The sequence below is a fragment of the Rhipicephalus microplus genome, chromosome 9, assembly GCF_043290135.1.
Source record: "Rhipicephalus microplus isolate Deutch F79 chromosome 9, USDA_Rmic, whole genome shotgun sequence".
Taxonomy (NCBI): Eukaryota; Metazoa; Arthropoda; class Arachnida; order Ixodida; family Ixodidae; genus Rhipicephalus; species Rhipicephalus microplus.
Window position 1 is genome coordinate 74,479,082 of NC_134708.1, and position 72,089 is coordinate 74,551,170.

A 72,089-nucleotide genomic window follows, 5' to 3' on the forward strand; every position below is an offset into this window, starting at 1 on the left:
GTTCAGCAATCAAGCGCCTTAACCAGCGCAGCATCGTGGCTAGTAACAATTTGGTCGAGCCCCATGTGGTACACTGCTGAACCCCCAAATTAACGGGACAACCGTGCGCTATCAGCTCTAAATTGTGCAGCATAACTTTGACGCGTGCGACTGATTTTATCACGAAGAGTACAACAGGATAGACAGGTCACTCAGGTACTGTGCGAACAAATTACCATCTGTGGTAGCTAAGCCGTTGATGCGTACCACTGTTAAGCTGCTGAATGCATGTTCAATAGGTAGACAATGGTCGCCATTGTTCCCTCCTCTCCATCTTATACCTTCATGACTGACGTCTAATCTGAAACATTACAAATACCTCAGTTTATGCTCCATTCAAAACAAGCTTTTCGCTACAAGTAACTACGTACACCATTTTTGTCATCACATGGGTCTGTTACTGAAGAAGAAGAGAAGAAATGACAGAGAAGGAAAGGCAGAGGGGTAACCAGTCTGGAAAAGGCGATTTGCTACCCTGCACGTGGCACATGGGATTAAAACATTTGCGGGTATAAATTGGCAGCAGCAAGCACAGGGCGAGTTGACTGGTGGAACATGGGAGAGGCCTTTGTCCTGCAGTGGACGTAGTCAGGCTGATGATGATGATGGTGGTGGTGGCGTGATGATGATGATGATGATGAAGACGACGACGACAACGTTTGAACGTGCACATTGAAAATTGTACCGCGAATGGTGGAAAGAGAGAGAAAACTAACACATAACGCAGCACACACACAAACGTGCAGCCAGTAACTTTTCCGTCACACTCGCGTGGTACGAGACATCGCTGTCACAGGCACTTGCCCCAGTTAGTTTTTTCTCGGAAACTTCAGAAGTTTTTTGGGGAGTATTGACAACAGACATTCGTCTATTGTCACCAGTGCTCAAGAACAGACGCCAGTGACTGTCTCTAAACATCTTACACTGGACAGTCACACAGGATGTGGCAAGTGTCATATGAGGTGTACCACACAGCATCCTTAGCCTAAAAAGCACCTGAGCCTCTCAGAAATCACGATGAGACAGTGTTTTTCTTTATCGTGTTCATCATCTTCCTGCAGGAGGTCTTTCTTTCTTGCCACTTATTTTGACATAACACGGGTAAACAATATCCAAACAAAGCACAGATCCTAACGCGATTTGGCGCTTCTCATTTTTCGGGACTAACAGGATTTTGCTGTTATATCTCCGCTCGCACAGTAGACAAGAAAGTAAAATTAGTTTACCTCACACCTCGTCTTGCGGTACAGGGCAGACTGGGTGTGTGACTGCATGGCAAAACATAGTAAGGGATCATTCACGACCAATATACTTCATATATCAGTCAATCGGGAGATCGTCGTATCATGACGCCACGTGAAAATGCCGCTAGCATCACTAATTGTGCGGGAAAAACGGGGAACGCTATGAGAGGATCCCACGCTCATTCATTGTAATAGCAGAGGTTGTTTGTGAGTACTTCGTCCTGCCCTGGTGGTCTAGAGGCTAAGGTACTCGGTTGCTGACCTGCACGTCTCGAGATCGAATTCCGGCTGCGGCGGCCGCATTTTCGATGGAGGCGAAAATGCTGTAAGCCCGTGTGCCCTGATTTGGGTGCACGTTGAAGAACCCTATGTGGTCGAAATTTTGGGAGCTCTCCACTACGGCGTCTCCTTATAATCATATGGTATTTTCGGAACGTTAAACCCCACATATCCATATCTATGTTTGGGAGTACTTCAATTAGGCAACAGGCCACCTACAGAAAAAAAAAAAACGCCAACAACCGACGTTTTGCCAATTGATGTTTCTCAAATGTTTGCGCCAGACGTTCTAATACTGTCTTCTTAAACTGACCTATTCCAACCGCCCAATGACGCCAATGACGTACCCACAGGAACATAATATCGCTTGTGTTTCTTCTTATGAAAAATCCTGACATTCGCCGCCTGTTGGAAACTTGGGGTGACAGTTACGCTTTTAATGCTTGCCATTCAGGTCAGAAATCATTTGTCACTCAACTTGTCTACGCATCTGACGGCAGCGTTCACAGCACGTTTCTTGAGCGGAACGACAATATTCAGAATGCAAAGTGTGCCAACTCATCACTCAAAGTGTCCTCGCCGTTAGCGTCCCCGGTGATTGACAGGATAAATCTGGCTACTAAGAAGCACCTTTGCGTCCACTAGTTTTGTCGCCACAAATCCTAAGCAAATGACTCATGCTATTCAAGCTAAATTAAATGAACAAAGACTACTAAAAGTCATTATGACCAAAACGTGAACTTTAAAATTCCGTTCAATGTAACTCGTTTAAAACTGTAACTTCTACAGTGCGAATAACGTAATGCACTGCACAGCGGTCACAAAAATATTTTAGAACCAATGTTTTAGGGGACAAAACATACAATGTATCGCTCCAGATATAAGGCTCAAATCAGAGTTTGGTTGAGGAGAGTTTATTTTCTACGCCTCAGATAATGATAGCTGCCTCGGCTATACAGTGATTATGGCACTCGGCTACTGGAAATTTTCCCGAGCAACGTCCGAAACTGATTTTGGGCAGTGTTCTCGTGTATGTATTCAGCGTACAAAGTTCCTAAATATCGCCTTTTATATGTCCGCCCATTGATATATTACGAATATTTCATCTTGAAGATAATTCCACAAAAGGCTTATAGTTTCGTTTTCATGATGTAAAACTTTGCTATACCCATTCAGCTCTTGTTATTCTGTGATTACTAAATCTCGCATATTTCACTAAACCTACAATAACATTTAAGTTAAGCTTACCATGGTGCTTTAGAATAAGATACCCTGTGGAGGCATTCTCTTAAGGATAGAAATTACGCAAATACAAATGCCTTTATCCTTGAAATTTCTGCACTCTGCGTGAGCAAAAGTTATCCACAGTATCATTATCACTGCCGTCGACGGCTGCAGTTTGTGTACATTACGAAGCAGTGTTGAAGAGAAAAGTAAGCTCATTGAGTAATTAGGGGTCACGGCTTTGTGTTGGCCACGTAGTGCTTGGTCCGGCAGTGTTGGCTGATACTGCAGGATCGTCCGTTGAATATTAAGAAGAATTGCACCAATCTTGAACGTATCAAAGCACGCCGCATTGAAATTGTTTTTTCTTTGATGTGTGGCCTATAATCCTTTATTAGTTAGTTGGTCTATTCTCTTGGTATGAAGCCGTCAAACGCTGTCGTTCTAGGAAAGCAAGTTCCGACGTAGCAGCAAAATAGCATGCCCTTAACTACGACAAAACTCGTGCCTTCCAACTTCTCTGTAAATTGCCAGAGTTTCTGACACTTAACAATGTCGCACAAACTAGTTTTAGCTTTAACTTCTGCCAACACGCTGAGCTGCGAACGATACGTGGGTCCACGCTATACAACGTTGTTTGGCTGTCACATCATGTTTTACTATCAGCTGCTTTTCTCGGCTGAAGCCCCCGACCTTTCGATAGCGGTTTTAGTGATGAAGTTCTAAGCCGCGCTGATGCATTCAGACCCGATTCATCGTGCTCGGCTTTAACTTCGCCATGAACCACATGATAGCTTGGCTAGTCTTTCTGGTTTTCTTCGTTTCTGTCCGAACGGTTAAAACTGATGATCAACCCAAGCTTCAACAGGGCCACTGCGCGGATAACAGGTAGGTGAAAATGTAATGTATTCTCAATATTGAGCGCCTAGCAAATAAAACTATTCGTCCAATTTACTGAGTTTGTGTGTGTGTGTGTGTGTGTGTGTGTGTGTGTGTGTGTGTGTGTGTGTGTGTGTGTGTGTGTGTGTGTGTGTGTGTGTGTGTGTGTGTGTGTGTGTGTGTGTGTAAACGTGTACATTAGTACGCCGATGGGCAGGCTGAATTAAGACAGAACTTCACAAGCCAGCAAATACGCAAAGGCTTATGGAAAAACGAAAACCTAAGACAAGAAAGATTTGTGGGCACGACTTATCGCGGAAGCGAACGTTTCGACAAGCGAACTTGTCTTATTGCAGTTGCTGCTTCGAAGAACACAGTGTTCATCCATGTTCGGTACAGCTGCAAAGTAAGCTTCGTTTTGGCGAAATCTCGTCTAAACGAAAACGTTTTGATTCTATGTTCCAACTCAGATAGGCTTATTGGCATATACTATAGCAAAATAATCATAAAATATTATGAAACAAAAATAATAAAAAATATACAGGAATACTCTCTGTAGATGGATGCATACGTTAGCCACACCTGCTGTCATATATTGACCTGTTCATTGGGACGTAGTTTCAGGGTGTGCGCGTACATGTAATCATTTCACGTGAATAAGTAGTTGGCTGGAAACTATGATGTTCATTCGCACTCCCGCTTTCTCTCCATTTCATTGCCTTGTTGTTTTCCCCCACAGACAGATTGGCAAGCCAGACACGTATTCCTTCTGAACTGTCAGCTTTTCTCGCCGTAAAATGTTCTTCTCGTTATCTCCCTCTGGCGCAGCCGCTTCAAGATACTTTGTCGTGAGCAATGCAACCGTATCCGATGACGAAAAAAACCAGAGCTGTTGCCGCCACGTTGAAGTTATCTAATTTGCGCATCAGCAACAGAAGTATCTGTACCTAGCATTAGGATGGATGTGAACCATCCTGCAATTTAGCTGTGCATAGATTCGCTCTACGTCGCTGAAGTTCGCTAAGAAATGCTTCGTATTTACCACACGTGAACAAGGCCAGTGCTAAGCGCTACAGCCTATCAGGATTTCACGATTTTCAGCCACACGGTACATGTGGTTGTCAAGATAGACGATGCACCCAAGTGAACATATGATAATTTTACTTCACGTCGCTTTGATACAACGTGTAAGCTATTTGGCTGTTGACCCATGGAGAATTCAGTCTCGCTGGCGGTGGTCGAATTGCGGTGGAGAAAATGTGCTAAAGCCTGTACACTCAGTGAAGACAGCGTAAGTTATGTGACCTCGGATGATCAAAGTTACATGTTAACGCGATAGCATTAAAGAACTCGTGTCCCAGAAATTCCGTCGTCGGCGTCGGCACTGTTGGTTGTGAGCGAAAAATAGTCCGTGAGCGAAAAATCGAGAAAGAAGCAAATAAAATAAATAATAAAATTTCCGCTCCTATTAAGGATTGAACTCGGACCGTTCTCGTGGCAAGCAGATGCCCTACCACAAAGCTACAATGTTACTTGCAACTGCATTGGGAAAATACACTACATAAATGCCATATAGCGGAAGAAGTCTCCTTAAGGCATTTTGTTCTACAGGTGTCACGACGAAAATGAGCCAATCATATATTTTCATTCATTACTATGTCTTCCATAGTTATATCCTGGCTTGCGCACATAAAGTTACACTAATTGTATTTTTACTAAGTCAACTCTTTATTGGTGAACACACTAGCACTTAGCCAAGAAAGTAACGCCCAGTACAATTATTGAATGACGCATAACCAGTGAAAATCGGGTCTGTGGACCAACGCATTTGCTATCAATACGTTAGCCATCGTAGATTTCGTCGACGCTCATGTACTTTCAAATTTTTATGGCAGCATTCGCATCGTACGCAAGATGGTCGGCATCCTAGATAACTTGAGTGGATTCCGGCACTTCTATTACGACCAGGCATGTCTTGCGCTAAGCTATTTGAAACACCTTAAATATCAAAATTTGTCATAGTGAAAAGTCATGATGTGTATGCATACGCAACTTCGTCAAAGTAACTTCAATATTTGAGATGAAATTCATCGGAGGTTACTCCTCTTTAGTGTATTCCTTTCAGTCACATTGTGTCCATATTCAGACCAGATTGGTCTTTGAATCGTGGGGCTAACATTATAAAAAGCACTTAACATCGCTCAGAATCTAAAGGCAACCTTGTGAGAACAAATAATATGAACATAAGCCACTTCGATGCTGACAGCAATGGGAAACAAAAACAATCATGGAATGATGCGCTCCCCCATGTATGCGAGAATATCGGGACGTCGTTTTGTGCCACTGCACTTATTTCTGTATTTTTTTTTGCAAATGAAGGCTGCCAACTAAGCACTAACAGATACATATTGCCACGGACATGAAACGAGATTGGACAGTCATTACGTGTATGTGCCATTGTGAAAAAAAAAAAGAGATGACGAAAAGAAAGACTATACGATGAGGCACAGCAACGTGAAAGTGTGCGAGGCCGTGCAAGGTTTCATTGTACAGTCGTAGAGATTGACTGAATAACCTCAATTTCATAATGTTCTCAGTTAACCAATATATAGTACTGAAACATTTGCTTTGATATCAATCATTTATTGCTCACTTAGCAGGAACTAATTCATCCAAATTTTTGTCAGAAATAATTTACAAAAAAATCAATATCTCTGTTAGTATTGTTTTCGCTAATATATATATATATATATATATATATATATATATATATCGATATATATATATATATATATATATATATATATATATATATATATATATATATATATATATATATATATATATATATATCGGTGGGCCTGCCTTCGTCGGATTCACTCCGACGAAGGCAGGCCCACCTGCCGAAACGTTAGTAAAACTAGTGTTTTTTCGCACGTTTGTCGACCTCTTTTTATACTGCATATATATATATATATATATATATACATATATATACATACATATATATATATATATATATATATATATACATATATATATATATATATATATATATATATATATACATATATATACATACATATACATATATATATATATATATATATATATATATATATATATATATATATATATATATATATATATACATATATATACATATATATATATATATATATATATATATATATATATATATATATATATATATATATATATATATATATATATATATATATATATATATATATATATATATATACATATATATACATATATATATATATATATATATATATATATATATATATATATATATATATATAGTTATAAAACACGTCTTTCAGTGAGAACTCTGGCGATCTGATTTTTGCGGTTCCGGATATAAAAAACAAAACACGTTTGCCAAAAAATAAAAATAAAAGCCTAGTGAGCCTGCCTGTCCCTTGTGGCGACGTCGAAGCGTACTCCTGAGAGATATATATATATATATATATATATATATATATATATATATATATATATATATATATATATATATATATATATATATATATATATATATATATATATATAGCATTGGACACCCCCCTCCCAAAGAGACAAATGTCTGGACCTTTATATCAGAGCTGTACAACGCGATGTCATGCAGGCATATAAAGAACGTACACCATTGCACCGCAACCTTACTGACAGAGAGCAACAAGCAATTGAATCCCTCGCTGGTCGTAATGACATAATTATAAAACCTGCAGATAAAGGAGGCGCCATTGTTGTAATGGACAGAAGCAAATATATCAGCGAAGGCCATAGGCAGCTCAGTGATGCATCATATTACAAGCGGAAAGATCATGACCCAACAAACGAGTTCAAAGATATTGTTCGTGATACCTTGACTGCGCTCTTTAATGATAAAGAAATAAGCTATGGCACTCTGAAATCCCTCATACCGTTGAGCCCAGTAGCTGGCAGGTTTTACCTTCTTCCCAAAATTCATAAGAGAGATAATCCCGGTAGACCGATAATTTCTGGAATTGGAACAGTGACTGAGAACCTTTCCCGTTATGTAGATGGCCTCATCAACACCATTCCGTCCAGCTTTTCTTCTTACCTTAAAGATACCAATCACTTTCTATCAGATATTGTTGACCTACAGGTTCCTCAAAATTCGTTTCTCGTTACGTTAGATGTCACGTCACTGTATACTAATATCCCTCACTCAGATGGCATCGAGGCAGTTATCTGCGCGTACAACGATTGCCACGCCAACAAACTAGTTTCCGCATCTACGTTAGCTACGTTGCTTAAGCTCATTCTTGAACTTAACAATTTCGAATTTGATGGGACACATTATGTTCAAGTTAGCGGTACATCTATGGGCACAAGAATCGGACCAAACTACGCAAACATATTTATGGGGCTCCTTGAAAACAAATTTCTTGCAAATTGTGAATATAAGCCATTTTACTATAAGCGGTTCATCGACGACATTTTCCTAATCTGGCACCATAGTGAATCGCAACTTCTTTCTTTCATAGCAGACCTTAACAACGCTCATCCGGCGATTTCTTTTTCGCACTCATATTCACCTTTGAACATAAGCTTCCTTGATGTCATGGTCACTCTACGTAACGGGAAGCTGATAACTAATCTTTACAGGAAACCCACGGATAGGCAGCAATATCTTCACTTTAGTAGTAGTCACGTGAAACACAACAAAACTAGTATTCCCTACAGCCAAGCAGTCCGTTTTAAAAGAATATGCTCTGATAGCAGCGAATTTTCCCGCCACTGCGAACAACTTCGGAGCGCGCTCGAAAAACAGAGCTATCCGGCCAGCATAATCACAGACGCCATCAAACGTGCAGAAGAGCTTGACCGTTCAGACCTGCTGAGTACTAACAAAAGACCCAAGGATTGTTCGCGGACTAATCTAATTTTGACACATGCGGCCTCAGCTCCAAATGTGAACCATATCTTAAAGAAACATTTTAACATTTTAATACAGAGCGAGCGGCTCAAAGGAATCTTTGCAGAACAACCACGCGTGGTCTACCGACGATCGCGGAACCTTCGTGATTTACTAACCTCATCTAAAACCACGTGTTCACATCATGAAGGCTGTCATCCCTGCAACAAACCACGTTGCAAAGTGTGCGCGCACATGACGACATCTAAAACAGTTTCAAGTACATCGTCCAGTTTTTCTTTAAAGATAAATGGGAACTACACGTGTGATAGTATCAACGTCATCTATCTTCTCGAGTGTTCAACTTGCGGTGCTCAGTACATAGGTCAAACAGAGACAAGTTTCAGAATTCGTTTTAATAATCACCGTGCACATGCCGTAAGCCTCCCTAACCTACCGCTGTCGAAGCACGTCAGTATGCCTGGCCATGGTTTCGACAAAATTAGGGCCACGATTATTCAGTCCGGTTTTAAGACAAATCACGATAGGGAAGTGAGGGAATCCTTCTTGATTCACAAATTTAACACCATTCATTCAGGTATCAATGAAAACGTAGGAAAGCTCACCTGCCTCGCACTATAACAACACGACTTCTTAGATTAGTAAAATATTTTAGTGTATATTAAATTGTATATTAGTCAACCGTGGTTTCTTTACTTCTGAGCTCTTTTACATGTCCTGCCAACCATACTGTGCCCCACATGTCGATGCGCAATGAAATTTGAAACTTTTATATTCATGCACCCGTCACATGTCAGTCATGTCAACACAAGGTCCTGACAGATTACCATTTTTTACTTTGATTGTCCTAGCTGCAATACCGAGAGTTCATCACGTGAGCCTATAAAAGCGGCTTCATTGTATCATACCTACTTACTCTGACGAAGGCCGTGCCACGGCCGAAACGTTAGTAAATACGATCCTTTTCTTATGTGCTATCTTCAAGTTATTTCAATATAGAAAATACCCGGACCTGTCGTGCCTTCCCTTCAAGTTCTATATATATATATATATATATATATATATATATATATATATATATATATATATATATATATATATATATATATATATATATATATATATATATATTTTCCTTTTTGTTAAGCTACCCGATTCTTGGCCAGTTCCCTATGGTGGGTGTGAGCCACAAGTTTAAGATCTACATCTACATCTACAATGAGCTCGTGTTTCTGGTGATTGGTTCGGCTCGACGTGCTATTTTTCTGCGTACAGAGGTTCTGTTTTATCCATAGCCACGTGACAACAATGATGCGTGTACTTATTTTTTTCAATATATATAGCACCAGCAATTCCCATTATAGAACATATATTAATTGTTTTAGTAGCGAGGGCAGTTTGTATTACGTTAGTGGCATCAGCGATATTTTTCTTACAAGCTGAAGTAATATTAAAAAAAAACAAATTGGTTCAGAGGTTCTAAAATCACAAGAAAATCTGATTTCTGTCTTAATAGCTTTTACTTAAAAAAATTCATTTTCTGTTAGTCTATAATCCAAACTCACACAACCGTAGACACACGAAGCTTTCAAGTGTCATGCAATGTATATTTATATATGGCGTTCGTCACGATTTGCCAACAGTTTAAGATTAAACGCTATTACGACCTGCAAAATTTAAACGTTTTTGCCTAGTAAACTTATTATGAAAGAACGGACCCATTCAGCGATAAAAACAATACTTTTCTTGAAACATTTAAAAAGTGTGAAAGGGGACTCATTATTGTAGGTTAAAATATTAGTGTAAATGAACAATATTTATGTAAGTGTGCTGCATTACTCAACAGATATCCTCAGCCTATTTTATGACGTTAGACATAGAGATCACCTTCGTTGCGTTATTGCTATCAAAGAAGATTATGTCACCACAAATGCAAACGTGTTGATAAAAAGACAAGCGAACCAGGGCTTTTACTGAAAGCTTTATCGTTCATGCTTAACAGTGCACGGACCCATGCCGTGCATTCTGACAAGCGAATGAAAGAAAAGAGAAATTGTGCTGAGTAACTTTAGTGCACAACGTTTTCTTTCAGTGAGAACTCCGGCGATCTGATTTTTACGGTACCGGATATAAAAAACAAAACACGTTTGGCAGAAAAGAAGAATAAAAGCCGAGTCTGCCTGCCTGTCCCTTGCGCCGACGTCGAAGCGTACTCCGGATTCATCAAAGTTGACAAAAACAGCAACTCCTCTTTATTTTTTCTGCACGTCAAATCACAGGCAAGCTTCTTTTCACAAGCGGTATTAGAGTGTATTTAGCACAATTGGTTGAATGTAGCCTTATGCACCACTGATGATCCGGATATATTTTCTGAAGCCGGATGCCAGCACTCGCAGTGAAAAAGCATCTTTCCTGCCACGTCTTTATTGACGCTTGCCATCAAACCACGCGTACATCTTCTGAAAGCTATACGGATTACACGCGCATCTGATGTGTAAACTTTTTTAAACTATATTAAAGGTCACTTCTTAAAACGTTGTGTATAGCATGAACCAGTTCATGCTGCATGAACAAGTTCATGAATAAGTTCCGAGAATCTTAGATGAAGATTTTTCTGAAGCGCTGTAACACTATGCGAACTTTCGAAGCAATCAAGACTTGTTTAATCCTCACTTTAAACTAGAAATGTTTCGTCAGAAGAGAATCAGCAGAGCACTAGCGGGTGATACGTTTATTTCCCGTGGTGCTTAGATAAAGCCGTTTGCCGGCAATTAACGCTCGCTTCCTCAGGGGATCAATTTTAGGGGCGAAGGTCCTTAAGGCGTTGATCGCGCGTCTCCTGTATGTAGTAGCCACCTCTCGTTTCAATCTCTGATATGTCCGCTGGATGGCGGTACTTGTATATGATGAATATATGATGAAAAGATGCGAGATGGCTGTACTTGGAGTGTTCCCCAGATGGACGGACGGACGAACGAACGGACAACATACATACATACATACATACATACATACATACATACATACATACATACACACACACACACACACATACATACATACATACATACATACATACATACATACATACATACATACATACATACATACATACATACATACATACATACATACATACATACATACATGCATACATGCATCCATGCATGCATACATACATACATACATACATACATACATACATACATACATACATGCATGCATGCATGCATCCATGCATACATACATACATACACACACATACATACATACATACATGCATGCATACATACATACACACATACATACATACATACATACATACATACATACATACATACATACATACATACATACATACATACATACATGCATGCATACATACATGCATACATACATACATACATACATACATACATACATACATACATACATACATACATACATACATACATACATACATACATACATACATACATACATACATACATACATACATACATACATACATACATACATACATACATACATACATACGGACGGACGGTTTGCCGATAAAACCCTTCGAAGCTTCGCCCCACTCATCATCATTCCCTCCGTGAATATGCTGTGATTTTTTTGTCAAAGGAAATAAAGAGTAACAGGTGAGCGGCTCAGCGGACCCACGAGTGAGCGGAAGGCAAATCTTGCATGCACCGCACGCTCAGCCCGCTCATTTCATCCCCTCAGCAGAGCGTGTGCGGCGGACCAGCGACCGAGCGTTCTAAGGCAAAGCCTTTGCTCGATCGACAGTAGCTTCGACCGTGTTCAACAGGTGGCGCAGCAATGTGCTCCGCTGTCCGTGCTCCAACAATCAGAGCATCGCTCGGCTATTATTCGTCCTGCAAGGGAGTTTAATTCCCCGCTACAGTCGTTTCGTCCTGCGCTCCGATCGCCCCTATGCTGCGCCCGCCAGCCCATTCGACCGCTAAGCTATTACTCTTTATTATGCCCGAAAGATACGTTTTGATGGCGGCACAAATGTGCAGATATAGTACACAAATTGAAGAATTTGTGAACTTTTCGCCCAGCGGTGGAGATTCTCTGAAGTTAAATGATTGGGCGTGCAAGCGAAGTCACTGATATCAAGACACCACAAACACCGACTAGTAACAACTGTAGATAGCTGTGTTTGTAGTGTCATGACCTCTCTTTTGTGTCCGTGTTTACATGCCCAGTATTATAACATAAATACGCAGCAACTAGCTGAAGCGTCTGCTATTCTATGACTATCACAACTGCTTTTTCTACAATTCTTTAATGCGCTTTGCAGCATACTGGTGACAGGAGTTCATGGTAAATCAGAAATATACTCGGCCATTCCCACAAAACTAACCACAAAATAAAAGCGACCATGAATTACATTGTCTACAGGATAAGCACAATTTTTTACCGTGTCTTTACGCACCTCTTACATGCTTCTTGCACTGTCTGATTAAAACATATAGAATAAAAACATATAGCAAACGTAGTGCCTGTATAATTTTTTGTCTGACATGTGATATACATACATTGTATGGTGCAGGACATACAGAATGAGCAAATTTTTATATAACTTCCCTGGTGTTTGGTCAATAGTTTTTGTTTTTATTACTTTATTTTTGGCAGTAATGGTGTTATGATTGCAGAATTTTTCTTTTGTTTTTTGTGGTTTTTTTGTTGCTCGCGTTCATGTAATCTTCTGTGCTATGCTGGTATCAGGATGTCTCGTAGTAATATATATAAACGTTTTTCTTACACCATATTTGGTATTGTAATGTTAAGTTATGGTCTTTATTGTTACACACGTCTTTGTCATCCTCCCAACTGCCTTTTATAGGGTTCACTGGCCTCGTCAAGCTGTCCATAAACAGCTTTTAGCCAGTGAACCTCTCTTCAAGCTGTATCTTTTCTGAGAAATAAAGTAATTTGAATTTAGAATTTGAATTTGAATTTGTCTAAAGGGCCACGCCCGCCTCACATCGCATTCTACAGAACTCAAAGGTCTATCATGTGTTTCATTGAAGGTTTTAAAGAAACTTGGTTACATGAGTCCGTGAATACGTACACGTAAAAACCGGTCAGTGACAAATATATTCTGTGTTGCGTGCAAAGTTAGGGGTAAGATGGTTACTCAAATGCATACCTTTTATACAGTTCTATGCTGCGTGTACTTTATGACGCAGGTCTACCACTACTGCAAGAACAGTGTATCTGCCATTGTAGCAATGACTGTTACGTTTATTTACGGAAGCCTCGTCAGGGCTTCATTAGGTTTTCATGGTTCCCAAATCGACGGTGTCTAACAGAATACTGCGTAGCGAACAGAATTATGCAAACGAACTGTTACACGCAAGTACCCAGTGTGTTTGCACTTTCGGTGAACTTATAAAAGTGGGAATGTGTGAAAATTTAAAGTGACAAAGGCAGATTTGCGTCGCAGTTAATACAACCACAAGACCATCTTTACGCCAGTAGCAAGAACTTTGCAGAATACAAAAGCAGACTATCAAACCAATGTAAACATATAGAGGACGTTATTTGTAATAATTGATATATAAGATATAACAGTCAAAAATTAAAGTGAAGAAAAAGACAACCTGGCACCGGTGGGAAGCGTACCTATAACCTTCAAATAACGCGTCGAATTGTCTAACAATCGAGATACGGCCACGGTCATCTTGCCTTACAACCTATCACGTATATCTGTATATCTACGCCTTCGAGACAAATAAATTCACCACGGCACAAGCAATGTCTGGTGGAACAGTATCAGTACACTTCTCTGACTGCGCGCAGCGGAGACCCAAGAAATTTTTTTTTTAAACACCTATTGCTGCAATATGAAAAAGCGTCCACATCTCTCAATTTTACGATCGTTCCAGTGCATTACACATAATTAGGCCATTACTAAAGACACACACAGAATATTTTTCCAGCAAATTTTGCTTTCTTTGTTATTTTTGTTCGCATGCTTACTTCACAGACTAAAACGTACATTTACTCCACGCAGGGTGATGCCGATAAAAAGCCCCTCCTTTTGTGGCTCCAAGGTGGTCCTGGGAAATCTTCTCTCTTTGGACAGTTTCTTGAGAATGGACCCCTCGGCATACATGCTAACGGGAAACTTTTTTACAGGAACCATACAATCGCAGAGTATATGAATCTAATTTATTTAGATCAGCCGAGTGGTTCGGGATACAGCTTCAACAACGGCATAAATTATACGACAACGCTCGACGATGCGTCCACTCACATCATACGGTTTCTGCGGCGATTTCTTAGAATATTTCCGGAGTACGTCAGAACAGACTTTTACATCGCTGGAGAGTCATACGGAGGTAGTGTATCCATTTTTTTTTTTTTGCGCTGCATGCCAGTTTTTTCAAAGAAGCGACTGACCAGTTTTAATATCATCACGACTCAAAATCCTGATACGTACACAATACAAGGTTTGCTTAAACGTCATAGGCAATTTATACTCTATCAAAAGACACCACACACAGGCAGCACCACACACAGGCAGCAACCTCTTACAAATGTAGTCGTCTCTTTATTAAACTGGACACTGACTTGACGCTCTGATTCGATGTGTTGCTGGCACTACGTATGAAAAAGGTGTTTTGCTCCTGTGGCTACAATAATCTAACAAGTTCTACTATTTTGTAGGTCAACAAGTTCCTTGCATTAATTTGAATCTAATACATCTTGCGGTAATACGCCTAAACAGGACAATGTTTCCTGCGTTGGCTCAGGCATGTGTAAAAAGCTTCGTTATCAGACCTTTTGCGCAAAAATATTTGCATAAAAGCAATTTTAATAAATAGTATTGCTGAAATACCTGAGTAAGATAAAGAAACAAAAAGGTTGTGCTCCAATATTATATTTCTACAGCAGCCCTACATACTAGGTTCACGCACAATTTTTTGCTGCTTTTAGCATAAAATTAGAAAAAAGCTATTATAAAATTTCATGTCCCTCCGATATTGCGATATTTACGCAGAACCAATCAAACAGATTGCCAGATACGTGTTATTATTTAAAGAACCAGGTATTTAAAGCAAAATATGCGCAATAAAAAACATGAACTCTGCACAGCCAAATGAATGCCAAGAATTCCAGGAACCAGTAAGAATTGCACGTGGTTTCAACTGCTAATAATACAGAGTTTATTTGCTTATTCAAAAGCTTATTTTATGACGGGCCTTATTTTGGTGACTAATGCAATTTTTATATTTCTGCCTTACAGCAAGGTTCACAGTGGCGTTGGCGAGCGAAATTTTGAAGAATATTACCTTGGTCCCCCTAAAATTAAGAGGAGTGATGCTTGGCGTCGGATTCCTGTTTCCTGTTCTCGACTTGATCGACTCCAGCGATTATCTTTTTTCTTCGGGACTACTCGACCATAACGGCCGAAAGACTTTTGCTGACCGGTTTCAGATGATTAAGGAACTTAAACACCAACAAAACTATACCGCGGCTGCTGTTCTGCTCAGCCGCACTGTCATGAATTTAGACACTGCAAAAAATGAAACATTATTTCAAAGACTTACTGGGTTTAAACACCAAAGTAGTATTGCAAGGACCGAAAAGAACGAAGAGGTAGCTGCGTATTACAAGTATGCGAACAGTGATGATTTCAAGAAAATAATACACGTAGACTCTTCTAGGGTACTCGATGGCACGAGGTATTCTGTGGTGATGGCTCTAGCTCTAAACGATTTGTTTAAGGACCACCGGAATTTAGTAGAGTACGTTTTTAATAGGACGCGTGTTCTCTTTTACACGGGCCAGTTTGATGCCGTTTTCCCAGAAATGAATATGGAAAGGTGTTTCAGAGAACTGAAGTGGCGTGGAGCCGCGATGTTCCACAAAGCGGAACGTGCGTTTTGGCACCGAGAAAACAACAGCTCACTTGAACTCTTCGGGTACGAGAGAATTGCTGGCGCACTAACGTACGCAAACGTGCTCTTCGGAGGTCACCACATTTCTATGGATCGCTCTATAGCTGTTAGCGATTTGTATCGTCACTTTCTCACTTCTCACGATCTGCTTACAACAACAACCGAAATGATTGCATGCTGAACGGCACTCAGAAACACCAGCAAAAACTGTTTTTACTTTAAAATTTTATCACTCACGAATTCTAGCTCCTTTGAAAATTCTTTATTATCTGATGACATTGCCTGCGCACCCTTAATTATTCTTGTACAGCCGCTCCACCTCTTCGTTAAAACTATAACAAACCATATCAGCACTTTGTGTAAATTTTCACAGTGGTGTGCTATAGAATTCTTCCCATCGTTCTTAACTTGCGCATTTGTCTTGAGATTGATGGTCCATCCTGATCAACCATGGCAAACGTAAAAATTGTGCAAAACGCTACACCGTGATACACAGAGACTGATCACTAGAGCTTCAGCAACTGAAAATGAAGCATTTCTTATTCTGCTGCTCGTTCAAGAAAGAAAAGAATTTAAATAAATATTTCAGCGAATCAGACTGCCTGTATTGTTTCTTCAGTGCTTCCACACTCGATGCATAAACAATATTACCGAATACATTTGAAAATCGACAATATTCTTACGCGATGACCATGGAATAACATATTTTCCTATAAAAATAGAACTTTGTCTCATCCTGAATTTGAACAAGTGAAATAAATGGTATCTCTTACATATAGGGATGTTTCAAGATAAGGTAGACCATAAACAAATTTTGGATATTTTAAACGTATTCATAAAAACCCAGTCACATCATCTGCCTCAAAATTGTAATATTATAAATATTCTTTTCTGAAATCATTTTTTACTTCTTTGTTAGCACGCGATATACTTCCATCTGCAGTCCAAATTTCTTTTCTCTTCACTTATCTTAGCTTCGTTATATCTTTTATTCAATTTTCGCTCGTTCAGGGAAGTGCTATAATGACATTTAATATTCATATTCAACATGTTCATGGCGGGTATTCTCCTATTTGTACTTTCTGGGACCAAAATGAGTACTAAATCAGCAGATATAATCAAAAGAACTATTATATTCCTCTAATTCTGATTACCCCTGCCTCTCAGCACGCCTTGTAACGCCGACCCGGTGATTCACGTGGCGGTCTACCAGCTTGAAAGCTGTGAATTGTTCGATAAGCGAGGAATATATATATTACCTTTGACCGATCTTGTCTCTCAGTGAGAGAGGTAACATCTAATAGACATCAAGAAGTTACATTAATCTTATGTAAGCAGCTCGTTCCTTTTATTGTTCTTGCAAGTATGTTTGGGCATTTTTGCGGCTATTATGGGCAAATCACTTTCATGTAAGGATGACTTGATCACGGGCGCATATGTGACTATGGAAAGAGGAGAAGGACGTTATGTAAAGAACAGTCGCCCCGCAGCAAGGATGCTGTCTCCTGTCCATCTCATTCCTTACATTACTTAGGGTCGTACTATGGCCAACCATTGTTGTCGAGGCTCACCTCGCCGTGGTCTCTAGTCGAAGCCAGGTGCGAGAGATTTCTGCACAACAGCGCCTACAGAGCGTGAATAGCGCGCATATGGTTCAACAAAAAATAAAAGGCCACAAAACCATAAAAACATCTGTATTTAAAAACCATAAATGAAAGTATATCACGAAGCGAGGGTCCGAGGGTCCCGCTGCAGTCTTCGGCTATGGGACCCTCATCTGTATATTTTTCTGTATCAACGTTTTTGCGTAAGAATAATAAACGGCTTTGACTTTGACTTTGGAAGCAAAAGGTTAGCACCATCACAATAAAAGAGCTCCTAACCAGAACGATGCAGAAGTTCATAACATAATGAAAGCGGCAAAGCAGCAACATGTGAAAAAATAAATGAAACATCTCTGAACAGCAAAAAAAGGTATCGAAAGACTGTTAACCAAAACAAATAAGATAAAAGGCAACCTCGTAGATTTGAATAAAATAACTATTGTTACCATAACCTATACATCGATGAATGTAAAGCGCACGCAGGACACCCCACCCCAGAAAATAAATTTGTAGCTGCACTACCGTCTTCGGGAGGGTACTGCGATCGCCGAAAGGAGCGGACGTGCTTCGTCGGCTCCGATTTCTACAAATGATCTCGCAGCGATTTCAACAGTGTTACCGAAACTCTTTCACTAACAGATCTGCGAAGTCGAGAGAAATCGACGGATACCCGATTGTGAGGTGGGCCATCACATTTCGAGGAGTTATTGAACTGTGTGTTACGACCGAGCCGCAGCCACGCTGGGCCCAAGCGTGAACGCCTAACGCTAGGCCTAGTTGGCGCAAGAGCAGAATATAACCGATGGACGCGGTGTAACTTGTGCGGACTCTTTTCAATGCAACGGCACAAGCCAACGAACGTGACTCAGGAATGCATGAGCAAGTGACTGGGGAAGACATTTCTACCGACGAAATTACCGAAGACGCCGGATGGAAGATTGCCGGAAAGCGGCGTTCGAGAGCCCGGCAACGCGGGGTGGACTCGTCAAACGACACCGTCTTAAGCACCAACAAGCTCGGCATTGGACAGCAAGGTACTTAGCCCAAGGATGCCAAAGCAAAAGGTGGGACACATGCCCAAGCTACCGCAAGAAGATATCAAGATTGTGGTGCGACCGCAAGGCGGCCTCGACATCGTCAACAAAACCATGGCCGCGGTGACTACTTGGGCGCCGACCTCGACATTAGTCAAGGCCGGCACCCGAATAGCCACCGCAGCCATCTTCACGGCTGCCAGTATCACGGAAGAAGAAAGCGCAGAGGACATGGTCTGTCCGAATTCCCACCAGAACATCGTCGTCGTCAGCACTCCGAAATGAGTAAACACCGACCGTTACGCCAAAATGCGGCAGATATTTATCCAAAGGAAAGTCCACGAAGTCAACGCGTATCAAACGGCACCCGATAATACAACCAAGGGAATGATTCGAGGCATCCCCCTTGAGGACGCATCCTGAGTGCTAGACCAGAGCATCGTATACCCAAGAAACCCGTTGGCATTGGCGGCCAAATGCATAGACAATACATGCACAGTTGTCATCGCGTTCGACGGACTCAGAGTGTCCAAGTTTGTCAGGTATGGCGCAACACTCATTCTTTGCACTTTATATCGAGAGAAAATAAACATCTGTTACCAATACGGCTACCTCGGCCACCGTATGGACGTTTGCCCGCATCCTACCAACCACATCTGCCGAGGCTGCGGCCTCCACAACCCCGACCAACAACACCAGTGCTCGCCCAAGTGTAACCTGTGCGGTAACTCCGATATGACTGCCAAGAAGGACTGCAGAGGAAAGTACAACACTCCGTGCGTGATAAGCAAACGCCGATGGGAGCACCGATCAGCAAATAACCAATGGACGCCGCAAGGCTATCTGTTCACCGAGACGACCACATCGAAATCAAGGTCGCAATCACGTAACCAGTCCCGGCCTCGTAGCAAGACAAGACTCAACCGATCTCCGAGAGGTTCCAGGTCCACGACGCCAGCTCCAGTAGACAAGGTGAGCTGTGTGGACAAAGTCCGGGCCACCGCGCGGGAGGGGGTCGCTAAAGCATTTACAGTTCTAGAGCAAACAAATTCGATCAATGCTGTCTTTATTGATGAACTAATAAAAGAGAACGTGGTAACGCACCAGCTAGTCCAAAAGCTAACACAAGAGGTGCAAGAACTCAGACGCGAGCGTGCCGTGTCGGCACAAAACAAACATATCAAAAACCACCCGGTGGCGGCGAGCGTTCCAGGCGCGGGCGCTTCAGATTCAGACGCAGGCGCTCCAGCTTCGAAAAAACAGCCAATTCAACTAGAAGCCCACGAAGGGGTTCCGAGAGCCAGTTACGAGCTGAAATAATGGACATCAGGAAAATGCTGTGCACCGTGCAAAGCTCTTTTGAGAAGCTACACGCAACAGGCCTTGGGCTCGCAAATAGCGCCACTAAACTCGAAGGAAGCACGCAGATGACAATAGGGAGATTTACCCCCATATTTATAACACTACTTGACTTGATCTTGACACCGACTTCAATGCAGCACAAACGCGTTTCTAACGCCCTGTCTTTAGGCAGTGCCAAGGCAGCACAAACGCACAGACGCGTTGCGAAACCACTGCATTGAAGGCGGTTTCAGGTCAATTTCAAGTCAAGTAGCGTTTCTGAATACGGAGTTAGAATACCGTTTGCAAGCGTTGCGGGCGCGCGGGCGTAGCGGGCGCCATATGAGTTTTGGAATAGCGTTTGCCCTGCTGCAAACCGCATCGCACGATCGCAGCGAAACCGTAGCCTCAAATCCAGTGTTTGCGGGCCACATGCGGGCCGCGATCGCCGCACGCTATTTCGGATTTTCTGCGCACGGGTTATGAACACGAAAGCCGACTCATGCTACAACGCATGCGCAGTGGCAGCGACCGCACCACAAGAGCTCGCGGTGCGCTATTCTAAATCTCTCTAATGAATCACCCCGTGTTTACTCAACACGGACATGTAACGGCACTCAGCGACGGGGGAACGAGCACCCTTCCAGGGCAGCCAGGTAACTTGAACCCGCATCATGGCTAACGGTAATCAAGGGATAGTCATGGCAGTGGAATTGCCGCGGCTTCGCCAGAAAAAAAGGCAGTTCAACAGCAACACATCAAGCACTCAACATGAAAACCAGACGTAACATTACTTCAAGAAACGCTTACAGACGCGGCTACCTTAGCAGGATACGAAGCGCACAGCAGCAAAATCGAGAGAAGGGGCTTATGCACGCTCGTAAGGAAGCGCCTTAGGTTAGTTTACCACGAACTAAGCGACATCTAGATGATACACGCTCTCATCAAACTGGTTCCCACTAAATGTAGGAAAGAAAGCATATTCATATTGAACGTTTATAGCAGCCCGCCGAAGCAGAGTCAATGATTTAGGGCGTTGCTTCAAGAGACGCCCAAGATTACCGGATCTCAGACGTTTTTTGTATTGTAAACACGACTCCGGGCTTGATCTTCGTAAGAAATGCCGGCGCGTCAGCGACCACGCGGAACCTGGGGAGCGACGACATGATTATCGAAATTCACGTTCCAACGTCGAACAAAGCGCAGGACAGTCAACGAAGATTTGAATGGGTTGACTGGGACGATTTCAGAAAGAAACGAGGGCAACAAGAGTCTACATAATATAAAATCACGGACACTGAAGCGTGGACCTGCTCACTGGTAGCGGATACCAAAGATTCAACCAAGACAGTTGAAACGGGGATCAAAGAGGACAAGATGGACAGCCGCCTGGTGCATCTCATTGAGGCGAAGAACTCAATCTTAGCAAGATAGAAGGGACAGAGTCTCAATCAAAGACTCAGAAAAAAAAATAACGGAGATCAACCGCAACATCGAGGAACACTGCCGCCTTCTAAACTGCCAGCAGTGGAACGAGTTGTGCAATTCAGTAGACAGGCAACCATACAATGTCAAAGCGTGGTGCCTGCTCAAGTACCTGCTAGACGAAACGAAGACCAAGTCACGTTAGAGAGACTGCCTTGCCCCTCTGTTACACAAGGAGATCGAAAAGCATGGTGAAGATACAGTGGCTGCCAGATTACGGGTGAAATACCTACCACACACTTCATGTGTGCCACACCACCCGTACGAGGGGGACGTGAGCGAGGAACTGGATAAGGACTTCAGCGTAGAAGAGGTCAGGACGGCGCTGCACTGTCTCAACATCAGATCGGTGCCGTGTCTAGATCGGGTGTCGAATCGTGCTCTTAAAAATCTCGACGACCGATCTGTGCAGCGGTTGACAGAATGCATGAACGACTGCTCGCAGCGTGGTTGCTTGCCGGAACAGTGGAAAACTCCGAGAATGCTCCTTATCCCAAAACCCGGTAAAGCGCTGAGCCTGGAAAATCTTCGCCCCATATCGCTGACGTCGTGTGTTGGCAATATTATGGTGCACGCTCTACTTAACCGCTGGCAAGCCTATCTAGAACAAATAGGGGCATATCCACCATCGGTCATCGGATTCCGCCCACAGCTATCCACACAAGATGCAATGCTACAGTTAAAACACCACGTACTCGATGGCAACGCGAAACGAACCAGAGCAATTCTTGGCCTCGACCTCGAGAGCGCGTTTGATGAAATCGCGCACTCGGTGACACTGTACCAAATATCTCGGTAAAACCTTGGTCTACCTGCGTACAACTACGTAAAAGATTTCTTGACGGAACAGCGAGCTGTTCAGGTGGCAGGACACCTCCAACTAGAAGAGCAAATTTTGGGAAGCACCGCCCCCCACAAGTCGCGGAATCTCGCCCACACTCTTTAACCTAGTCATAATCAGGCTCACTGAAAGACAGCAAGCAATCGAAGACGTCCTGCACTCAATCTACGCCGACGATATTACTTGCTGGGTGCACCGAGGCAGCGATGAACACATCGAAACGGCGTTACAACTAGCAATCGACACAGCAGAGGAATATCTCGAGGGAACGGAACTACGATGCTCACCGAAAAAGTCCGAACTCCTGCTCACCGCCCCACACAGAGGGGTAGACCACTCGGGGCTAGAGGAATGGCGGCGAGGAGCACACGCGAATACGAAGAGATCAGGCTACGCATGAGTGATGGAGCAACGATCCCGATAGTAAAAAGAATAAGGGTCCTCGGCATGATAATCGAGGCAAACGAAGCTAACGGCGAAACGATCACTAAACTAAAGCACAAAACTACTAACGCCATGAGAGTTCTCAAGAGGGTGGCTGGCAGAAGAAGCGGAATGAGAGAGGACAGTCTCACACGACTTATACACTCTTTCGTCATGTGTCATATTGCGTAGGTTGCGGCATTTCACAACTGGTACAAGGCAGAAGAAGCCAAGATCAACGTCCTTGTTCGCAGAGTGTACAAGGTGGCACTGGGTCTACCCGAGTCCACCAGCACGCACCTGCTCCTTCAACTTGGACTTTACAACTCGCTAAGCGAAATAGCCGAGGCACAGCGCACTTCGCAACTGGAAAGACTATCGGGCACGACAGCGGGACGTCAGATCATGGAAATTCTCGGTATCCGTTACTACACCGAACAAAGCCAGAAAGTTGCTGTGCCAGACGCGATCCGACAAACACTAAGGGTTGAGCGAATTCCACGCAAGGTTCACTCGAGAAGACAATCCGGGCAGAAGAGTGACCAGGGCAAGAGCTCTCCTGCGCACTTAGGCCGACGAAATGGGAACGTGGTTCGTTGACGCCGCTCAATACGCAGACCGCTCGCGATTCGCAATCATGGTCGTTGATTGGAAAAGCGAAACGAGAATATCGGCAAGTATTCGAAGTGAGCACGAACAAGAAGCGGAGGAAGTAGCGGTGGCGCTCACGCTCACGGATCCGTCATGCACTACTCTCCTCTGCGACTCGAAACAAGCGGTAAAAAACTTTGCCAAAGAATGAATCTCTCAACAAGCAGCCAAAGTGATGCGCAATAGACAATTCTATCAGGAGGCAGAACTTAAAACCGGGCTCCTGGGGTTCCCGGCTTACACGGGAGACGTATCGGAGACACACCGCAACCTAAACAAGATGGCACACGCCAAGACGCATGAACTCGTGAACCGCGCCGGCAACCGTTCTCTATGGGGAAACACCAAAGACCATTTGACACGACCTATAACAAAATTACCAAGGATTTCTACCTGGCCGGCCGGACCTTTCCTCCAACCAGTGAGAAGCTGAACAGGATGCAGGCGGTGGCCTTACGACAGCTGCAGACGCACACGTATCGCAACCCATCGCTGCTTAACAAACTATACCCCAATATATATCCGACATATGTATGCAAGATATGCCATATTGAAGTTGCCACATTGAATCACATGCTCTGGGATTGTGCCAGAAATCCGCAAGGTGCTAAATCCGGAACCCTTCCACCGCGGTGGGCCGCTGCGCTGTGTAGCCCCTGCCTCGGTGAGCAACTCTGGGCTGTCCAGCAGGCCCACGAGGTGGCGGTCAGGCAAGGTCTTGACGTCCCCACGTGAGAGACCTAAGCTGAGGCCCAGTCGGCGAAAGCTCCTGCGGACTTCCAATAAAGTTGTTACCAACCAGCCAACTACAGTCTTCTGGCGTTGTATGCCTCTTTGGCCTACCACACAACCCGCTATAGTACCTGGTTCGGTGTCGTTTTTTAATTACTGTATAGCTGTCAGCAAGGGCATACCAAGAAATTTTATTTTCTGGTTCAACTTTTTATTCATTCAACCAACACACGCATTGTCTTGAACAATGTGATTGGCTATTTGCAGCTTTGTTTTGTTAACATTTACTACGGCGAAGTCTTAAATGAATTATTACATAAAATTCCCCTTAGCTAAAAGCTTTCTTGAAGAAAATGTACAATGTAGCACACTTTCATCACTAATTCTCTCGGAGAAACTAACGTGGAATAAATCTTTGATCTTAAATCACCTTAAACCACGTTTCACATACGATACACTGGGACCATTGCTGTCTAGGCAACTTTCAACGTTTTCCACCTTTTTCGGTAACTCGGCTGTTGCGTAAAGTATGCAGTATGAAACATCCTGCCGTGCTAACGCCGTGGGAGTGGCATCTAGCGCTTGAAAGCTTTTTGTAAACTGGCGGTATTTCCCAGAGCCCATCCGAGAAAACGAGACCTTGGTCATGCCGTCTTGAGAATACTTGTGAGTTCACCATACCTAATGAACCTTTCGTTTTCCAGAATTTGAAATGGTCTCATAAGGTATGTGCCGTCACACTTATTCACTCAAGTAAGGTTTGGTGAAATACGTTTGCATAGTATTTCGTTAGTTTCCTTTCGTTAGAAAATATTTCTGACCCCGTCAATCGGCACCACGGCAATAGGCTTCGGTATACACATGCATAGGGTACAGCCAGCTACTCGCATTCAATATTTTGTACCAAATAATCGAAACCCACCAGCCACTGCTTGTTTCGCACAACTTTGCCTTTACGTGCCAGGCATCGGGGTTCACGCGCTGTTTGCAATATGACCAGCCTCTTTCACTTCAATGCCTCGTTGACATGAGCCCACGAATATTGTCACTGGCTGAAAATTTCACAAACGCTTCAGTCCATATTTGTCAACTGGCATGAGCGTCTACAGAGAGAGGCTCCAGTTCTCGCTTTTCCGAATCACGCAAGCATAACAACGATGTATCATATTCGGAAGCGGGAGTGGAGTTGACACACAACAACGTTTTATTTTTAGTATGCTGTATATGAAGTATTTGTCTTTCTTTCCCTTTCAAGTTGATTTCACCATAATTTATGGCCAGTGTAAGCGGTGACCACGTGTAGACGCTTGCACGTTAGACCACGTGCACAGCTCAGCTCGCATTTGCTTGCGGAAGCCGCTAAACACTGTATATTCCTCACCTGACGGGATATTCGCGCGGGTTATACGATGAACTTTGCTAAGGCAGATTCAGAAGAGCTGCTATGATTTGTACCTGTCACATACCCGAATACGTATACGCGCTCCCAAAATGAGCGAAATTTCATTTAGGCTCACCTGGTAATTGGGTCGCTCCGAGATTATCCTTTTAAAGGAGAACTCCGGTGCATTTACGACTATATTGAGATAATGCTGCTTTCAAATAGTATTGACTGTCCTGTAAAAGCTAGAATGGTTCATTTTGCCCACGCACTCGTTAAAAATTTTAATTGGGTAATAAACGGTGAGTCGAAACAGGAACCAAAACCGGGAGCTGCTCCATCGTCCATGGTGATAATAAGGGTTGCAGTGCGAGCACGAATGTGCTAGAAGAAACAGACGAAAGTCGAGGTACGGAAGGCAAAGAGGACAACACGAGCGCTGTGTTGGTTTGCCTTCCTCTTTGCCTTCCTCTTTGCCTTCCATACCTCGACTTTCGTCTGTTTCTTCTAGCACATTCGTGCTCGCGCTGCAACCCTTATTATCATGAATTCAAACCAACTAGCCCAAATCGCCATTCTTTGTCCATGGTGAGTATCAGATGACGTCACGAGATCCATCGCCGATGACGTCACGAGATTCATGGCACCCCACCATGGCTGGCCAGATTGTAAACATAGCGCTAAAAGGAAGTTGGCGACGTCATCCGACGTGGAATCAAGGTGGGATATCTTGTCTGAACTTATTAGGGACAAGTTCAACGATGATTGCAGCTGCTATCTGAGCGTGGAAGCATCGCTTTTTGCTTGCAACCCAACGGCGCGTGAAGCATCTGACATGCCTCGTATCGATTTCCTCGTTGCTCGATATTGCAAGACCCGACGTCCATGTCGGCTAACACGCTGTATGCAGCTAGAAAACATGAACTGTGCTCGCGTTGTCATCGCCTTGTAGAAGAAAGCGTGCGTTGCATCCGTCTACTAGGATGAGCGGGATTTTTGAAAAAGAGTGGGCCCTGTCGTCATATACACGGGGTGGCCCGCGTTTACAAGTGTAATTCCAAAATCAGCTACAAATTTTAGAACTTGTTTTCTAAAGAACTAAATAACTTACCATTGTATTATTTGGCACATATCACCATGGCACCAACAGCAATCCATCTTCAAAGTTTTATTGAATTCGGCGAATATCACACAAGCGCCGAATTTCCCCTTTAAAGGCCAACTCCGACAATTTTTCAAGGTCAGTGGATCTCAAGGAAATTCACTGGGCGCGTTCATTTGCATGTTTGCGCCATTCATGCCAAATTTCAGGCTTTAGAGTTTCGCAGATTCTTCTCAAATGAATTTTACAGCTTGCCTCGAAAGGCCTCACCTCGGTTGCCAGAATTAATGACAACATTGTGTGTGTGACTTTGAGTTTTGTCTGGCGGAAGTGACGAATTGATGTGCCACTGCAGCATCTGCTTGTCTGCTATAGATTGTGTCGGTTTGACCGGCGCTTCCTTGGTTGAGCGTGGGATTTCCTTTTCCGTGTTGGTGGGCGTGCGATAGGTGTCAAGTGGTGTTGCGTTGTGAGCCCCACACGATTCGCCATATATTCAGCATAACAGTGTAAGCGTTTTAGCCGATCGCCATTGACGGCGTAGACAGGTAGTGCAATTTGGCGGGCATTATGTGCAATCAGGCAGGTTTCAGCAGTGCCATACAAATCTTTACGTCACACGTGGAAGCGCACTCGGTTGGGTTTTGGTTTCGGTATTGCGGTTTTTTGGTAATTAAAAATTATTTTCTAATTTTTTTAGCATTGCAGTTTTCGGGCGCTTGAGAAGAATGCCTAAAGAACATAATAGCACCATTATCCTGACATGGTCAAACAATCGCCGGAATTGGCCTTTAAAGTTTGGAACCGATAAAAATTCGACCAACGTTCGAGGGTATTGGTTTGGTATAAAGCATTGAGAATATTGTAGTAGTACGAGACAGTGACGCACACTAAGAGTGGGATGCCATGGAATGGCTCAACTGCTTTGCCTATAACTGGTGAAAATGCAAGGTTGGCTAGCCATCAAAGCCGCGCATTTAGTCACCCGAATGCTGAGGGCTCCCTGTACCATAAATTTGGACCATTCTCACATGGCTCGTTCACCGATCCATTTATAAGCATTTGTAGCACATACTTATTACGAAAATTACGGAAAACTACGGGTTCTGAATTGACAAGAAAAAAATACCAGTAATTTTTATTCATTCAACATTGCCGAATTCACTCAATAACCTCAATATCAAGAAATGCTCAGTTAACCAATGTATGCTTCAGGAAAGTTCTCTTTGACCTCAATTATTTATTGCTATTTCAATCGAAATCAAATAATTGAATTCTTTTTCTCTGGAATATCTTACAAAAGATGAATATTTGTATAATTCTTTTTGATAGTATTTAAATATATATTCCTTTTTTATTAAGCTACCCGATTCTTGTTCGATCCCCCAGAGTGGGTGTTAGCCAGAACTTTAGGATCTACATCTACATTGTTTAAGGTATCTGCCTAATTTAAAACTACAACATCCTGGCCGATTACCAAGCGTGGGCACGTGGTATATTCTGTAAGGCACAAACAAAAGAAAACAAAACAGATATTGCCTGGATGCGGAGATAGCACCACCCCGTGATCAAGAACGTCAACGCGCATTCCCTCTTTCTATTCTTTGCTCCTCTTTCGTTCTTCCTTTCTCTTTATTTTTTTCTACTTGATTATGAACGTCATCATGATGGTCGTTAACAAACATTCACTTCTCCTTCGTCGTCATTACAGTTCTGTACCAGTAGGTATATAAGGGCCGAAAAAGCCTACCTAATCAACTACCGAGGTGGGCGAGTGGCTTAAGTATTGTGCGACTCGGCCCCATTGGTGGACAAAAAACCGACCTCGGAGGCTGTATACATGAGGAGGATGTATACAATAATACGAAAATGCTCGTTGTTACATCTGTAGTTCTCCATAACAGGGCCACGGCCGCTAGATCAAAGCATGCATTGCGATCCAGCGTCCGTGACAGGGCATTGTTAAGTTTCTGTTTGAGGGGTTGGGATTTTTCTTTCGTGGTTCTTTTACCCCACATCCCTCTGCTCTTCTTCAGCTAAGCTGGCCATATGGCCCTGGTTTATGCACATTCATGTCATTCAAGGGCTATGGCTTCGTGCCGCGAAATGTCGTTTCGACAATAGGCCAAATGTTTAGTCAGTCATAAAAGTGCGAAGGTTTAAATTCTAAAATTTTTTTGCTAGGATCCGGCAGAAAAACTGATAAAATGCAGAGGAAAATGTGGACAAGGTGGACCAACAACGTCAACAACCAAATATGGGACCAACGGACGCATTAGGCAACGGAATCTCAAGAAAACCGTCTGGCCGAATGATGAAACCTTTCTGACGTTGTAAAGTGCGGCCGGCCTCGTACGCGAGAAGTTGTTGAAGTCCTGTGAAACGCTAAGTAAAACACTGGGGGTGTTTGAAGAGCGCTACTTCAAACACTGGGGGTGTTTGAAGTAGAACAGCTTATGGGAAGCCCTCGGAGGATTCCCATTGGCTGTGAGGTACAGGGCAGTCTATGGAACTAGAGACATCGATGCGTCGTGACGTCGTAAGTTGCTCGATACGCTTTTGTTCCTCGACGTGCGCACCGCATATCAACCTTGTGCGAAGCGAAATCACTGCAGTTCACATTTGAGAAGATGCGAGGCACTCTCATGCTGGGGACATTGCCTGCCTTGAGCACACTATTTAGGCACAGCCATACGCTGTATTTAGGCTGTGCACTATACACTATTTACTTATACACTATTTATACCATACACTATTTTACCATACACTATTTAGGCTGTGCCATACAGCGTATGGCACAGCCATATGCTGTATACAGCCATACCCTGTATAATATTATTTCTGATATTATCAACGAAATGTATGGTATACTAACTCTAAGCTATGAGCCGTTAGGCATAGGAAACTGCAAATGACTGACCCGTGTGAGGCATCCAATAACTTCAATGTTTATTCCTGCTCAACGACACGGACGCTACGTGTACATGAAAATATATCGTTTTTTTTTAAAGGTGGTGAACATAAAATTTTTAATGAACTATATGGAAGTCGTTGATCTACATATGAAGGTAGCGATCCTCAACTTCTAAATTCGTGTTTTTTTGTGTGGTCTATCTCGTAACTTTGATAAAAAAAAGACTTAGATCTGCAATCAAGTTCACACATATTAGCGGAGTTGTGGACTTCGGCTTCAATTACATGAGAAAACGCGGTGTCAGGACGAGAACTTGCTATATTTTTCTACATCCTCATTTCGCTTTGCTATTCCGTCTTCGTCACTGCCTAATGACATTGCGTGGCATGAGCTGCGTATGGCAACTTTAGTTGTTCTTTTTTGCCGCAATCATGCAGGATTCTTTGGCTGTTGTCACTTAAATATACAAGAGGCTTGAAATCAAATTTAATAAAACTCGTGCCTCCATATAATAAATACATTTAGGCATTCATTTCTATCAGCCGGCTCTTCCTGCAAACAGAAAGAGTCGTCTTTGTGGTATCAGACGAAATGACTTTACGGCAAGGAACGACAGCACGTCCCCACGTTTTCTTTAATTGAACGCAATCACCGACCACCCGTGCCACTTGACGCACCATTTCCTGCCCGCTCTCATTCCTTAGATTTCATGCGCAGCTCCGTGCAGAAGACCCAAACGAATGCTTTAACAGGGAAGCGTGGCAACAGGGCCTGCGTGACTTAGTGACCGAGTGGCTAGAGAGAAGGAAATTCACAGTCTTACCTATCAACCACGCAGTCTTGCTTACTTGTGCATGGGCTTGCATATGTCGAATGGCAGAACTTTTCTGCCCTGTCCAGCACTCAGGTGAGCGTATTTTCAATCGTCCACGCTTCTGTCACAAATTTTCCTGATGGTATACTGTGCTGCGTCACAAATTCTCATATCATGCACAACTGTCCGTCGAAGACCTCTTGCTTATGACACTCCGCATGAGACATCGGGATGCCACTTCGGGTAAAAGCAGCGGCTAAGATGGTTCATCTCTTCCGTAAAAATAGCGTCGCTCGCAATAGGGAGCTACGCTCGCTATTCCAATAAAACTTTGACCCGTTCATTTCTATTAACACTGGTAAATGCTCATGCGAAAGTGGTGCGAAAGACGGCTGCTGCTTTTTTAAAGCGCACTGCCATTTTTCGCACCGTACAGGTATACCCACGGCTACACAGATGTGTCGCATCTTTTTTCTTGGATCTACAATTATTCAAGAGTAAGGTCTATCACAGTTCTCGCTCCAATTTGTAGATTGTGGAGAAAAACGCCGGAGAAAATGTGGCTCTCTCGGTTGTCAAGCAGCGCAGAACTGAAATCAGCACTGCCACTGTCATTAAAACTGCCTAGGTGGCCACGTTCCTTCTTGCCTTGCTTGTTTCGGGTAGTTATCGGCAATCCGAAAGACTGCGGCTATCTGGGAGGCACGGTATGAAGTTGCAGCTTTCTTCAAGGTATCGGTATGGGCCGAATGACTGCCCATATCGTAATGCACGCGTTATCATAGATTCCAGCGCTATCGCTTGCGCGCACGTAGTACATTTCAGAGCGTACAGTGCCCGGCAATCGAAACGCGATAATCGGAGCACATGGCTGCTGGCACTGAGGGTGACGGCGACGGTGAACGTGCTTGTGACGCATGGTGATATCGTCCGGTAAACAGTCATTCGGTCTGTACTTCTCAGTGGACCCGGCGAAGCATTGCAGTCTTTCTGATCTAGTGGCTAAGGTACTCGGCTACTGACCCGCAGATCGCGGGTTCGAATCCAGGCTGCAGCGGCTGCATTTCCGATGGAGGCAGAAATGTTGTAGGCCCGTGTGCTCAGATTTGGGTGCACGTTAAAGAACCCCAGGTGGTCGAAATTTCCGGAGCCCTCCACTACGGCGTCTCTCATAATCATATGGTGGTTTTGGGACGTTAAACCCCACATATCAATCATTGCAGTCTTTCGTATTACTGGCACCTCAGCGCCAGCAGCAGGCCCTTTTAGATAGCGTATGCAACTAGAGCGATCGTAGCATACGTTGGGTGTTTCCATATCCTAACAGAAGCCAGCAAGAGCATGCCAAGTGCATGTGTACGACGCTTGCACTTGGAATGCTTTTCATCGCGTGATCGCACATCAGAAACAGATCCACGATATTTTATTCGATGCCTCATGTAAGGTACCTAATACCCATAGGTCCCAGATCATTGGTTTGCTCCGACAAATTGTACAGGCGTGTGCTGATATCCGAGCAATTGCAGAAAACCAGGGTGGGCGAATGGACGAACTTCGTCACCAGTTGGCCCTGTCGAGACATTCGGCTTCTCTCGGTGCGGCACTCTCGGCTCCTCGGCTTGTCCAAACGGCCGTGACTTATGCGGCGGCAGCCGCGCGGAGCACGGCGCGTCCTACCGCGGTCCTGCCTGTTTGGCCTGAGACTTGTTCTCACCCTGTACTGCCATCGCACTGGTCTGAAATCGCTGACCAACACACAACGCACACCACCAGGCGAGAGCATGAACATATTGTGTTTCTAACCCCACTCATTCCGTCTACCAATCCTGCCAATGAGGTCACGAAGATTATTAAGTCAAACATTGACCATATTAGGGAAAACATTGGCGAACTGACTATCAGAAAGACACGTCATGGATCAACAATACTAACAAATGACCATAACGCTATTACTAGGTTAACAAATGCACTTGAAAAGAACGCAATCACAAGCATGTCATTGTCAGTCCGATTGCCCCAAAAGCGAAAACCTCGCGTCAAACTCACTGGTGTAGACTCCGATATTCCAGCCGCCAACATCATCTCACAGCTAAACATGCGCAATCCGAACCTACATTTAGACCCGACCACATGCCGAGTGGCAGTATCGTACAAGGAGCGATCGGGCAACTTCACACATGTGCTCGAAGTGGATCCTTCCACCTGTCGCTCACTGCTTGCTCAGGAACGAGTTCTTCTCGGTTGGACAGCATGTAGCGTGAGTGAGGACTTTCATGTGCCATTGTGCACATATTGTGCAACGTACGGCCATACAAGAAAGTCCTGTCCTGTCGCCAACGAACCTGAAAAAGTGGTGTGTACGAAGTGCACGGGTACGCATCTTGGCGAAGCATGCACTCTTAGAACGAACGATCCAGGAATTGTTTGCAACGAATGCCAAAAGGTCGCAAGACCTAGTTCTCATCCAACTGGACACGAAATGTGTCCTATATTACGAGAACGTGTCGCCCGCATGAGGGCCAGAACAAACTATGGATAATCCAGGAGGCGTGTACATCAAAGAAGGACGCAGCGGCCTCTATAACGTGCAGTGTTATTTACGATTTCCTGCATTAGTGCCCGCATCCTTTTCGACTCATTTATATGGATCACATGGAGGTCGCTGCTTTTGCCGCTATTCTTCTAATTACGGCATATTCATCATCTACTGAAAAGTTCCGTATGCAATCTTACGGAAAATATATGGACTCCGTAACATTTCCTTATGCTACATACGGAAAACATATAGAGTTTTATGGAAATATACAGAAGTTGTATGGCATTTACGGAAAGCTTTTTATGGAGTATATGGAAGGATAAGGAAATTGTATGGTGTATACGGAAGGCTTTTTATGGAGTATACAGAAAGATAAGGAAAATGTATGGCATATATGGAAGGCTTTTTATGGAGTATATGGAAGGATAAGGAAGTTTTATGGCGTGGATGGAGTGAGTTTTATGGAAAATATGGAAAGATAAGGAAACTTATGGAGCATACGGAGAGTTCATTATGGAAGATATGGGAGAATAAGGAAAGTGTATGGAGTGTACAGAAGCTTTCATAAGGAAAATACAGAATGTAATGCCCCTGACACACGGGCACCCTGAAGTCCTTTAGACAAGGGGACATCTTTCGGAAAGGCGTTCGGGCACAGTGACACACGACAAAGGAATAACTCCTTTCCGTCAAAGATCCTTTTCGCAAAAGCAGATCCCGCATCTACTTTTCTGGCAGGAAGGGAGTACTCTCGCATACAGTGTGCATAATTTATCAATAGAAGAAAACGTGTCGCAACTTTGCGGTGCCCTGTCAGTATTTTTTTGCGCTTAGAAAATGTTTTCATTTTCAGCAGCAGTGCGATTTGTTGAGAAGTGAAGGCCTATAGTCTGTCCATACTCTCAAACGCCTGCATTACGTCACTAGCGCGATCATGTTAGGGTTGGCAGCGGCAGTTGCTGTGTCGGCGACGTAGTATCTTGTAACAACGGAGTCGGCTCAGTCGGTGAAGAAAAAACCGCGCGTCCATTATTATTAGTTTTGACCCTCTCTAGCGAAGGGCGTAGGCTGTCCGCAATGAAACGGAAGGTGGCTGGGCTCACTCGAAAGCACTGCTTAAAATGGCCGTCGCCTAATAACGGCAATGTGTCTTCGAACCAGCGTTCGTTGCACACATAGGCCCACCTTTCGCGGTTGATGGCTCGGGGGGACAGTGCGGAAGCAGTAAAAATGAAGCTGTTCATGACGAGTCTTTGTTTGAGGCTCATCACTCTTGCCTTCGCAGCGTTTAGCTCATCTTCGATGGAGCCGAGGGCGACAAGAGTCAGGCCCACCTCAACTGTTGCTTTATCTCTGTCTCTGCGCTGAGACATCGCAGGACCACGATGAAACGCGGCACGCCGTCACTGAACCAGCTCGACGCAGCCATGTAAAAAGCACGACAAAAAACAAAAACGGCAAAACACTAACTGTTCATAGTTGCCAGACGAACTTAAGTTGCTGCTAAAAATGCAAAAAAGCGAAAGAAAATTACAGGTTTGCGCATTATAAGCCATCAGACAATAAAAAAAACGGTTTTATGCTCCGTCGTCGCTGAATGTGGTGTACATGCGCAGACTCTTTTCAATATTTCCAATCTTGCTGCTTCCACAAACAGCGCCATTTTTTCTGCAGCGTTCTTCTGAGGCACCGCCTAAAGCAGTAGACCGGTGCCGTGTGTCATCAGCGCCACTCCTTTCTGCAAATGGTCCCCTTAGGCGACAAAAGGGGTTTACTTCAAAGTACTTTACTTTTGCCCGTGTGTCACGGGTATAAGGTCTTACGAAAATATACAAATTTTGTAAGGTGCTAACGAAAATGTGCAATAGTGTATGAAAGGAATGTGGATTGTTGCAAAAATGTGGAAACTGTACAGTTGTTGTCACATTTTCAGCAGGAAATCCGAGCTCTATAAAGTTATAAATGAATGCACAGTGACATATATAGTACAAAAGAATAACGCAGGCTAGTCTGTGTTGTCAGCCACCACTGTTCGCCCTTTTCCAGAATGAATACAACTTCTGCACATGACCAGGTGCTAAAGTCTCTCACACGGAAAATGTGTCATTCACAAGGAATGACAATAACTGTCATTTTACTTGCATGCTGTCACACGAAAACAAATCAAGCAAGAAAAGCATAACTTCAAGGGCTTGTTTTTTGGTAGAAACAATAATTATGAGAACTAAATTCAATGTGAATGAACTTGTCAATATTAATGAAACTGTTCTCATTAACATTGGCAAAGAGAAATGTCATTTTAAAATATCGACCATGAGCTTAGCTCTCCTGAGCACCGACAAAAGAAATGAAAATCTATGAAAACTTATTGCATGTAGCCTAAAAATAATGTTTTATTGATAGTATATGTGCTCCTACAATATAAATACAGCTATACACAACTTGCCGCAGCTTCACGACAGAAACGAGGTAGGGGCAGAGGGAGTACGTGGTCAGAAAAATAATTAAGTATGAGAGCACAACTGATATGTACGGACACCTAATGGTGCTTATCATTGATGCACGGATGGTCGTGTATAGAGTTGGGTCGTTTTGAGATTTTCAAAAGCATTGTTTCAGACCCCCATGCAGATTACGCTTCAATTGTAGTGCTACATAAGACACAACTTATGGGCCAGCTTTAATGAATAAGAAGATTATAGGTTAAACAAATGCTTTAAAATATATCATATCATGGCTGCATGGACGCATACAAGCTATGTAAAGCGCAATAAAGTGAGGACGCATGAGCTTCTCTTGATGCTTCAGTTCTACATAGATGCTTCAACTGTGCTGCAAAGAAATTTAACCAATGTCTGTGTGTGCAACATTGTCCATTTTAAACTATCTATATGTATATATAAAATTCCTACTGCGAGTTAAGCTACGTAGCACTCCATAACTCTTCCTTTTATTAAGGGCAATTTTTCAAACAATCAACATTATTCATTTTCTGTCTCATGACTTCGTGCCCACAATTCTTGGTTTGGCTCGATCACAATTGTGCAGCCCTTATTTTGGAGGAATCAAAAAACATCAACCAAAATATATTTTGGAACTGCTTTTCGGTGATATTGCCTTCCCTCAACTGCCACAGCTTGAGATGAGTCATATAGCAAGTCTCGCGCATACCTAGGGCCTACCCTTGAAGAAACTGGTCCGGCTGTGAAATGCTCAGTTTTTTCTCAAATAAATTTTTTGGTTTGAGTTTTCTCACTTCTCGAGTCCCTTCACAATCAAGCAGACCCATTGTTCCCCTTAGTCCTTAATTTTTGTTATATTATGAAACAAATAAAAAAAATTATATATGAAAATAAAAATACTAATAACTGTTGCGCAAAAAACACAGTCCCACATACGTACTTGAACGCAATATTGCTTTTATTTTGTTTTAGAACCTAAGGCATTAGAAAAGATAGCAGTACAATAAAAACGTTGAAAAAAAAAACAAAAAGAAAAATTATACTTGGCGGGACTCGAACCTGCGCTACTGAGGTGTGCTCGCGTACGTGAACTGAGTGCGTTAGCTTGCTAAGCTATTCGCGATGAAGTAGCATGCTTGTTTAAATCATTTATATAAATTTGCTTTTTACACGCTATGTGCTGGCATATTTATGTACGATATGCGATTGTATTTATTGTTGTGTGCATATGTTTTGGGATTGTATATACGTTACATGCTTTTCGCATGTCTTTCCACTATAGATTGCTGCCCCGCCGCGGATGAAAACAAGTATTTTTACACCCACACACAAGCTTGAGCAGTTGAAGGTTGTTTCCCGGGGCTCTCTTGCGATTGAGTCGGCCACCACAGGGAATTAGAGTGATACGCCATTAATCCCTGCATCTAGCTGTATTCCACTTAGTAGCTCTATCGCTTGATGACAAATCGAGCGCGGAGCGCGACGTTATTGCGCACGACCATGCCTCGCGTAGTGGCGACATCAGCTGATTGCGCCGGCCGGCTTGCTTCGATTTGCTTCAGAGCAAAGAAATGTCATACCTTGAAAGATTGCGTACTGCACTATGTCAAAATGTTACTGCTTTGTAGCCATCCTATTATTCATTGAGAATTGATAACTCTGATATCACTACTGTAGAGCTTTGCGTCGGCGACACGCACCGAACGTGAAACCGCACTACGTCTGTCGTAGAAGCAGTAGGAGGCTGTCGTCTGCTAGAACAAAAACAAAACAAAAACCTGCGAAAATATTCATAAGTGGTAACTTGTTTTTTGAATAACCGTTTATCACTTTTAAAGTTATTTTGCCAGATAACATACATTTTTTTTTCAGTTTATAGCAGCGACAGATTTTTTTTTTCCTCACACAGATATCCAAGCTAAATCCATTCACAGCTAAAGCCACATGTTGTTTGTCTTTGTCTCCGTGGGCATGCTCTCTCCTGTGTTCGCGCTGCTACACACGAGAGCACGAAATGTTAAATTTACGCAAGGAAGCGCCGTTCCTCGTTCGTGTGATGTGCTAAGATTGCGCCCTATTCCCGCGGTTGTTCGAGTGCGGATCAAGTGCGAGTCGTCCAAGGAATCGGCGGGTTGGGCGGGCGCTCGAAGGACTCCGAGGTGACGGCTGACGCCTGTGGTTGCTTCCCTCAGGACAGTGTGAAAGAAACTAAAGGTAAGGGGGACACTTTTTTATGTAGACCAAGTATGCCACTCAGTGCAAGTGTGTGTAGCTGCACTCGAACGAGGCGTCGTGAAACGGCAACCTTACGCGCCTTTGCGAGTGCGGTTGCTGATTCGCTTTGACAACGCTAACGCTAGCAGAGCCATGGCGCATCGGCGCGGCCTTACTGGAGCTAATTCGAGACAACTGCGGCAACATGCATGTGTATGGTGATCGATTTTTTCATATGTGCAATGTAGTGAAAAAGACGCACACGGCGCTTGCTACGTTGTTGATTAAACGAAGCCTGCAGTGCCATTTGATGGAAAGCAGCATTTTGTTTACGTTCGCGGGTGATACAATTTGTAACTTGGCTCGATTTACCTAGCCAACCGCCTAAGTGGGTTGATTAGCATACGTTCACGGTAGAGCGTTATTATGCCCCTAAACAGTGGCGTGTGCTTGTTAAAAGATATAATGTGTGTGCCTAGTGTAGAGAGAGAGGTGTTCGTGCAATCTGCATATGTACCTGCAAGACGCTTTTGCTTGTAACTAATAATGTACCGGCCAGCACCTACATCGTACGCCTGACTTCGAAGAAAACTTGCATGCACAATGTGAGATTTTGTAATCTGCCAGAGTTGCTTTTTATAAAATAATGCACTGCCAGCATGTTCAAAATATGTTTCGCTGCTGTGTGGCAGGGGTGCGGTTATCACGCTGTTGTGTAGTTGCTGATGCAAGCACTTATAGTTTTGATGCGTTAATATTTCTCATCTAACTCATCAGGTGTTTGGCTGTTTCAGCACAAACAAGGCAAAGAGAGAAGGGAGACGGGTAATGACAGGACCAGTGCCGACTTTTGTTTGCAGGAGAATACCCATGTTGGTGTATTTATTGTGACAGCCTTTCTGTGTTGCTTTTTCGCCCAATTTAAGCAACAACACAGTTGTCAGCAATATGAGAGAGAACACTGAAATTAGCTTTTAAAGATCATGGTGACTAAATGCCTAGTAATTCACAGCACAAAGTAACAACAAAAGACATCAGTATGATCAATGTGGACGAGTACAGTCTTGCATCTAAAAAATATATTGTGCAAAATGTTGCCTAAGTAAGAAACCTCTCTATGTTTGCAAATAGTGTGACGTCACTTCGAGCGCCGTGCCAGCCATTCCCTCCCTCTGTGCAAGGGCTGGTTGGCAAGGAAGTTGTTTGTGACGTTCCTGATAGACCACCGAGATGTATGCGATTCTAAACCTGTAGCCTAATATATACGTAATCTTTTGTGCAGTTACATCGCTGCATCTGACACCTACAACTTATTTGCATATTTACATTGCTCCCTTAGGACCTAACACACAAACTTGTTGTTTGCATTGTCACTTCATGAATATCGAGCGGTAAAGGTACTGAGTATATGTGAAACAAGAATCTCTGCTTATTACATGAAGAAATATGAGGCCTTCGATAAAACGAGTTATACCTTTATTGGGCTTGCGTACTCGTCGGGGCGATTCATACATGCAGCTTCAGCAGATGGCATCTTCCAGCCCGGTGACCATGCAATTTTTTTCTGCACACAGCGCAAACACCGAGATGTACCCACTCGCAGATGGTCGCGTCAAGTGCATATTTACCTTCACTAAAATGTCGAATCAAGTTTTTTCATCGACCGGTCCCTGCCATGAGTGCTAACGTCTTCGCAAACAAGACACATTGTTATTGACACTGCACACACCACACAGAATATTCTCAGTTGAACCAATATTCTCAATACCTTTCAATGCACACTACATGCCGCAAGCAAAAGTGCACATTTTTGAAGACTATGCCACTGTTCCTCGCACAGGCCACCAGGTGTGTCCACTTCTTCAAGATAAACAGACAGCGTGGCAATTATTTTACCACATAGCTAGATGTTTGCTGACACATACTACAGCTAATGTCGACATTGTAACGTGAAGTGTAAGCTTTAAAAAATTAAAACTTGCCCCAAACACCGCACGACTGTACCGGGCTGAGCCACCAGCGGGAGTGTTTTTCCAGCCACACCTTTTACATGTGCCAGTGACATCATGCTGTGACGTACCTCGGTAGGGGCCTATCGCTGCATACTTTATGTGAATGAGGGTCCTGTTAGTGAAAGCAGGCATTGTTGATTTCGTAACTTGTTCATTCCCAACTGGACCTTCATTTGCACGAGTTGTCTGACTGATATTCAGGCGAACTTTTGTGCAATAAATTATGCAGTTGGTAGTCTGTGCTTGCTTCATACTGTTGTTACTGGTGTTTCTTGTTGTTACTTTGCACTGCTCATTACTGCTCACCTACAGAAACTAGCCTATCTTGCTGCTGTTTTGGACAAGATGCAGCTGGCAAGTGCGATAGTGTTCATAACTCTTAGTTCTCAAGCAAAAATTATCGTTTCATATTCAGTTAGTTGCATTCATATCAGTACATTATAAGAAATCATTGATTAAACATTAATCCGTGTTCCTTCACATAATGCTCACAACTTTTATATCAAATTGAATGGTGTTTATAAAAAACATGGGTTTTAGCTAAACTTCATGCTCTTTTCTTGAACAGCTGACAAAATGCTATTGGATGCTTACTTGCTATGAATTGGACTGTGTTTGAAATACATTGCAATTCTTTGCCGGACTGCCAGTACACTTCACAATGGGGGAACATTTGTTAACCACGGATTGATTAATTAAGAACGGAAAGAAAGAAGCGGCAGGCCGGGATACTTGATATTGGCATCCGTTTTGCTACCCAGCGCATTATCATGCAAACTTCCTATAGAGTGGTTATGCGTCTTGCATGTGTGTCTGTAAACCAAGAACTTTGGGTAGAACTATATTTATCTTACAAATGGTTGCAGGACTGTGGAGGCTGTAGGGCTGCTTAGGAATGGTGGAATCCCTGGACATGTGTTCAACCTTGCTGCATCAGCTCCTTGGTGTTTTCACGGCATCTTTACAGATGTGTTGGGTGAGTAAAGCAAGCAAGTTTCAACACAAGGAAAAGTATAATATGGCAGCACCTCTTGTGCGTGCCTTACATCCCAAGTATATCAAATATTTATCTTGCACCTTGTGGCCTGTAATTTTTAAAGAGACACTTCTTTTTGCTTTATATTGAGTCTTGATGCTTCGACAGCAGTGTATTTGTGTTTGACAGCAAGTGTTCTTGAACAAATAACTGATCTCAATAATGACAAAACACCCTTCATACTTGGTCCTTAGCATAAGCTAGCACATACCTGTAGCAGATTCAATTATTCATTTTTTGCTAGGATGATAATGGGCAAGTAGCAAAGGCAAGTTCAGATTGGAGTGGTCGGTGACGTCTGTTTAGGCTCTACCATATTGCTTTGCAACCAGAGTTACTTGTGGCCACATATACAATGAAGCCACATGACGTGCATTCTAAATGAGATTACCATATCACATTTCGCTGCATCTCAATGTGTGCCAAACAAATGCAGATATCATTAGCTTGCCACTATAAAGGGATACTAAACCAACACAAGGTTGAAATTTAGTCATGGTGTTGCAGCTGTGCATGGCTCTACAATGGATGCATAGCCGTGATAATTTGTCTATATGGTGTCGCAATAGTAATGTTACACACATTGTAGGATAAAAAAGAGGTCCTCGCTTATTTCGCTTTTTTTTGCAATGCTTCTTTCTTGTTTCTTCTTGCCATGTGCTCCTCCTCACTGTACAAGGAGCAAGAGTAGTGGGCACACAAACACGTATTTAAAAAAAATGTAAGGTGAGCTCTGAGAAGCTGAACACTTCCGAAAGGCTCAAAAAGGTAAAGGTATTGTTTCTAGCTACTTTTTGGGCACCCACAGCTAGTTGTGCTGCTGCAGTTAAAAAATGAGTTAAATGTTAAAAATTAATTAGAGGTGGTTTGGCACCCATAATTGCACTTACATACAGAACTAGGTTTCAATGCGTAAGCAAAATCTGTTCACTCTAAATCAATCCTAATGATATCTGAAATTTAGGAAATATTCACAGAAAAGCTCAGGAAAAGGCTAAGTGGTTGCCCCTTGAACGTGAAGGAGATACCCTTCTTCTAAAAGGTCAATAGACAGTCTAGTAGTCTCGATAATACATGCACTATAAAATATTCTGGTGTGGTGCTTTTCATGCATGTTATAATGAGAGGGGTTTTTAATAGAACTGTTGTCACTTTGCCCTGCATTGCTGAAATTGTTCACATAGTTATAACACATGAATCACTTTATGCCTTTTGATTTTATGCAAATTGTTTGCTTACCCAGTCGGTTTAACTTGATTTGGATAAAAACATAAATGCTCTAAACTTTTTTTTATTATACAGCAGGTTTATTTTTAAAATATGCGACCATTGATGTGAACACAGTTGGTGGCGTGCTTGATTAATCCTTCACTATCACCACTCTAACTACACCTGCTACAGTGCATAGTGTGACAAAAGTAATGGTACTTAACATTACTGGCAGCATACACTTTTATGTCTCAAAATGTGTTAAAAAGCCTGGTAAAAATGTGTGTACGTTTTTTTTTTTCGCTCCAACTAAATAATCTGGTCTACTCAAAGTAGCTTCCGCTTTTTTAAGGTCCTCAAACTATTAGGTGTTCAAAAGAAGTATCAATGCCATATGCTTTCTTTGTCAGCCTACTCACCACTCTAATAATGAGAATTACCCGACAACATTACCCAGTGAAATATAGGAATGTTATAAAAAGTAATGTCAATTCAATTGTCAAGAAACGTTGCCAAGTTAAGTTTTTGTTCACTTTTCTTTTCATAATTTTGCTAAAGTTACTTTAGATAACATCCCATATAGTTTTTTGGCATCATTTTCTACTAGTTCTCATTATAATGTGTTCAACAAAGACAACAAACCCTTAAATTTATAGTTCTTTTCTTTACTCATGAATCTGAAACAGTGAATCTCAGTAATCTTAGCGGTGTGTGACTTTTTTTTTTTTTTTGATCAGTTGTGCATGTGTTCATGTACATGCATTTAGGTGGGAGGTTGAACCATTGCCACCTCCTGTGACTAGCACATTTTCTGAGAATGCATAATGCTGCCAAAGAAGTATAGGGATAATGGAAGTAATCGTAACGTAATTGCAATCGCAATGTAATTGCCAGTAGGCAAAAAAAAGGTGTCCCACACTCGCCACAATGGTAACAAGCAGCGCTGACTGACTCTTCCATGTATAAATGCACATATATACCATACAAAATGGAAGAGGGATAGCCGCCATGGTAGCTCAGTTGATAGAGAATCGGACATGTTATTCGAAGTTCGCAGGCTCGGTCCCTGTACAGGGCAGGTTATCTTTTTTTCCTTCTACTTTTCTTTCTTCACAATTACAACACTTCTATTCTTCTTGAAGACTTTCTGGTGTAAAAAAGGTACCTTATAATTTGAAGGGGCAAACAGAATGTGCCAGTGCACGAGTTAGCTCTTGTAGTGGTTACAAGTAAGATATGTTTTGAAGAATAAATCATTCTGCCACTTGCCTAAAGAATGGCTACAGGACATGGCACTGGATGCACTTTGTTATTTTTGAATCAAGCTATCTTGTATTCTATTTTTATAAATTACATGGGATACACATGACGGTATCACACACTTTAATGCCACAAAGATTATGCAGCGAACAATGTTATAAATGTGAAATTGCATAAGGATAAGGTGAAAACTGCACCCTCAACGAGAATGTACAGGGAGCACAGGGTGCAGGCGTCATTCCTTCTGCCCGTGCTTTTCAAGTGCGAGCTGTTTTCACCTCGTTCTGACCAACTAACTAAATTGAGATGTGTTGTTATAGTGCAAGAGGATGCTCCACGGGAAACTAGGTTTGTCTCAAACTCTGTGTGTGTCTTTCAATCTATATGGTGCCCGGTTCAAGAGTTCATGCAGACCAGATCGTGTAAAACAGGACCGTGTAAATAAAATAAAATGGACCGTGTAAATAAACAGGATCGTGTAAAATGTCGTTTTCGTGTGCAACTGTAGTTGTGGTTGTGCTGAATGACCTTTCTTTATATACACTACATAACAAACTTGCTGCTTTAGAGTCGAGTGCATCTTCGGATCGATTGTAAATGTTTGCATATGCGAGGCCTTAAGTTTTATAAGAAATGCCTCAGTGTGCCACGAGGAAATGTGTGTTCAGCGAAAATTTGCATATCATTATATACAACTCTTAAAGCCTCGTGTACAACTTTGTGCAGGTTGACCTTGAGCAGAAAACGAGGAGCGGCAGCAGCCCCCAGAAAAGAGCAAGCACCCTCCAAGCTCCCGAAGCTCTCTTCGACAGGAACATCATGGTCACTGTGTGGCATTGAAAACCATTGCAAGGAGTGCCTTATCAGTACACTGTGCTGCTCTTTCATCGCAGAAGACAAAGTTGACCACTCCAGAGGAACTTCACGCTGTGTATTGTGAGTGCTTCAGTGGTTTTGTTTCTGTACAGCCAGCAGTTAAGAAATCATGTGTCAGATTCAGCCGGGATGGCTAGAGGGAGTCGGGCAGGCATGTTTGGACATTTGTCTAGCCAAGTAGTGCCAATTTTCGCACTGGTCCTGTTGGAGTTACTGCCACAATCACAGAAGCTACGTCACCTCTCTAAATGTACAGATGTGTCGGGGAAGATTAGCTGCATTAGGTTTTTCTATAACTGATAGCTGCCAACATTCTTCATTATACAGGAGTTTTGTTTCTCACTTATGGGTGTAAAGTCCTCCACAGAAAAAATGCAACACGCCTACTTCCAGAAGGCTCCAAGGCCCTACTTGTAGGTTTTTTCGGCTTGTATCATAAGCACCTCGTTTGGGTGTTCATGAACATTTTATAAACATGTACAGCGAAAAATTTGGGTGGCCGGTCGTTTTGTCGTTATCATGTTCCTCGCAGTATTCTTAAGCATGTTGTGCATTACGTTGTCAATCTGGTTCATGTGCATAGAAGACATTACGAAGTTTCAGGCTACAGTATAAAAAGCCTGGAAGCAAGCTATCAATAATTTTTTAACAGAGTTGCTTAATCTCATACATGATACATCACTAAACTTCCGTGCGTATTCATCAATGTAAGCTCGTCTTAGTGTTATCCAAAATGAAGATGTGAGTCGACAGATGGAAACATCTAGTGGGGTAATCAGGGTGAACAGTGAAAGTGCCTCAGACAGGCTGGCCGATGTTGCGATAGGAGGACCTATTTTTTAGAAGTCACCTTGTCATCCTTGGCGTGTTAGTTTAAATGAGGTCAGTAATGACATCATCTTTTGGTGTAGGCGTGTGTGCCTGTTGGAAATGTTTGTCTGAAAAAAAAAAAAAAACCTATAACGCAGAAGAGTGCAGCCCTTGCTTCTTTTCAAGTTAGGTTGCGCTGATACAAAGTGTTCTCCTGTCGGAGGTTGGGGGTAAGGGAAGCAAAAAAAAGATAAATTATAGAAAAGAAGAAAAAAGAAGAAAGAAAAGGGGGATGCAAAGTAAAAGTAGTGCTACACTGCTCCTACTTTGCATCCCCCCTTTTCTTCTTTTTTTTCCCTTGTTTTCTTTTTTCACCTTTTTTGTTACATTTGCATTGTCCCATCTGGTGCATGAATCAATGACACATGGCTTTGCTATAGCAAAGATGCCTATGTGGTGTTGGATTGAACAGTGCATTGTACTTCATTCAGTTAATTACAGACTGATCAGTCTTGCAATAAGTGCTTCCTGTCTATCACCACACATGTTCAAATGAAAAGTTTGTGCTTGGCTTTTAGTATGCTGGTATATAGCTTGTGTCTTGGACTACTCAAAATTAATGTTATTTTGCTGCTGTTTATGGTAATGAATTTATCCAACATGAAAATATCTTGCCTTGCGAACTTTGTCGGACCTGCCTTTCTTTTTCTTTCCTATGCAGGCATTGTATGTGAGGGAGGCAGTAACAGAGAGGTGATAGCTTGAGCTTCGGAAGAATAAATGCTGGCAGTGAAGCAATTACACATCAAACATCCCAGCCATTTTGCCAACCGTACTAAATGTGTTTTGAAAAAAAAAAAAATTGTGCTCGGTTACTGTATTGAAAACAGCAAAATGCTAAAATATATCGCAGAGAACAAAATATTAGGCCACGTTGGTGCCTTCTGGACTTCCCAGGATGTCGTCTGGGTGTTGTTTGTAAAAAGTAAAAAGTGTTTCAAAAATACTGCCTCTTCTACACCAAATTCGGTCTAGGTATCAAGTAAAGGTGATTGTGTGTAGTGCATGAAGCTCAGTAATATTAGTGCAATTTTTTTGCCACATCAAAAGCAAGGAAGCAGTTCTCTTTATATGGCAAGTTATATGATTACACTTTGTCTTAAAGTAGATATGAATTTTTGAAGTTTTCTTATGATGGCTGTTTTCTGCATTTGATACACGACAGCTTCCGTTCCGAAGTTCTCCATGGCCCTCAATAGGAGACTTCAAAAATCATTTTCCTCATTTAAACAAAAATTGTAATGATAACACTTGCCATATAACAAGAACTGTTTATTTGCTTTCAACTTACACATAAAAGTAATTTTCAATTAGACAAACACACAGCTCAAGTTGCATCTCAATGTGGACAAAAACGATTATATAGTGATATTTGTAATCTGGACCTAACATTATTTTTTTTTTCGTGAAATATAACTTCTGTGCAGTGAGTATTTGTGGCTCAAATATTCATACAAAGTGCAGTATTGCCATACAAGAAATGCAAACGATAAACAGTTTGGCTGAATTCTTCAAAGCCTATGTAGCGGAAAAATTGCACTAATGTTACTCGGCTTCAAATAGTTTAAGAAGCACCTTTACTTAATATGTAGATCAAATTTGATATGGCAAGAAAAAGCGGTACTTTGAAATTTTTCTCACAGATAACACCCGCACGACATTCTGCGAAATTCTGAAGGTACCCACGTGACCACTACTTTTTTCTCTTCAAAACATTTCTGCAAATAGCTATTTTCTGAAGAGTAAATTACCATCATTTTTTAAACTATACATCTGTGATGGTCGCCAGGCAGTATGGTTTGTATGTTTGGTGTAGAATAGCCCAGTGCGAAAAACAACAAATGTCTGAGCATCCTTTGACGCTCGGGCAATTTCGAAAGCATTTGTTTGTTAGCAGCAATTCAGTTAAGCCCTTGTCTTTATGCTTAGGCCCAGAAACAAAACACAACTAACCAAAGTAGTCCTAAGAGTCATGCAGTCTCGCTGTTCCAAGGCTTGTGGAGCCTAATTTAGTGCAAGCTTCATCATTTTTTAAAAATTCAGATTCAACCAACAAGTTTTAGAGGCACAGTGCATTTTCAGCTAACTTGTTTCACACCAGTTACTTTGATAAAAAGCGGGAAGTAGAGGTAAAAATACCATTTTAAAGGCATTGTAAGTAATAACAAAAAGGACTGCTTTCTTTTTTTGTGTGGTGCTTTGCCTGAACGCTGTGCTTTTTGTGGTATAGTTCATTGTCTAGTGAACATAGGCCTTAAAAACTAACATTAGCCATGTTGAGGTCGATTTCTTGGTTATAGTCATAGTAGCCATATTAAAAATATATGACTTCAAACTTGATTGTTCTTTTGAAGATGTTTTCTTGCATAATGATATTTCAGAGTCTTAGTCAATTTTGTTATAAGAAAACGTGATGTCATAATAGGGTCACTTTTTGTAGAGTCATTCAGTTCTACCTTACCTTTTAATTCCTAATAGAGCAGTTATTTTCAATATTGGTATTTAAAATGGAATGAGCATGCTGTATGTAGTAAGGTGTAAGCACTTACAGATAGCACATGCACCCAACTTTTCTGTTGGCAGTTTATTTCTGTTATTCTTGATTTATATGTGGGGTTTCACATCCGAAAACCACGATATGATTATGAGAGACGCCGTAGTGGAGGGCACTGGAAACTTCGACCACTTGGGGTTCTTTAACGTACACCCAAATCTGAGCACACGTGCCTACAGCATTTCTGCCTCCATCGGAAATGGAGCCGGGATTTGATACCGCGACCTGCGGGTCAGCAGCCGAATTTCTGGTACTCTTGCTCCCCTATATGTGTGCAGTTCGGTTATAGTTATCTGGCTTGCACAGATTTTTAATGGCACCTGCCTTGTCCTGCTTGCTTTCATGGTGATTTTAACCTTCAAAGGTTGCATAGGTTTAACTCTCAAAATTGTTCAAGATGCCAATTTTGTGCACAAACTGTATAGTATAAAGGCAGCAGATATACATTCACACACTATTAAATGTACATTGAGAGCTTTCACTTGCAGTTTCTGAGTTTTACTGTGCAGGAAGCATTTAAATCATAATTTCATAAGGACATATTAATCGATTATCTCTGCCATTGAAAATCGTGACAACCTAGTTATTTTCACTGTGATAAGCATGCTGTTTTCTTTGATGTGGCAGAACTAATTTATACACTCATTCCTTCTATTATTCACATATGCACAACATGAAGGATTGTGTGCCTTACATTTTCAGTTTCATTCTGTGTGTTATATTTCTTGTGCATGTGAACTAATGTGCTAACATGTGTCTCTGACATTATTTGTGCCAATTATTTTCATTTCCAGGTGCCTATGAAGGACACATAAGTTCTATGGCAGTGACCTTCCAAATTTACAGTGGTGCCGGAGCCTCAAGCAGCATTTCGCCGATCTCCACAAGGCGTTCATGAGACAAACACAGCGCCACATTTTCACAGTGCTATGATTATTATTTATGTTTAAACATTTTGTTCTAAAATTGCTGTTACATTGTGTTTTGTGCCACCATCCTGTGGCTTAGGTGGAGCTCGTGAAATTACGGTGTAGTCACCTCATTTGTGTACCATCAACACTGCAATGTCACCATACACAGCTGGAGCATACAGACAAATAAAAAAATATATTGATTGTAGCAGGGCTGGTGTGTATAATAATGCTTCTCTATTGATAATAATATCATTATAAGTTCTTTAGGTCTTGCATAGAACACTGCAATAATGTGTTGCAATGTAACCACCATTTATGATCACTAGCATGTTAATTTAGTAGTTTTGTAATGTATTTTATTTGAAAGGTAATTTTGCTTCCGCATCACGACAATTAGAAAGATGCCGATGATTCAATCCCTCATTAAGTAGCTTCTTAACACATGTTTCTTTCAAGCCTTTGTTTACTCATCAAGGCTGTTTCAGATAGCAAACATATTTCACCTTCATGAAACATATTAAGAATGAAATATTCATATATATTTCTACACAGTACTTGTTTTTGCTAACAAGGTGAATGGCCAATTGCTTTTACTCGAGATCTAGGATGTCCATTTGATCTTTGCAAGATGCAGCAGATAGATGCATGGTTTCTGCATTATGCTGATTTCCGTAAGCTGCTTATCGGGTAATTTAGCATGATATGGCGCTTTCCGTAAGCTGCGGATGTCCGCATCTTTTCGCATGATATGGCGCTTTCCGTAAGCTGCGGATGTTCGCATCTTTCCGCATGATGCGGCTTTCCGTAGTCCAATAATTGCGTATGTACGGATCCGTATATGCGGATTGTTTCAGTAGGGAAATTACACCATATGACACACACTCACAAGTAACTACACATCCCACAAAATTACACGATATTTCTTTCCTCAAGATATTTGCTGGTTGCGCGGGTCACACTGCAATACATGAAAAAAGGCTCCTTACAGCTTTTCGCATTTTTGTTTTAGGAAAGGCGTTGCGCTTGTTATTTAAAATTGATCAGAACTATCATGACTCACAGCAATAACTTAAAATTTTTACAGGCTAATCTAGACCATACACGTGATGCCACAAAATTATTGATAGAACACATGACGCAACAACACTTCCATTTCGCCTTCGTGTGTGACCTGCACATCCGCGCAGGCACTGTTCAAGGCATACCACACACCATAACAAAGTTCCACGCACCAAACAATCCTCGCGTCATGCTTCTAGTGCACAACACTAATTTTGACTTTTTACCTTTACACGTAACAGATTTGATTGTTGCAGTAAAGTGTGAAAGCCTTGACCAAACATTAATACTGATTGCTGTGTATGCACCGCCGCAAAGACCTATTGACCCAGTTCTGGATGAGTTGCAATGTGTAGTTTCATTGATTACAGATTGTACTGTCATCATAGCCGGAGATTTCAATTCTAAGCATAGAATGTGGGGGCCAGCTATAGGGAATGTTCGAGGCTCTCAAGTAGTCCAATTCGTGACGGCGAATGACTTAGTCATATTGAACAACCCCAACTCCCCTCCAACTTTCACAACTCCGTATGCAGATTCATGGATAGATTTAACCATGGTTTCGCATGACCTCACTCGCGATGCTTACCATTGGAAGGTGCTCCAAATTCCTACTCTCTCGGACCACAACTACATTGAATTCTCGTTCTCGCAAGCACATACCAGCAGTGCTAAACGATTGACTAATCTAGGAAGAACGAAAATTCTTAACAAATTAAAGGACGATACTTGGTTCACAAAGATACTCGGCTGCAACATTGGGTCACCTGAAGCCCTAAACATGGTTATAGACAAGTTTTATGCAATATACTCTGCTTTAGGCCAACGTTACTCAAAACGCATAACATCGCGTAGTAATTTAGGTAATGGTTGGTGGACACCAGAATTGACTATTGAACGTAAGCGTGTTCGGGCTATGCGACGACGATACCAGCGAACAGCTGACCCCGTTCTTCGAGACATGTATCGCAAATTCTACGTTGATGCATTCTCAGCCTACAAGGACAAAATCAGGAAAGCAAAATCATCGTTTGATAAAGACATTTGTGACTTTCTCACTAAGAAATGTTTATGTGGTGATGTTTTCAAAACCGCATTTCAAAAACACCACCAAGTAACTTTTCTTCCTCCTCTAGATTTACCTAACGGCACTCGCACAGCTTCTGTAATGGAGTCCGCCCGGCTACTACTCGATACATTGGTAGTAGTGGACAGCTGTTCTGAAGATAACATGCACCACACTATCATGCGTAACATTGCGGCTAGTCCTTACCCGTGGCATACTTTTGACCCTCCTTTTACAATATCTGAGATAGAGTGCGCGATGAAACAGGGTAACTCACACTCTGCCCCTGGACACGACGGATTAACCTACTCGTTCATTAAAGGATTATTTGAATACCATCCTCAATTTTTCTATTTTATCTTCAATACCGCCTTAAGAATCGGACACTTCCACAGGCTTGGAGAAGAGGGAAAGTAATATTCATACCAAAGCCAGGACGTCCGCTCAATTCGCCTAATGCATATAGACCAATAGTTATGAACTCTGTATTCAGTAAAGTATTAGAAAGACTCTTAAATGCTCGTCTGTATTATTTCCTGCACAATAATAATCTTCTTTACAATAATCAATACGGTTTTACGCACAATAAAAGTGCTACTTTAGCACTCTACACACTGCGAAGCAAATTGGCTGCATACAAGGCAGCCAAACTTTCTACCATACTCATATCTCTTGATTTTGTAGGAGCATTCGATAGTGTTTGGCATCTTGCAGTCTTGAACTTTTTACGCAAGCACAGGTGTCTACAAAACTTGTACTTTCTACTCAAATCCTTTTTATCGAACCGCACTGTAACTTTTTCAACCAACGTTGCAGAAGAGACAGTTCGTACAACGATTGGCAGCCCGCAAGGATCCCCTATCAGTCCGCTACTGTGGAACATAGTAATATACAGCTTACTCAATCTTCCCGTGCCACCCGACGTACACATACAGGCGTACGCGGATGATACCATCATTGTTATCACAGATAAGTCAAGACTCCGATTACAAGCAAAGGCTGAGCATGTCCTGGCTTTGGTATCTGGTTGGGCACGAGAACAAAAAGTTGCCGTAGGCGCCGAGAAGTCGTTCTTCGTGTTCTTTAATAACGGACACATGGGCACATCAAAACGCTGCCCATCTATCCGCATGGATGGCATTTTTCTCAAACACAAGAAAGAAATTAAGATTCTAGGCGTATAATTTGACCCCTCTTTAAATTTTCATGCCAACATTGACTATATTAAAGGAAAGGCTGAAGTGTCCACGTCCCGGCTCCTCGCATTTGTTAAATCGCACCGTTCATTAAAAAGTACACTCATTAGACGACTCTACCGTCAAGTGATATTGCCCTCTCTCACGTATGCATCTCCGGTATGGTGGCCTATGTTCCCATCAAAATTCATTAGGGCGCGAGTTTTATCAGTTCAGCGAACCGTCTTAATTTCCTTAACAGGTGCGTTTTACACCACACGTACGTCATCCCTACAGATTTTCGCTAACGCGCCTCCGTTACCACTAGAGTTGGACAGACAATCTGCAGAATTTTCCTTATTTATACTCCGGAACGTAACTTATTATGGTGTAAAAACATTCAAACCGGCTGACATACTATATCCATGCAGTCCGTGGGCTCATCACCCCAGTAAAAAATATAAATTTACTTTCACTAAACTCTCACCATCACAAGAAGCGGTTATTTTCAAAACAAAAGCCATTCACGTATACACTGACGGCTCATACACGTCCTACGCGGCGGGTGCGGCAAATATTGCTTTGACAAAGGATGGAAAAATCATAACTGTTAGAAAATTTCAGATCCGCAACGCTTCAAGCGCATATGACACGGAATTAATAGCATTCTAAGAAGCCCTTCATTTCGTTTTTACAAACAACTTCAACACGCCAGCCCACATTTACACAGACTGTCTATCGCTTCTAATGAAGCTTTCAAGTCTCACTGATAACGATGAAAGAATTCGGAACATTAAGCTGCTTCTTAACCATATAATCTCGTCAGGCAAAATTATAAAAATGTTTCATGTACCTGGCCATATGGGAATTTTGGGAAATGAGCTAGCTGACGCTGCAGCTGCATTAGGAGGGACATCAGGCTTCGTGCGTTACGCCAAAATATCTATTCGGTCAGTACAAACTCAGTTTCATTAAATCTTGAATTCATATTGGCACACCTATTGGCAGACTGAAGGACCTGAGACAACGCTATTTCATTGGATCACAAGTCCGTACAAAATTCCTCAATGGTTCCCGCCTCCTAAAAACCTAACACACTTATTATCTGGTCACGGACACTTTCAGTATTATCTTCATCGATTCAATATAACTGCATCGGACAGGTGTATGTGCGGTGCACCTTGCTTGAGCGAACAACACTAATTTAATGAATGCCCGAACACGCAACACATTGTGACCCATTTACTTGTGCCCAAAAGTGATACAACACTACCTGCGCATTATTATGGGCTATTGACCAATAGAAAATCTCGCGCGTATCTACTTCAGTTAGTGACTGTCATGCGCAACTCTGTTTCTATGACATCCACATGACACGTATTAGCTACCAACGCTTTATCAGGACGTCGCTTCATACTCCGAATCACCTCCCTATCACAACTTTTGCGTGAGTGCTCTCGATTACAGTCGCAGTTATGCCAACAAAGGTGGGGGAAAACCTCGGCGACTGATAACGATAGCATCACTGCTCCATTTTCCCTAAGTACTCGAACCATAGGGTTCGCAACGCTTGCGCAAGTACCTAATCCCGCCCCCCCCCCCCCCCCCATCTTTTTTTTTTTTTAAAAAAGCTTGTTACTATTGCGAATGGCGCCTTGTCTAAGTTCGCAGGGGCAAACAGGCTGCCCAAGGTTCCCTGCTGCATCGCTGGTTGGAACGACAGCCCGACGTGCCTGGCTACATGACTCCTGGTGAAGAAATGGGCTTCGACATCACAGAGGCCACTGCTACCATCCTCATCAACGTTTACCCATCCTCAAGATCACTGGCTCGCATCCCACTTCGTTGTTTGTTTTTGGACTTTCTGCATTCAACGACAATGCATTTAAAATAAACACACACACACAAACACACACACCACCCACGCAACACACACACACACGCACACACACACACACACACACACGAACTCCAAAAACTCAAGTGGGGGAAATACACTGCTGCTGCATATCGACCTGCTCATTCCTGAGAAGCTAACTAGTTTATTTATTACATTTTCATGCTGCACTCACTAGGTTTTACCCATGTTATTTTTTTAACTAATTGGCTTTTTCAAATAAAAATAAAAATTTGGGAAGTTTTCCCTCTTCATTTATGTTTGATTGGCTTGAGCCCGTTATACCTCCGGGTGGTACGGGCTACCCCCCTTTTTCCTTTTAGTTATTTTTACATATAGGGGGCGGAAAAAGCACACACACACACACACACACAAACACACACACACACACACACACACACACACACGCACGCACGCACACACACGCACGCACGCACACGCACGCACGCACACGCACGCACACACACAAAAAAGCAGGTGGGATGGCTATATATAAGCGCCATGTGTCGCGAACGCTGTTTCACTCTAGGTTACCCCCACCACCAGTTTCACGTGCTCCGAGCGTCGCGTTTCTATCACCGAGTGCTGTACAAGGATGCGTTCTCAATTGATGTAGCACGGCGTAAAATCAATAAGTGTTTTTAAGGCAAAGCAGGTTTCATAACTTGCCATCTGTCATGTTAATCAAAGAGGGCATCACATACGCCCTTACGCCACTACTTCTGAAGTGTCACCAATTTTGCCTATTGAACCGTGGTACAGCAGTGTCTCAACGGGTCCAAACTTCAGGACTCTAGAGTTGAAACAAGCATGCCAGTCCTACTGCACATACATGAGAAAAAACTGCTATATTATAAAAAGGCCCAAGAACGTATAAACATAAACGTTAACGTATACAAAAGGCAGAAATTGCGAGAAAGCATGCGGCAAGTTGTGGACCAGTCAGTAGCGTAGTTATCTTCATTCACTGCTATCTCAGATTCACCTTCATTACGTCTATTTTTCGTTCACCCCCAATTGAGCAACAGTCTAGGGAGACAGTGTGCTGTCAATCTCTGCACCAGGTCTTTCAAGCCGAAGCGACGAAACTACAGAGCCGAAGCGACGAAATTTAGTAGCGCAAGTGCTGGGGTGGGCACTAGCTCACTGGATTTCGTGCCGACCGCTTGTGCCCTCGCGATCTCTGACATCAGCGCAGCTCTGGCCGACTGGACTCGCCCTGCGCCATCTCCTGTCGTCGACAACAGCTCTCGTCGAGTGGTGCCACGTCCTCGGACTCCTGCGACCAGGTCCATGTTTCCTATCTCCTGTTTACTTCCGTCGCTCGCTGTCTCTGTGCCTCACTCTCTCCTTCTTCTCTCTTTATATATACCTCTAATCATATGCTTTAATCCCTCATTACCCCCATTCCTTGTGAGATACTGATGAGGTATCGCACCTGATGCAGACAGTTACGGGGCTCACTTTTCTCTTCTTTTCCCTTTAGGAACCACATAAAAAAGAAAGTGCTGGGAGAAAAAGTGGGGAGTAGGGGCAATAGAAGGGGTATTTTGAACGAACTCTCGTCTCTTCCTTCCGTTTCAAAGCATGCCTTGTCAATAGTTCTCGTGTGGGTCATTTAAAAAAAAAGACATTTCACATCAGCGTTCGAGAAACATAGTTTTACAGCTTTCCAGATCGATTAAATCATAGAGATGCTGTTCTGGAAGGCATTTCTGGGGATACAGCCATGTTTTAAAGCATAGTATCTTCATGGAGTGCCTCCGACGCACAAAAAAAATGTTTGCGATCAGTCACGTACGAATATATTCCCCGATTACCCGTCTGTGTTTCATACCAGAACATTTGCCCGATCGCATTGCCTACTGAGTAATTATTCGCAATAGGCAATAGAATAATACACGTACCATACAGCAAAGTCATAACACTTGACCCTTTCTGCAGCACAGTATGACGTTTTAAGTTCTAAACCGACCCACTAGATGCCTGATGGCTTGTTGACACGCTGACTTGCGGAACACTTAGCAGCGAGGATCCAGAGAGATGCCTGCTCATGCCACTGGCCTATGCAAGCACTCGTGCCTCAAAAGGAAGATGCGCATGTTAGGATATATAAAAAGAAACTAACCATCAGTTTATTCAGATGGGTTAAAATATGGTTGAATCTTGTAGCAATTGAGCTGAATATCTCAATATAAAGGGTCAGATTTTTATAGATGGGGAACTTTCTGCAGCTTTGTCGGTACAATCACAACATTCACGCCGTTTTCAGGGGTTCACTCACACTCGCCCAATTCAATGTTCTTGACGGGGCCTTAACACACTGACAACCTCGACTTCATGCACCAAGGTGGTCTTTTCTTGACACGTGAACGGTGGTAGCTTGTTGGGGTGCGGACGTGCCCAGGTGATGGCACACCGCACCTGTGCCCCTCTCCCTACCCGAAATCGTTTTTTTTCGCCAGCAGATAGCACAAAATGATCATAAAAAGATCCGTCCCGGACGCCACCGCATATCAAGAAAGCGACTCACTCACCACCATTACACACACAAAAAAAAAAAACTCTGCCTACACGCCCCCACGTTGGGGCACACGTGCACACATTTCGGCTTTCTTTTTAAAAGATATGACAAGCGAAATACGTCACAAACGCTTAACGGTGCGAACAGACCGTGATTGTGGCTGACGCCGTTGTCTTCTCATGGCTGCAATGGTGACCAATCACCAGTACGCTTGCCTGGGAGTATTCTGGTGTGTCGGGTCGCACGGCGCCTCACCCACGGCGTGGAAGGGCAGATTGCCTGCTTGAAGGCTTGAAGGAATATCCACCAGCAAGCAGCTTTTCTACGCCGGGTTCCAAGTAATAGAAAAACCACCGTTTCCTCTTCGGTGCATGCAGGTGTGAAATCGAAAACCACATGACCTTCTCGTACCGAGACGGTCGTCATGGTCTGTCACATGTGTTAATCGTCGATGACACTTCTTCACCTTCGGAAGAAAGAACAGCCGCTCGCACAAGTATAGATACAGTATGCATGCGATAATCCTGGCGGCCTGTCGACGTAACGCCTGGCCGCTGGCAACGGGATCGTCAATCACGTATTTGAGACTTCTGCTACTGCACTCTTTTTGGAGATGTATTCTATACAAATATTTTTCTGTCTAAAGCAAGCAAGCACACTCACTGAATGTGATGAAGCAGGACTATAGCTAAACAATTGCATTTCGAATGTTATACGCGGTGTTGCATATTCCTGTATTAGCAGAGTGCCCAAGTATGACGACGCGCCTTAAAAGTTAGCATCAAGCTTATTATAATAAACTGTTCAACCAATTATATGAGTAGTTTGCATCAATACGCATATTGTGTCGTTCGCAGGCAATATCTAAAATTTGGTCAATTTTAGTGGTTTCAATGAAGGCCTACACCACTACTTCACCAAACCTTTTGTTGTGAGGTAGGTCGCGGCTCGTCCCTAGACTTTACAAATTTTAGAAAGCGTTCGTACAGTTCGTTCACAGCTGGCGTACAATCTTGCGATATGTGATGTCCGCCGAATAACACCGTGGCATACATCAGCGAGTCCACCTTTTTCAAATAGCCGAGCAGACCCAGTGAAGGCTTGTCATTCCGGTACCAAGGCGTGCGCCGAGCTTCTTTGAACGATTCGGACCCACGCCATCGCAACATCTTGAAAGACTCGTACATTTTAACGGCCGGAAATAACGCATCCAGCTGGCCCGTGTAGATAAGAACAGACGTTCTGTTGAGAACCCCAGCAAACTTATCGCGTTGGTCCACGAAAAGATCATTTAACGCCAACTGCTTCGCTAACTCTTGTCTCGTGCCGTCTAGGATTCTGGAGTTATTAACGTGGATCCTCTGCTTGAAATCCCATCTGTTTGCGTAAACGTAGTACGCCACATCTTCCCTGCGCTTTCGGGGGCTTACTATACTCGCGTGGTCAAAGAATCCGGTCAGATTTGAAAATAAAGATTGCCCTCCCTGCAATCCCAAGTTAAAAACAGTTTGGCTCAGAAGTCCGGCAGCGTTTAAGTACTGTTTTGATGAAACCAGCTTCTGTATCATGGAAAACCTGCCAGAAAACAGTTCGCGGCTTTCCTCATCCAATAGTCCACTACAGTAGAGGAAGTCAGCCGAGTTGGTTATGTGCAGTAACGGGAATAGAAACGGGACACCAAGCATGACTCCCTTGAAGCGCAGGGGCAATTCTTCTGGTGTTTGGGTCAACAACCTGTTTGCCATTCCAACCGCTGACCGTGCTGTAACGAAAGAATGAGACATGCTATGAAATCGCGTCAAACTCATTAGGGAGTTTGAATCATGCATCTTTGGGCGATCGAGAGAACCTTTGTCTTTCCCAATACCAACTATAGCTTGCGTTGCTTTTCTTTTTGCAAACCTATTATGAGTTCTTTTTTTAATTAGTTTAGAGTTTTGTAAGTCCAGTGGCTTGCGTATGTGTACTTAGGGTACCGAAATCCTGGCAATCTTCAAAGTCAGCTACAAATCACTCCCTCATCTCTTGGCAAATGATGCCATACACCAAAATGACAGTTCCATAATCCCAAAGTTTACGGTCATTGGCCGATGCTTGCGGTCCACTGCCACCACTGAAAGTCTCCAGGGGTCTAGCGAATGCTTGCGGATGCACTGAAACTAAACCGTGTGTTCGAAGAAAAAAAGAAAAACATGCGCTGACGAACTGACGTAGCTTCTTTCCTCCTTGTCATCTATGTCCCTTGTAGCTTTAAGCCACGGTGTCAGCGCACTCACTGGCACGAAAGAAAAGAGAAAGCAGTTAAAGCAGGGGGCGAATCTTTGTAATTACACTCGTATCTGAAAGACTCTAAAACATTTGTGACTATTTATTCGTGGAGCAATGAGCTGCTTCGTTAATGAAGCCATTCTGTGATTAATTAAAAGCATGTTGCAAGGCTTCTTTACAAATAACTAACTAAACCTTTGAGTTTGTCTGCAAAGGTACTTTATGAACAAGACCTGTGGTTTTGAAAGTCCGTAGCAGGATAACTTCATTACAGTGAATGAACGTATGCCATAGAGCTACACAAATCTTGCAACGATAGTGTATAGTCACATTTATTGTTATGTATTGTCCAGGTAAAACAACCGTGATAAACCATATCACAGAAAAATCTGTGGTTGATTTCACCAAACTTCTTCACCAATATGTCCCACGTCTTGATTCGCAGAAGCATGATTTAAAAAAAAACAAGGTAGCGTAAAATGTTTTGTGAATACGATCCATGACTCCCAACCCCAGAGCCTTTAATTTTCAGACATGTGACTAAAAAAAAAAAGAGGAGTGACACGCGAAATACCTTTAGAGCGAACACAGTGCTAAATCCTGCACAGTGGCTTGGTCATAATATTTGTTTCGGGAAGGGAAAGGGGTTAAACCAGATAGTCCGAACGTTCGTGCGTGTGTTTGTATGTGTCTATATATATACGCATAAAAGTTAATAAGCTTTATCAGAGTGATTTTGAGCTCCGAATCCACCTCTTCCTTGGCTACGTAGTGGTTGTGGAAGTGAATTTGTATAGGGCAAACGTTTGGGCTTTTTTTCTAATTGCATATTCCTGCAAACACAGTGGTTATTGCTTGTGTTATACAGTGCTTGTGACTACTCGCAAATATTTTTTTCTCAGATGTGACCGGCAATCACGTTAAAATGGTATGGTGAAAATACAATAAGGCCGTTCTTTCACCAAACTACAGATTACTTTTTTCTTGCTGCTACTGAATACTAACACTACAGGAAGCTTTATATTGTCAAATATGTATAATTCTAGGTCAAATTAGCTTCCAAAACCAAAGTTGTACATAACAAGCATCTGGTACTAGACGTAGATAAAATACGTTACCTCCGTATGATTCCCCCACAATGAAGAAGTCCTTTCCTCTGTACTCGTGAAAAAGCCTCAAGAAGCGTCTCATGAACGTCGTGAGGTGAATGGAAACCTCATGTAGCGACGAAGGGTATTTGTGGCGTTTGTCAAAGCTGTATCCCGCTCCTACCGGCTGGTCCAAGTAGATTATGTTAAACTGCTTGAGAAGAGTGTGTCGCCTCTTGTAAAGAGTTCCTAAGAAAGTCATTCCGAGGGGGCCATTCTCTAGGAACTGCCCATGGAGTGCAGATTTCCCGGGTCCACCTTGCAACCACAGGAGAAGAGGCTTTTTGTCAGAGTTTTTCTGTGAGGAAAAAAAAAGAAGACGTGATAGACAAAAAAAAAAAAAAAAACACGACTGCGGATAGTGTAAAAAAAAGAGCAGAAGGTTACTGAATATGAAGATATGTAATTCATAGTACGCAGATAAACATCGGCGCAGTGTTTACAAAACTAAAAGGTAAAATTTAACGTAAGGGCCAAACTTTGCGCAGACGTCATTCAGAAGGCCATGTTCTGATATCACCTGGTGACAGAGTTCAAATTGCCTTTTAATACATAAGAATGTAAGCTGCCCCTGACAGTTGCTGTACATATTTTTTGTGTGTGTGATGAGAAATACCTATTATCAAGCGCCTTCTGCGTGTTAACTTAGCCTGCATAAAGCGTGTGTCGCGTGTAGAGGCCCTATGATGCGTGTTAAGCCTCTTGTCACCCTTCTTATTTTAATTATTTAGAATTCTCTATCAGGCCATCATGAAAACGGCGATCTGTTTGCTGCTGGAAACATTTGCCGCAACTGAGGTATACTTCTCAACAACGAAGGCCCAATGGACGGGGTGAATCACGTGATTTTTCAAAAAAGCATTTCAGCTTGATAATCATGATACAATACAATTGAGCTAATGAAAACGCCAAAACTACAGCCACCTTTTTAAAGCTGTGGCTGGCTGAGAGCAAGTGGGGCGCAGACTTGAGACTTTTGTCACCTGCTACTCTACTGTCTGAACGGAGTCTTTGTCAAGCTGCCCTACATATTTGGAGCAAAGATTAGTCTATGGCATACGCTATCATTTGCGGCAAGACGGTTCTCAAGAGTCCCTTCATTTCACCAAAATAGCTAGCCTGCATTTCAAGAGTGCAAGACTTCCTAAGGGCTGACACCACAATACCACGATTCTAGTGGCGGATCCAAAGGGGGTGTGGTAGGGGCGATTTCCCTTTCCCCCCAAACTCTGTCAGCACCCCCTCTCCTTCTCTTCAGTGCTTGCTGTCTACCTGCTATCCTTAATTAGGAAAAATGAGTGGGATCACTCTGAGCACACATTAACAATATTTTTTGCTATGAGAGTTTTTGTGGTAGTAAAAATAAAAAAATAATGACTTCGCCCTCCTCTCCAATGTTAACGCAAGTAACCGCCACCCCGCCCCCTAAAATGAATGGCTGGATCCGCCCCTGCATAATTCGCTAGATTTCGTGGACTGAGAAGTACCACGTTTCTTTTTTCCCACGTGTATTGTGCGTGGACTATGCTGCGGGGAAATGACTGCTCGAGGTTAGCGCTGAAATTGTGCAAGAAGATTTGAACATGTCTTGCAAAAATTACGCACCTTCAGTGCTGTTTCGAGATCTGCAAAAACGATATTAGCTCCTATCTACAAATTCCAAGGGTTTAAAATGCTTACCAGTGAATAATGAACGGGAAAAAGAAGGCAGAATCAATACAGCTCCAACCACACCCCACAGAAATGGGCATTCACTCATGATCAGGTGTGATGGTTTACGTTAATAACAACTTACCTCCGATTTAATGTGCAAAAAGAATAAGTATGAAGAAAAGCTGCCGTCTTCCACATTGTCAACAGGAATAAATCCAGAGTAGACTTCCAAACTTCTGCCCGGACATGGGAGGCAAGTACGACTGGCTCGCCTCATTTCGTCGAGTGACTCCATAGAAATGTCATCGCTCGTGGGATGCAGGAGGAGGTCTTCGGAATGTTTACTGAAACAAAACATATATTTCGTGTGTAGGGTACTTTAACAGGACCTAATTTACATTAAAAAAACATTTTTTTCACTCATGTAATCCTTCGCTGGCGAATGTTTCCATGAATAAACTGTAAACGTACGAAGTAAAGGTAACAATATGGCATAATTGTTAGGGTTTTTTTTTACTAGACTTTGCCTCATACGTTCTCTGAATTACACTAAATGAGAAGAAAGCTGGGCGTTTGGCTCAAAATAAAAGTATAGCACTACTAACTCATACAAGCCCAATGGAATGAGCACTAGCTGCTAAAGTTTATCACCTAACTGTGGCATAAACAAGCATTCATTCTACGTTTTTCGGCTTCGCTGAAGCTGTATCGCAGTGGTATGGCAGAGTAATCCACATGTGACAACTGCAAATGTGTAGAGATCATTTCTTGTGTGACTGCCCAAACTTGAACAAATATGCCCGACGAACCACGAGTGTGCATTGAGGAGACTCGATGATCGGCCCCTTCGCTTCGTCAATAATATTTGGGATTTTCTTTTATTCTTTATATGTTTTTGCAGTGTTTTGTTGTACTTATGATTGTCAAAATTTGTTTTTTTAGTCTGTATTCCTTTTATTTGTATAACTTATTCCACGTTGCTGCATTTTACTTGTGCATTTCTATCACATTTCCTGACAGGAGGTCCCCCTTCAGTCAAGTGCTCTGGGACCTCCTTCTGTATGTTTATGTAAGCATGTATGTTTTGTACGAAAGTAAAAATAAATAAACTGAAAACTGAAATAAACTGAAAGGCAAGAATGACCTTGGGAGCCTGTTCTCACAGCACAGCAGCCAAGAAAGCCACGCGAGACATCTTGCAGTACTTGAGGGCGAGAACGTTAAGCGACAGCCTGTGAAGCCCAACCTTGCACTGTATGTGTTGTGAAGTGTGTCTTTCCTTTTCTCTGAGCCTTTGTTATTTCCTTTTACTCCCTTGTTCCCCTCCCGATTTGCAGGAAACCAAAGTGAACAAGCTCTAGTTAACCTCCCTACCCTTCCTATATTTTCTCTCTTCTGCATAATTAACGGTATTCTTATATCAGAAGAATCACAAGTTTTAACTAAAACCTTTTTTTAGTTAACTATTTTACTAAAACCAGCAGATAGTTAAGCCACGGGAAGTATTGGAGACGTTAGTGGTTCTGCTTTGAATGTATTTTAACACTTGAGATATAAAAGTGAAAAAAAAAACTGAAGAGAATAAAAAAAAACAATATGCCACTGTATCTTGATTGGTAAGACCATTCGGCACAGGTTCAGTCCCTGCCAACAGCACGTTTTCTTTTCGTGCACTTCATTTTTTTGACATCTGTTTCAAATTCATTATAATGCTCTTAAAGCATCGTAATTAGCCTTTCCTAAGCCTTCATTGGCTTCATGATTAGCTGGTTATTATTTGGGTTTTGTGAGTAGACAAGAAACGAACCTTCTTTTTTTCTCTTCTTTTATAGAAGCCTGCCTATCAGGTTCTCTTGCGCAGTGTTCGATAGAGACGATGATTTATTAAGTTCAATAACTTCATTGTAATGCAAAGAACTTTTACCACTGGTTCAAGAAAATGAGATGAACTCCAAAACTCAAGACTAAGACTAGCCCTTTCAGCGTTTCACTACGTCTCGCATAGAGCGGCTGCTATTTCCTGTGTATCCAACATGTGTGCATTAAGTGTGAATAATCGTACACACATGGTACCTCTGCGAATCATACCATCAACACGCAAGTTCACGTAGAACTATGAATGTGTCGCCGTCAAAAAATTTTTTTTCTAGACATATGGACGCGCGCTCACTCTCTCTTTCCAGGCAACGAAACCACGTACACCCTAGCACGAGAGCCGAGCAGGTGCAGGAATTACTCGAAGCCCGAGTGTGCAGAGAGAGCGCGTGGTCTCATACAATGAAATTACTAAACACTACCGATTAGGGAGGCAGCATTACCCTCCACCACATTCCTCATTTAATAAACATCAGGCGACAGCATGGCGCCTATAAAAAACAAGCACCTTCCCAAACCCAATTGCTTACAATCATTGCTACTCAGATCTCTACTCCGACAAATTTAAACTCTGTAATCAGCGGGCGGAACTCAAATACACACATCTGGGCTTGTCCTAACCTCGCGAAGGGGCCAAACACCAAATAGTTCAACGCACAGCAGTGGGAGACCGCGCTGCTTAGCTCAAACATCCAGGACCAGCTACAAGTTATCAGCCAAGCCGAAGATTCAGCTAGGACCCAAGGACTGTTGGCTGCCATCTAGGGGAGAAGACATGATTCCTCGGAAACCTGCCGTTTTGAATTACGTCGTTTGTCTCTCTCTCTCTCTCTCTCTCTCTCTCTCTCTCTCTCTCTAAGCATGCCGCAAATGTTATCATGAAAAACAAGAAAAAACCGCGCAAGCCATCAATCAGCAAAACTTGACGACTCTGAAGACTAATCTAACTGCTTCTGGATTGTTTCTCGGTTACGTGATAGAGGTTAGTTCTAGGTTAGACAAAATATTAACAAGGGCTAACATACAGTCATTTAGTTTGTTCTGAGCCTGTTCTGCTTATCTATTTGTGCAATATTCTTCTAATTTTTTTCGGTCATTTCTTCTGCTCCAAGTGTGCTATAAATTGTTACGAACTGAAATTCTGAAACTGTTGCCAAGTACGTGGGCCCTCAGTCATTCTCAAGTGATTTTATAACCGCTTTTTGCCTGAGGAAACCCCAACTTGTTAAAAAAAACATACTTCATATTAAAATCAATTTGATTTGATTTGACCGACGCCAAGGAAAGTATAGGGAACTTTTTTTACAAGTAATTATAATGTAAGTCAAAAAAGAAAAGGGGACGAAAAGATAACTCTCTGCAGGCAGGATCCGAACCTGCGACGTTTGAATGACACGTCCGATGCTTTAAGATATACACATATGTCAGAAGACACAATAGTGGTGAATGTGAAACGGCAACAGGCGGCGCTGACTGAAACTCTTACGTTTAAATAAACGTAAATGCCTTAAAGGTGGGCGGAGGAGGGGGGATGACCTCCACCGTAGCGCAGTGGTTGTGCATCAGATACGTTATTCGAAGGTCGTAAGTTTGAATGCCGCAGGGGGCAGATCATATTTTCGTTCACCTTTTTTCTTCCACATTTACAATAAATTGCTTCTAATGTCATCCCCTAAACTTTCCCTGCATCATTGTCTTTTTAGTCCACTTGTATACTGTGCCTAACATAAAAACGAGCCTTTAATTTAACACAAGTTGTTTCTAGGTTACTTTTAGGTCATTGATATAGGTTTTAGCAGAGCGGTGCTAGATAGTTCCTACGCTTAATCTCAGCGCAATTAGGTTTGGCTTAGCCTACACGAATACAATATGCTAGCACTTCGTCGTTGTCGTAGGCCTTCTATCACTCTAAGGTTTTCTAGCAACCGTTATTATCTTTTCTCTTCCTTAATATCCTCTCGTTGTAAGTACTCGCGGGGTCTTCGGCTCACCGCCATCACCTCCCAGCCATTTGCTGGGGCCGGCTGTTCCCTTCTCCCTGTTTAGCTGACCAGTGGTAAGTGGTGGGATTTACTCATTTCTGTGGTGCTTACCCCATTGTGATGATGATAGTTTTTGTGATAGGCTGCACAGCGGTACACTACCGCTATACCGTACATATTACGGCGAGATTAAACTTCTTATTCGCTGTTTAGAAGAAAACACGACTGCGGCCATTCATTTATTTAATGAAGGACTACTCACCAGCTTCCGAAAATACATAAAACGAGCCTGTTATTCTCGCTTTTCAGACACACTTCATGACGCATGAACAGTCATTCCCGTGACTTCAAGAGTGGGACATCAATGCCTTGTTTATTTTTACTGATGCCAGTGGAAACGATCGCTCCTATATAGGGACCATCAGTCCACTTTAGTTCAGGGGGTGACCATGATGCGACGCCACATGAATACGTGGTACTTTAAAAAAGAAAAAAAGTAAGAGAAAATCTGTCGTGGCTAAGCTCCTTGTGAGGGGTGGGAGAAGGGGATAAAAAGAATAATATAAAGGTAAAGAAGAGATAGCACGCGCCGCAAAGCAGCAACAGAAAAAAGAGAGAAGAGATAAGAAGGATGTGGGACACGGTCGAAGGAGTCCGAGGACGGGGCACCAAACGGCGAGAGATAAACGGCGTCAGAAGATCGCGGATGGTGATGGACCGATCGATGAGAGATACACCATGGCATCGGAGACGTGGGCGTCACAGCCGTTGAAGACAGATTCCACCAAGCGGTAGTGCAGCTGCTTGGGTCACCCATGTGTCCGAGCACTTTCCCATGGAGGTGCGATAGACGCGGTTTGCCTGTTCGATATCTCGTGTCTGTTAGATTTGTTCCTTCGTGCTTCGGGGCGCTGACAAGACGTCGATGTTGACCAATGACACCAAACCACATACTGCTTCAGAATCAGTCATCTATTATACTGCTACCTGCTGAAGTGACGCAACGCAGTAGTTACAAGAACTGAGCCGCTTATTGCATGGCACTTGACGAACAACCACGTGAATGGGGATTTCAGACACTAGATGTGGCCGAGGACATCAGGGCTTGCCAACAAAAGATAAGGAAAACATGCCGGTGATTACAGTTTATCGACGAAGCTGCACCTACTATTGGTGTTTGGTCAATGAGACATCGAAAAAACTTCCACGCTCAGCGCTATTCATCTTTTCCGCGGGTTAGACACGACTAGACTAACGCCAGAGACACACTCGTGCATGTAGTTTTCAGAGAGGAATAAGGAAAATAAGGCTGGTGAAATAAACCCCGAACATTTTATCACCCCTTTTGCGGCGTTGCAACCAGATACTACTGACGACATGCAGGAGGGAAAAAAAGTGGAATCAGGAGAAAGAGGAAGCAAGTGAATATTTGCGAAGTGAATGTGTACTCTGGAGAAACTTTTTTCATTTGATGCGCTCATCATGTAGAAAATTGGGTTGAGGCACGCCCTTGTTGCGAACTAGCAAGATCAGTATTGTGGGTTTTAGTTGTTGCTTCATGTGCAGACACTAACAGGGAAGGGGCCAAGGAAATAGCAGTGTTTGCGCTACACCCATTCTGCACCACAAACAACGTTTTTTAATTATACCACACCTAAAAGAAACAGGCAGAGCCGTCTCAGCGAACGCTGAAGGAGTGACCTTTCCGATTCCCTTTTAAGGTCTCTCGGTGCAACTATGCTGATCGCGATTGCAAAATAGCTAGCACGTCATACATTATTATAATTTCGCGAAATAGGAAACTGCCGTCTATGTCATTTTTCAGCCTTCTGCTGGGAAGTGATGTACAGCTGTCAGCACCTTTAACACGAACACTTCGATGCGTGGCTAGGGCTAGTTTGATTGATGCCAGCCGCAAAGTGCTGGCCGCTTTTGCCGATATAATACCTCGGTAGGCTTGGATAGTATATCGGCATGTATGGTTAGCATCTCGGCAACAGAACCGAAACGTACGTGGCGCCAGCGTAAATCGAACCACTGCAAGACACGCGGCGGAGCGTTTGCGTTAAAGGTGCTGGCGGCTGTACTTGCTATACATCTATAAGGAGCGCCTTACAGCATCTACAAGCTGCACATAACGGGTTGCGTGGAACTTTTCGATACTGCGACTGATGGCGATGAAAGATGATGGCTGAGGGCTTTGTAATGGATGGCGATTTGTAAAAGACCCACGCATAATCTAATCCGTATGGTTGTATTCCAACTCTTCCACAACCCTGTATGGCATCTGTTAACGCGACTCCAAGCTCGAAGCCATTTTTGAGATTCAAGCACCATCATAACTCTGTAGTATAACGCTCGACCACCTCGCAGAAGCCTCCATTCAAATTCCTGGTTATTATGATAACCGTTATAATAACCGTTCACATTCCTGGTTATTATTTTCCTAATTCTTTGCGATAGCGGTAACGGATGCTTGCGGTGGCGTCAGCGGCAACATTAGTGACGCCAACTACGCAGCCAAAATCAGCTGTTGGTGTGATCTAGTAACAGCCTGCGCTGTAAAAACACCCCGGCACTCACTCTTTTTTCCGAAACGTTGGGCATTGCGGTCTTGGCCTTTTAGCTGCAGAATCACAGCATCGACAAATGGCTGTAGTCAGCGCCCAGACAAGGAGGGTTAGTGAGATACATGGTACGCTCACAGCCGTCATTGTGACACTGCTAAGGCGCCTGCTCGCAGCAAGGGAGTTGCAGCCATGCAATGCGATATTATGAATCTCACGCGTATAAATAGCTGTGCCTACTGTAGGCATTAACTCCTGGGGCTGTTATGCTGTTGTAGTCCACAGTGCAAGAAAGCACAATAGTCGATGCAGAATAACGCTTGTCGTGGTAGCAACAATAGGTGGGATAATTCCTTTTCAGTGAAGCCTCCAACGAAAAAAAAAGGTGCTATATGACAACAAGATACGCTGCTGTATGTTGACAACTTCGGTGTGACTTACCCTAGAGTTACATCGATTCGTTTGCTAAGATCACCAATATTCGAGTGTTATCACAGTGACGAAATGTCAAGTATACACAACCGGATAAAAGTGACATGGAGCGCTATAAGCTGCACATGGCAGAAAATAAAAACTCAATGGCACAAACACTTTCACCCACAAAACGCGATCATATATTGTGATCAATTCAATATTACGAGTACTAGCTTCGCCTTGATTTAAACTTGTTGTCAAGTCATCAAATATTGTGATGTCTAGGCATTTTTCAGATGAAACAGTGTACGCACTCTGTGACCACACTTTCTCTGGTGAAATTGAAATGATATTCCGTGAGAAGCAACAGAGAGGGTTCGCACACAAGATAGACACAAAAAAAGATGGCTTGCCATACTTTTTGCCTATTCTCGACTAGCCTCATATATAACCCTCGAATTCGCACACTCACGTCCACTTTCTATCAGTGTATGGATCCTTCCATGACTCTCCGAAGAGAGTATAGTAATATTGGAAAGCGACCTAACGTATACATTAAGAGTGAGTTATACGGGTGGAGATAAGGAACTCACCAAAGTGACAAAATATTTTAATCTGGGAGCGGATGGACGAGATTGAATTTTCCGCACAAAGAAAGGAACTGATAGTGTATTCGTAATCAAATATTAGAGAAACCGCAAACCTCTCTTTTACTTGAAATTAGCAATGAATTTGGCTGGTTTGTGGCTGCTGTCACTTCCGCCTCGTGCTGTGTACTTGAATGAACGGAATTACGAACGGTGAGAATAAATATGGAAAAAAAGCTTGCAAGATACATTTATTCGGATTGTTTGTCATGTCATGCAAATATTTAGCGGAATACAGGTGAAAACACTAAAAGTGAAATGTCGAATAAGTCTGGAAAGCCGTTTAATAGGTTCCAAATGCAAACTTACTTTAGCTCATCTAAATAAACGACACAGTAAACAAATCAGCACGGATTCTCTTTAAAGAATATGATTTATGCTTGAATGCAGTAGCGATGTGTGCTGATACATCGGTCACCTCTTGCGACAAGTTTGTTAAGCTGTACATTGTATGCCCTACGGTAAAGGTTCATGAGACGTTTTCAAAGGTAAAGTTCATGAAGCTGAATTGATTTTTTTCACCTCCTGGAAGATTCGAGCTGCCATCGTCACGCTGGTACTGCAAAAAAATCCTATAATTTGTTTCATATAGTCGGCTTTGCATGCGTAATCTGTGCCTTTGGGCACTCCTCGGCTCTTGCCTTTTGTGTGACATGTACACAACCTGCTACGTAATGCAAAGGTAGACTTCTAAAATGCATAGAAAAAAGACCTCCTGTGACATGAAATGCTGCGCCAAACCTGGCATGGCTCCGTGACTTAGCATGAATCAGCTAGTGTTCAAATTTCGTTTGGTGACATACGTTTGTATGTTAGCGCATCAAAACGCTTCCATTGGCATGGAACCTACTGCCGTGAAAATATGGCAGTGCAGCATTGTGGCTTCACTTAAATATGCATCCTCATCGCCCAGATTGCGGGGAACAATGCCGCACTTAAGCTTATGCGCTCTGGAAGTGATTTGTTTATTAGGCCTTCAACAGCAGCGAGGACTGGGTAAAGGCCATCACAACATCAATATTGGGGGACCCTTAGGCTTTGTCTGACCCTTAGGCTTTGCCTGCCTAAGTTTAGTACTTCAAACACCGAGTGCATAATTTTTATTGTACGCTGTTACTCCACTAGTTTAGATTGTGGATTATACAATGTATACAATAAAGTAGAAGGGGGCTTGCGTCAGTTAAGCTTTCGCATATGGCTTAAGTGGAGCGTGCTTCAAACCTTGAGCAAATATGCGCGGTAAGCGTTTTCTAACTTGCTATGCACACACCACGTCGTCTTAAGAGAATAAGTGCAGTAAGGAAGGAAAAGAAGGAAGGAAAATAGGAGGAAAAGAACGGCAGGCAGGTTAACCCGCCTATAGGCAGCCGGTTCACTACCCGGTGCATGGGAGGGGGACGGGGAGATAAGACCTTGATAAATAAGATGAGCTTATTTCTGGGCTCTCAGAGGTTAGACATGATTGATTCTGTTAGTATTTTTGGTGTATATTTTTCACAACACCTTACGTGGAATGTACATGTTGATATTCTATACTCTAAGATGTCATCACCCATTGTTGTACTTGCATGTATGCGATCTCTTCTTCCCACTAAGGTGAAAATTATGATGTACAATGCAAGGGTATTATCTTTGTTACAGTACTGTAGCTTAGTGTGGTGCACAACTAGTGTGACGAATTTGCGCAAGTTGCACTTACTACAGAAAAGGGCCGTACGACATATTGTGGCTGAACACTATGTGTCCTCTACAAAACTTCTTTTTCTAAAATATGGTATTCTTCCAGTTTTATTTTTGTACAATTACAGGCTGATGTTATGCTATAAAGAGTTTGTCAAACATGTCACCAATGCCACAATAAATCTTGCTAAACTTAGCGTAAACACAAGTGTTCGACTCACCAGGCTCAAAGAAGTTTGGACTGTACCCACCCCAAGAACTTTTTATGACAAACAATCATTGTCTTACAGACTACCTTCTTTGTTAAACTTTTTAAACCGCGAAGATTTTGATCCTTTCTCTAAACAAATCTGTCAGATTAAGCACTTCACCCAACTGATACATTTTCCTCAATTGTACATCTCTCAGTATTTATGCCAATTCTTTCCTTTTTTTATTGCTTTTCGCGTTCATGCCACTTAATGACCATACATTTGAACTATTCTCTTTTTATTTTAGCACTGTTTTCATAAACGTTTTGTATTACATTTTTGTAATGTTATACCTATAAGTTTATTTCATATTTGTTGTGCATGATTGTCTGCCGTTCCTGCTGCTTTGTCAACTTGTGAACGGGGTCAGGACCTCGTCGAGCTCTTGAGCTTTTAGTCCTGTACTCCACCTTATCAAAAGGAAATAAAATGATTGATTGATTGATTGAAAAAAAAGATAGAGAGCAGAGAGAGAAGACAGATAAACACAGCACATTCGGCAGCACACGCGCGCACACTCAGTCGTAGTCCAGTCTTGTTTTTCGCGGTGTGTGACATTGCTGTTAGAGCCGCTTGTTCTAGTCCATGTCGCGTAGGAATTTCAACAGAGCTTTTGTCGCGTTCTGCTGCAATGTCTTCTCAGGGGCATTTGACAAAATAGTGTCCACAGACATTTGGTTGTTGTCGATCCGTGCAAGAACGGACGCCAGTGACGGTCTCTGAATGTCATACAATGGACAGTCACACAGGATGTGGTTTGACGTCTCTTCGCAATGACAGGCACCGCAGAGAGCGTTGTCGGCCATTCCAATGACAAAAGAATAAGATTTTCTAGATGCCACTCCTAGCCATAAGCGATGAAGAAGGGAGGCTTCTCTTCTGTCGAGCTCAGTGGGCATGCGGAGAGTCATCAAAGAGGGCAGGTGGTGTTGACGATTCGTCTCGTTGCTTGGTGGCCACCACAAATCACGCGAAAGTCGTCGAAGATTACTAGCGGCATCGGTCCGCGAAAGTGGTATGGCTTCTTCTCGTGTTCCTTCAAGAGCTGCCCGCGTGGCAGTATCGGCATGTTCGTTCCCTATGACGCCGCAGTGACTT

At 42.7% G+C, this 72,089-nt stretch overlaps 2 protein-coding genes across 2 annotated transcripts; one reads left to right on the forward strand and one right to left on the reverse strand.

The window, feature by feature from the left end:
* Positions 1-3,472: 3,472 nt before the first annotated feature.
* LOC119163222 (putative serine carboxypeptidase CPVL) lies at positions 3,473-17,118 on the forward strand. Its single transcript, XM_037415178.2, has 4 exons — positions 3,473-3,674; positions 10,691-10,877; positions 14,630-14,957; positions 15,866-17,118. Exons 1-4 carry the CDS (start codon positions 3,565-3,567, stop codon positions 16,699-16,701), a joined length of 1,461 nt encoding a protein of 486 aa, XP_037271075.2. The 5' UTR covers positions 3,473-3,564; the 3' UTR covers positions 16,702-17,118.
* Positions 17,119-56,085: 38,967 nt separating this feature from the next.
* On the reverse strand, positions 56,086-68,236 carry LOC119164762 (putative serine carboxypeptidase CPVL). The gene is made up of 4 exons (XM_075873847.1): positions 68,016-68,236; positions 61,718-61,919; positions 59,893-60,220; positions 56,086-58,268 (listed from the first exon to the last, which is right to left on the reverse strand). Exons 1-4 carry the CDS (start codon positions 68,144-68,146, stop codon positions 57,421-57,423), a joined length of 1,509 nt encoding a protein of 502 aa, XP_075729962.1. The 5' UTR covers positions 68,147-68,236; the 3' UTR covers positions 56,086-57,420.
* Between the last annotated feature and the right edge of the window lie 3,853 nt (positions 68,237-72,089).

Coding starts and splice junctions, on each gene's coding strand:
- LOC119163222 (XM_037415178.2), top strand. CDS start 3,565: ATGAACCACATGATAGCTTGGCTAGTCTTTCTGGTTTTCTTCGTTTCT. Junction 10,878..14,629: donor TTCTGCACGTCAAATCACAG/GCAAGCTTCTTT, acceptor TACTCCACGCAG/GGTGATGCCGATAAAAAGCC. Junction 14,958..15,865: donor CGCTGGAGAGTCATACGGAG/GTAGTGTATCCA, acceptor TCTGCCTTACAG/CAAGGTTCACAGTGGCGTTG.
- LOC119164762 (XM_075873847.1), bottom strand. CDS start 68,146: ATGACGGCTGTGAGCGTACCATGTATCTCACTAACCCTCCTTGTCTGG. Junction 60,221..61,717: donor TTTTGCACATTAAATCGGAG/GTAAGTTGTTAT, acceptor TTTTCCTCACAG/AAAAACTCTGACAAAAAGCC. Junction 58,269..59,892: donor TGTGGGGGAATCATACGGAG/GTAACGTATTTT, acceptor CTTTCGTTACAG/CACGGTCAGCGGTTGGAATG.